The sequence below is a fragment of the Nicotiana sylvestris genome, chromosome 8 (assembly GCF_000393655.2).
Source record: "Nicotiana sylvestris chromosome 8, ASM39365v2, whole genome shotgun sequence".
Lineage (NCBI taxonomy): Eukaryota > Viridiplantae > Streptophyta > Magnoliopsida > Solanales > Solanaceae > Nicotiana > Nicotiana sylvestris.
In genome coordinates, this window is record NC_091064.1 from 11720204 (window position 1) to 11792292 (window position 72089).

The 72089-nt window shown below is 36.9% G+C and overlaps 3 protein-coding genes across 7 annotated transcripts; 1 reads left to right on the top strand and 2 right to left on the bottom strand.

Annotated features, from left to right (window-relative positions):
* Positions 1 to 17891: 17891 nt before the first annotated feature.
* On the bottom strand, positions 17892 to 18641 carry LOC138874686 (uncharacterized). The gene has a single exon (XM_070153462.1). It carries the CDS (start codon positions 18639 to 18641, stop codon positions 17892 to 17894), a length of 750 nt encoding a protein of 249 aa, XP_070009563.1.
* Positions 18642 to 32337: 13696 nt separating this feature from the next.
* On the top strand, positions 32338 to 39069 carry LOC104235057 (uncharacterized). 5 transcript variants are annotated; one of them, XM_009788731.2, is made up of 10 exons: positions 32338 to 32478; positions 34613 to 34687; positions 35357 to 35466; positions 35711 to 35779; positions 36680 to 36795; positions 37205 to 37259; positions 37372 to 37492; positions 37651 to 37698; positions 37786 to 37880; positions 38519 to 39069. In XM_009788731.2, the coding sequence occupies exons 3-10, from the start codon at positions 35365 to 35367 to the stop codon at positions 38612 to 38614; spliced, it is 702 nt and encodes a 233-aa protein (XP_009787033.1). In that variant the 5' UTR covers positions 32338 to 32478; positions 34613 to 34687; positions 35357 to 35364; the 3' UTR covers positions 38615 to 39069. The 5 variants fall into 5 exon arrangements, with proteins under 5 accessions (XP_009787033.1, XP_009787031.1, XP_009787028.1 ...); XM_009788729.2 differs by having other exon boundaries at positions 32339 to 32478; positions 34613 to 34715; XM_009788726.2 differs by lacking the exon at positions 32338 to 32478 and adding an exon at positions 32988 to 33069 and having other exon boundaries at positions 34613 to 34715.
* A 25344-nt stretch (positions 39070 to 64413) lies between these two features.
* On the bottom strand, positions 64414 to 67811 carry LOC104219069 (uncharacterized). Its single transcript, XM_009769704.2, has 6 exons — positions 67491 to 67811; positions 67184 to 67404; positions 66070 to 66289; positions 65628 to 65713; positions 65125 to 65216; positions 64414 to 64988 (listed from the first exon to the last, which is right to left on the bottom strand). Exons 1-6 carry the CDS (start codon positions 67572 to 67574, stop codon positions 64747 to 64749), a joined length of 945 nt encoding a protein of 314 aa, XP_009768006.1. The 5' UTR covers positions 67575 to 67811; the 3' UTR covers positions 64414 to 64746.
* Between the last annotated feature and the right edge of the window lie 4278 nt (positions 67812 to 72089).

Below are 72089 nucleotides of genomic sequence, written 5' to 3' on the forward strand. Positions count from 1 at the left end.
AGCTTAATATATTAGAAATTTACGACAATATTTTTTAATAGTTAAATAATGCTAGATTATTATTAGCTTAAAGTCATAAAAATCAAATTTTTACAAAGCAACTAAGTAATAACCATAATACATTTTCAAGCCCAAAGCCAATTGGGTTTATAAATTTGTATTCGGATCAATAGCGTTTACACTTCAAGATTTTTAAAATACAAATAAGCTTCAAAATCATCATTTTGGAAATAAAGACTTAGGCAAATTAGTAGGAAGATCGTCTAAAATTTAACATATTTTGATTTATTCAAAACCCTTTTTACTTTTCTATTTCAGAAGATAAACAAAAATATAGCTAAAATCCTGCATTTTGTCATTAGGAATATTAATTTCAAATTTCCTTCAAATATGTGTTGGACTAGAGTTCACTTGCACTCATTATTAAGTTTATTTATTTGTCCACAAATAGATTTTGGCTAGAGTTACTTGTACTCATTAGTAGGCCCAAATCTTCTTGAATGCATTACGTTTAAATTGATTAATTGCTTAACAATTTATTTGGGCCAGATTCATCTAAATTAAGTCGGGCCCAAGTTCTTTTAGAATTAATTTAGCTATTTGAATAATAGACAATATATGTCTTGGGTTAGAGTTCATTTGGACTCAACCTTTGTCAGGCCCCAAACTTCAAAACCTGGGCCTGTTTGGCATTTAATAAATAAAGTTGCCACATTTAATTCAAATAAGTATCTCATGTAGTATTGTACCTTCACACCTAGCTACATGATGTAGAATAGTTTAGTGATATAATCATGTCTTTAGGTGCACTTCAAAATTATGCCTTAATCAAATACTATGGGTACGATTCTCGTGGCATAGTCATGATACATAATTCCCAAATTCAGGGGTGCATTTCATGTAACCCGATCATAACAACTTCGAATATTAATAAAATACACATGTCGTGAATCACGGGTGCATTTCATGTAGCGTGGTTCGCGGCGTGTTCCAAAACAAATAACTGTACGCCAATCGTAAATTGTTCAAGAAATAATTCCATAAATCCTAAAAGCGGTTAGAATAATTAAAAAGCGGTTATAAAGCTAAAAATGCACAATAAATTTAAAACGTGTAGTAAATCAGATAATGGGTCAATGTTAATAGTTTAAGAGACCGTGTTGAACCACAGAACCCGGGAATGCCTAATACCTTCTCCCAGGTTAACAGAATTCCTTATGTAGAATTTTTGGATTGCAAACTTATAAAGTAAAGTCGAAATTTCCTCGATTTGGGATTTTAAAATAAATCGGTGACTTGGAACACCAAATAAACTATTCCAAGTGGCGACTCTGATAAATTAATTAATCTCATTTGGATTTATATTGTTTTAATTGGAAAAATTCCCTTATATACCCTCTCGGGTGTGTAAAAAGGAGGTGTGACAACTGTTTTCAGCCTTGAGTACCGGGTTCTTTTCTTTCTTCGACTCTCTCCTTTCACTGTCTTTCATTCTTTTCACCTCATATGTCTTCAGATTACCAATCAACTCATCCGTGGTTAGAGTTTGTAGATCTTTAGCTTCAGTGATGGCATTTACCTTACTTTCACAAGAGCCAGGTAGAACATTAAGGATTTTCCTTACAAGCTTATTTCTGGGAATAACATCTCCAAGTGAATGAAGCTCATTTATAATGGAGGTGAATCTGGTGTGCATATCCTGTATAGACTCATCATCCTTCATCCTGAAGAGCTGTTATTCTGTGGTGAGCATGTCAATCTTGGACTATTTAACCTGAGTAGTTCCTTCGTGTGCGGTTTGCAACGCTTCCAATATTTCTTTGGCAGTATCACAAGCTGAGACTCTGTTGTACTCATCGAGTCCTATGCCACACACCAAGATTTTCTTGGCACGATAGTTCTTTTCTATGGCTTTTCTGTCAATATTGTTGTACTCTTTTCTATCTTTTGGCACCATTGGTCCAGTTTCTTCAAGCTTCTTCATAGGAACATGTGGACTATCACAGATGATGTCCCATAGTTCTGAATCTTCGGCCATTATAAAATCATGCATGCGAGTCTTTCACCATCCGTAGTATTGGTCATTGAATCTAGAAGGTCTGTAGGTTGATTGTCCTTCCTCAAAATTGGGTGGAGCAGCCATTGAGATCCTTTCTAGGTATTAACCTTTTAGAAAGAACCCGCTCTGATATCAATTGTTAGTTTGTATGAGTCCACCAAACAATAGAGTACTTGGTCCTCTATGAGGTTAAGCTGAGTATGCTAATAAAACTGTAAGTAAAGAAGACAAGGGATTTTTACGTGAAAAAAATACCACACAAGGGGATAAAAAAACCACGACTTACACTTGTAGGCTTTTAACTTCACTAAGTTGCAATCTCACTATTATAAGCCACTTTGTAATAACCCTATTACAAAGACTTCAACTAATTTGTGATGCCCTCACCACAAGCCACTTTGTGACTCTTCTAGTTACAAAGACTTTTAACTTATGACTAATCCTGGTCACAACATAAACTCGGAAGTTCACGGATTTTTGGTTTTCTAAGACCAAGCTTCTAAGAAAGCAAGATAGGAGATACAATGAAGAACAAATAACAAGATTACAACTCAACTACGGATATACATAAATTCATTATGAAACTGATCCTTAGTGGAGTTGTCTTCTTGTTCTTGACACACCAGTGACTTCAATGCCGGATGAACACTGTTATGCTTGAGAGAATATCACTGAATGCACAAGTGAATTTCTTGTGCCTTGCACCAGGTTGTTATACTACAAAAGACATCACAATGGATGGTGATGTCAATTCTTGGTACATGCTTCTTCCTAATGAGAAGTGTCTACTGCACTGTCTGTTGTACAGTCACTTTTGTGTAGTTTCGTTCCAACTGTAAAGTTGACTTGTAATTTTGTCAGAGAACCCTAAGGGACCCGATCCCTGTTGGGTTCCTCTTTGTAATAGTTGCGGACAATCACTGACTTGTACTTCTATCGGAGAACCCTAAGGGACCGGGTGACCAGGTCCCTATTGTGTTCCTCCCTATGGTTGTTCATTCATTTGCTAGAGATAAGACTGGACATTATTCATTTGAAATGTATACCATGTGGGTCAGGTTCTCTATCTGGTTCTTCACAATAAGTTTGTTAGATCATCAAAATATAAGAAGCATAAGGAAAAGATATTGAAAACCCATCAGTTTTGAAATGAAAAGACGTGACAGAAGAGTCTGAAAAGGTGGATGACATGGCAGTTGATATTTGCACCTTTTTTAAGATATGTATTAAAGAATGCACAAGACTACTAACCTTTGGTACAAGAACCAGGTTCTTGATCTGTCTTTGAAAATTTCAATCATCTTTTACCACCCATGCAATGCATTTACAGCTTCTATAATCATCATGCATGTCTACCTGCAATGGTATTAAAGTGAGTTAGACTTGGCCAGAAAACACTTTAGCTAATATTACCTGAAGGTGACTTTCATAGCCATTGATGGGAATCAGGTTCTCAATTAGGCTTCAATAGCCCCAGCTTCACCCTATTTCTTTCAAAATACTCCCTACTCAATGCTTTGGTGAAAATATTTGCAATTTGGTCTTCTGTACTGCAGAACTTTATACATATAAGCCTTTTCTCCACATTGTCCCTCAGAAAATGATGTCTCACATTAATGTGCTTGATCTTTTGTGTTGAACTAGATTATTGGCCATGTTTAGTGCACTGGTATTATCACATAGAAGAGGCACGCAATCAGTAAACACCCTAAAATCTTCCAACTGCTATTTCATCCATAGGAGCTAAGCACAACAGAAAGCTGCAACTACATATTCTGTTTCAGCTATTGAAAGACCCATTGAGTTTTGCTTCCTTGTGCCCCATGAGATGAGACAAGATCCTAGAAAGTGGGCCATTCCAGAAGTACTTTTTTTGTTCACAAGATAACCAACATAGTTAGAATCAGCATACCCAACAAGATTAAAGTTGTCACTTGAGGAGTAGTACAGGACCATGTCCTATGTTCCCTTAAGATATCCCAAAATTCTTTTGGCCGCCTTTAGATAAGATTCCTTGGGATTTGACTGAAATCTTGCACATAGCCTGTCACGACCCCAAGTACCGGTCGTGATGACGCCTATCACATTACTAAGCAAGCCAACCAATCAACTAACCACAACCCATTTCCTTTAGTGATAAATTATTTTCAACACAGGTTTTAAATACTGATTTCATAATAAACATTTAAAACAACAGAAAATATGCAGGAGTCTAAATAACAATAAACTTCACAACCCTAACAATGTGGTGTCACGAGTCTAGAGCCTCTAATACAAGTTTGAATACCTAATACATCAATAGTCTAGGAAATGCAGAAAGATAATAAGATAAGAGGGAGAGAATAGGCCTGCGAACGCCATGTAGCTACCTCGAAATCTCCGTCAAATACTGAAACAACTGAAAGCCCTCACTCGGCCACTCGGGCACCTGAATCTGCACACAAGGTGCAGGGAGTAACGTGAGTACGCCAACTCAGTAAGTAACTAGAGTAAATAAGGACTGAAAGCAGTGACGAGCAGTTCGAAAATACATAACTGAATAATCAACAGAATATCAGGTCATCTTCACAATTTAACATCCGTTTTCGTTATGAAATCACGTTTCCAGTTTAAACATTTGAAATAAAATAATTGGTCGCTTATCAAACAGAGGCTTATTTAAAAGAAGAGTGAAATTAATGAAAGCATCATAACAAGGCCTCTCGGGCAGGGAATCACTCAGAATATGGCCCCTCGGGTAGCCTCTCAGTCACTCGTGACTTAACTCTCATCACACAGTACTCACTTTCAGCACTCAATTCATTAGTATCTCATAATAGTAGAAATCATAGTAACCGCTATGGCGTGCAGCCCGTTCCATATATAATAGTCGACTATGCTCACTGGGGGTGTGCAGACTCCGGAGGGGCTCCTATAGCCCAAGCGTCATATTGCTGCAGCGCGTAGCCTGATCTAATATACATATCTTTGCAGCATGCAGCCCGATCCATATAAGTATCACTGCGGCGTGCAGCCCGATCCATAATATATACATATCATATCCTCACTATTAGGTTCTCAACCTCTCTCAGTCATTAACCTCACAGCCTCTCGGGCTTATCAATAGAGATTAGGGAACTCAGCCCAAACAGTCCTCACAATTAGGAGTAGAGTGATAAAATCAGTTTTAATCATTTAAACGGGTAAAACAAGACTGATGATATACTTCTAGCAAGTAAAGTGAGGAAAATAGCCAAAATGCCCCTAAGAGTTTCTACAGGTCGACACAAGGGGCCCCAAACATGGCATATAACCCATAGTACAATATAAATATCCAAAATACGAGATAACATAATATTTACAAATCAATTACGCGACTTAATAGTCGCTACGGGACGGACCAAGTCACAATCCCTACTGGTGCACGCCCACACGCTCGTCACCTAGCATGTGTGCCACCGCATTTATCAAAAACAAGTCCAATACCGGGGTTTTGTACCCTCAGTTCCAGATTTACAATGGTTACTTACCTCAAACCGGTGAAAATACTACTCCACAACGCCTTTGCCCCTCGAATCGGCCTCCACTCACGTCGAATCTATTCAAAATTAGAATCACGACATCAAAATATGCTAAGGGAACGAAGCCCAAGCGAAGACAATCAAAAAATACCAAAAATCTCGAAATTACCAAAACCCGACCCCCGGGCCCATGTCTCAAAATTCAGAAATTTTTACATCAATAGATTCCTCGTCTCCCCACGAGTTTATGCATATCAAGAACACTAAAATCAGAGTCCAAATGACCCCTCAAATCCTCCTTTAAAGGCCTCTTAAACTCCAACCCTAATCCTCCATTTTTAACCCTTAATCTCCACTAAAATCATGATTAAACAATGAAAAAATGATCTTAACCCAAGTAATTAAGCTTAGGGAACTTACCCAACTGATATCCTTTGATTCCTCTTGAGATCCTATGCCTTAGCCTCTTTTCCGTCTTAAAAAATGGAGTTCTTTGCAAAAATTTGCGAAGAAAACAATATATACCTTCTGTCCAGGGATGTTTGCACCTGAGACCATCCCACCGCTTCTGCGGTCCTTCACTTAAACGTCCAAACCGCTTCTGTGCTCAGTCTTCCGCACTTGCGACTCTGCAGGTGCGGTCCCTGGCCAATTCTCAAAATCCGCTTCGGCGGTTCCTCTCTCGCACGTGTGGCACCGCACCTACGGTCCCCAAACCGCAGGTGCGAAAACACGAGAAACAGCAAAGTTCAACAGTTGCAATACATCTCAACTTCCCCGTTAACCACCCAAAATCACCCGAGGCTCCCGAAACCTCAACCAAAAGCACAAACATATTCCAATACCTTATTCAAACTTATTCCAATCATCAAAACACCTCCAATAACATTAAATCACCCAAAACACATCGGATTCAAGCCAAACTTTCTAAAATCTTCCAAATTACGTTTTCGATAAAAAATCCAACCAAACCACGTCTGAATGACCTGAAATTTTGCACACACATCCCGAATGACACAACGGGACTACTGCAACTCTCAGAATTCCATTCCGACCCCTATATCAAAATCTCTCCTACCAACCGGAAATCGTCAAAATATCAACTTCGCCAATTCAAGACTAAATCTACTACGGACCTCCAAAATTCATTCTAATCGCACTCCTAAGACACAAATCACCTCTTGAAGCTAACCGAACCATCGAAACTCACATCCGGGCCCTCTAACACATGAGTCAATATCCGGTTGACTTTTCCAACTCAAACTTCCTTAAAAGAGACTAAGTGTCTCATACCTTACCAAAATCCTTCCGGATTCGATCCAACCAACCCGGTATCACATAACATGGATAAACAAAGCATAAAAAAGTAGAAATGAGGAAAATTGAGCGGTAACTCTTGAGACGACTGGTCGGGTCATCACATAGCCCCACACTAAAGACAATATCAGGTCTTATGGCAGTGAGGTAGAGGAGAGACCCAATAATTCCTCTATATATAGTTTGATTTGCAGGAGATCCAGACTCATCCATGTCCAGTTGATTAGCCGTTGCAATGTGAGTGTCTATCACTTTTGATGCTTCTATATCAAACCTCTTTAAGAGCTCCTTGATGTATTTCTGCCGGAAAATGAATGTACCTTTTGTGGACTGCTTCACTTGAAGACCCAAGAAGAAATTCAACTCGCCCATCATACTGATTTCAAACTCACTTCCCATGAGTTTTGCAAATTCTTCTCACAGTGAATCAGTTGTTGCCCCAAAAATGATATCATTAACATATACCTGAACAATGAGCATGTTCCTCCCCCGTTTCTTCAGGAACAAGGTGTTGTCAATTTTCCCTCGTAAAATCGTTTTCTAAGAGGAACTTTGACAGTCTTTCATACCAAGCTCGAGGAGCCTACTTCAACCCATACAATGCCTTGTCCAGTTTAAACACATATTCAGGATGTTCATGACATTCAAACCCTGGAGGTTGCTTTACATAGACTTCTTCCTTAAGAAGTCCATTCAGAAATGCACTTTTCACATCCATTTGGAATAGAGTGAATTCCATATGAGATGCAAAAGTGATTAGGATTCTAATAACTTCCATGCGAGTAACCGGAGCAAATGTCTCATCATAATCAATTCCTTCCTCCTAACTGTAACCTTGAACCACTAGCCTAACCTTGTTCCTTGTAGTGTTTCCGTGTTCATCAAGCTTATTCCTAAATACCCACCTGGTTCCTATGATGGTTCGATCTGAGGGTATAGGTACTAGGTGATGTACATTATTCCTTTCGAACTGATGCAACTCATCTTACATGGCTGTAATCCAGTCTACATCCTTCAAGGCTTCCTTGATGTTTTTGGGTTCTATTTGGGAAAGAAAAGGTGAGAATCCAAGTGAATTTCTGGATTTTGATCTGGTTTGCACTCCAGAATCTGGAGGGGTGATTATGTTATCAAGAAGATGAGAGCTTTTGTGTTTCTAGTTGGGTATTTGAGGCTCATTTGTAGAGGAGCTGGGTAGATCTAACTGATTCCCTTATGTTCTTCTCTCAGCTACTTGTGGAGTACCTTGCACTACATCAACCACTCTTTCTTCAGCTTCAGTGGTTGTAATTGTGGTACCTGGTTCCCTTGAGGAAGAAGTTGCATTGTCTCCACTAGGCTCCTTCACTTGACTCATCATGTCTGTCTTTCCATTTTTCATGTCGATGACTTCACCTAGAACCAGTAGGGGTTCCCCTTCTTGATCATCCTTGTTAATTTTCTCACAGGAGGGATAGGGCTCGTCAAAGATTACGTGAACACTTTCCTCAACACACTGAGTCCGCTTGTTGTATATCTTGTAAGCTTTGCTTTGAGAAGAATACCCCAAAAAGATTCCTCCATCACTCTTGGCATCAAATTTACCAAGCTGATCCTTTCCATTGTTGAGAACATAACATTTGTACCCAAATGTTCTTAGGTGAGTCAACTTTGGTTTCCTTCCATTCAGCAACTCATAGGGAGTATAGATCAGGAGAAATCTGATCATGCACCTGTTCACCAAGTAGCAGGCAGTGTTGACAGCTTCAGCCCAGAAGTTCTTTGCAATCCCACTATCGATCATCACTGTTCTTGCCATTTCCACAAGAGTTCTATTCTTCCTTTCCACAAATCCATTTTGTTGGGGAGTTCTTGGGGCTGAGAAGTTGTGGGTAATGCCATTTTTGTTACATAACTCATCGAATTTGGCATTGTCAAATTCTGTTTCATGATCTGATCTAATACATGCTACTCTAGACTACATCTTCACCAGGATTTTCTTCACAAAGGCCACGAATACCTCAAAGGTTTCATCTTTTGTTCTGAGAAATAGAGTCCAAGTGAATCTGGAGTAGTTATCCACTATCACAAAGATGTATCTTTTCCTCCCCTGCTTTGCACTCTCATAGGGCCACACAAATCCATATGAAGAAGATCAAGTGGTTTTGAGGTGCTGACATCTTTCTTAGACTTAAATGAGGACTTCACATGCTTTCCTCTAGCACAGGCATCACAGGCTTTCTGTTCTTTGAACTTTGACATAGGCAGACCACGGACCAGGTCCTTCTGAATTAGTTTATTCATAAGAGAGAAGCTTGTATGTCCCAATCTTCTATGCCAAAGTTCAGCACCATCATTAACAGATTTTAGGCAACTCAGATCACCACTTTATATAGACTCGAAGTCAGCAACATAGATGTTCTTGTATCTTTTGGCTACAAGTGTCACTTCACCAGTTACCATATTTGTAACTGTGCATATCTTGGACAAGAACTCCACCTTATTCCCTTTATCACATATCTGAGAAACACTCATGAGACTGTACTTGAGACCATTGACATAGTACACATTCTCAATTGAGTGAGTGAGTGACTTCTAGACTTTTCCAACTCCAAGAATGTACCCCTTTTCCCATTGCCAAAGTATACACTCCCTCCTTGCAGTGCTTTTAGTGAAAGAAAGTCCATGGTGTTCACAGTCATGTGCTTTGAACATCCACTATCCATGAACCATTGTTGACTGCTTTATTTCATTATTCCCTACACAAGGAAATTAAGAGTTAGTTTTAGGAAACCAAATAAATTTGGGTCCCTTGGAGTAAGCAAGAGGATGAATAAGAACTCTCTTGGTCCACGCAGGCAACATGCATTTTTTATGAGTGGCACCTGGTCCCTTTTTAGTAGTTACCTTTTCAGCAAACACTTTATTTTTCTGAATAGACTGGACCCTAACTTGGCAATTTTCCTTGAAATGCCCATTGTTCCTGTAGTGGGTACATAGCCAGTTATCCGGTACAGTAACATACTTGCTATGGGGGTTGTGAGGAGTTCTCTCCCTTTGAAACCCTATTCCCTGCCTGTTTCCACCATTATTAACATACAGTAATAGCTTCTGAGGACCAAGTCCACTTAAGGGACTTTTCAAGATCATTTTTTACTCTTTCTAGTTCAGTTTGGAGATGCTTGTTTTTCTCAATTTCAACACACATGCTAGTTTTCATAGCTTTCAACTCGTTTTCAAGCCTAATGTATACCTCACTAGCTACCTCTTTTCCTTTCTCAGAATTTCCAGGTCTAAACTCAGTTCCTAGTCCCTCTATAGTTTCCCTTAGGTTTGCAATCACTATTAAGAGATCATCTCTCTCATCATCAATTTCAGTCACTCTTTTCACTAAGGCCTCTTTTTCTTTACTGAAATTTTCAATGGTTTCCTTATAGTCAACAGCTACAACCACCAAGTCATATCTTTCTTGTTCTACACTAGCTTATGGTTTCCTTCATGTCAACTACACACATTACCAAATCATCTCTTGTTTGTTCAGCTTCTCCTAGTTCTAAGGTCAAGGCATATTTATCCTCCACAAGACTATAATAGGCATCAATCAATACACAAGCTAATGGCATGAGTTTCGTAGGGGAGTAGGATTTCAAATTTCTCTGAACATCCCTGAAGTTTACCTCACTGTTGTCATCATCTTCATCATCATCTGATTGAGCCATCAAAGCAAATACTGAATCATATTCATTTTCTTCACTTTCAACTACCATCATGGAACTGTCACCTGTATCAATTTCTTCTTCAGATTCACTAGAGGAATCTCCCTATGCTGCAAGAGGCTGTTTTACCACATTGTCAGCAGATTTCTTCCTTTTGAAATGCTTGTCAGGAACGGGGTTCCTCTTTGCTGCTTTATCAGGGTTGTATTTGGAGTGTTCTTGCTTCATGAGAGGACAATCTTTGATGAAGTTCCCTGGATTTCCACATTTGTGGCAGAGGTCATAGTTCTTTGGTCTGCTGGAGTTGCCCCTTTCTAGTATTCCTCGATTTCTTTTGACCATATTCTAAACCTTTCGGTTAAGTAAGCCATGTCACTATCCTCCTCACTTGAGTCATTGCTTTCAGCTTTGATTACCAGGTTCTTTTCCTTCTTTGGTTCTCTTCTTTCACTGTCTATCTTCCTCTTCATCTTGTAGGTTTTCAGATTTCCAACCAGCTCATCTATGGCCAGCTCCTGCAGGTCTTTTGCTTCAGTAATAGCATTCACTTTACTCTCCCATTAACTAGGCAGAATACTAAGGATCTTCCTTATGAGCTTGTTCCTGGGAATGATTTCACCAAGTGAGTGTAGCTCATTTATGATGGAAGTGAATCTTTTGTGCATATCTTGAATAGATTCATCATCTTTCATCCTAAAAAGTTCATACTCGGTGGTGAGCATATCCATATTGGATTGTTTTACTTGAGTGGTTCCCTCATGTGTTGTTTGCAAAGCTTCCCATATCTCATTGGTAGTTTCACAAGCAGAGATCCTATTGTATTCATCAGGTCTTATTCCACACACCAAAATTTTCTTGGTACGAAATGTTTTCTCCATATCTTTTCTATCTGCGTTAGTATATTCTTTTCTAGTATTTGGCATCATCAATGGAAGATTTCTGACGTTCTTCGTTGGGATATATAGACCATCACATATGACATCCCATAACTCAGAATCATCAGCCATGATAAAATCATGCATTCTTGTCTTCCACCACCCATAGTATTGCCCATTAAACCTGGGTGGTCTATACGTAGATTGACCTTCTTCAAAATTTGGTGGAGCAGCCATAAGGATCCTTCCTAGGTGTTAGCCTGATAGGAGGAACCCACTCTGATACCAATTGATAGTTTATATGAGCCCACCAAACTATAAAATACCAGGTCCTCTATAAGTTTTCACTGAGAATGTTAATGAAACAGTAAGTAAGTAAATAAGATAGGGAGTTTTACGTGGAAAAATCCCTACTCAAGGGGATAAAACCACAACCTACACTGGTAGGATTTCAACTTCACTATGAGCAAATTTTAGATTACAACATATAAAATCTAGAAATTAAACTCTTAATCCCTCACTAACTCATAATACACCTATTACAAGTTATTTTGCAATACACCTATTACAAAGACTTCAACTCATGACTAACTCAAGTCACGCCACAAACACAAAGGGTTTATGGTTTTACAAAGGGGTTCCTAAGCAAAGCTTCTAGCTAAGAAAATTAGGAATTACAATGAAGAACAATTATAAAGTTACAACTCAACTAAGGACAACAAAATACTATATTTAGGAACTAGTCCGTAGTAGCATTAAACTTTGTTCTTGATGCACTTGAGAATTGAATGCACGAATCTCAGAATGCTTGAAGTAAATTCTCAAGTGTTCAAGTGATGTTTTGTTGTAATGCCTTTGTTAATACACCTTTGATGACATCACTTGAATGATGTAAGCACTTAGTTGGTCGAAGGACATGTGACTGCAGAACTGTGCTACACTGTGTGCACTGTTTCTGTGGCAGTCACATTCCAGATGTGCATAGTTAACTTTCATATTGCTGTCAGGGAAACACAAGGGATCAGGTCACTATGTTGGCTCTCTGACATCTATAGTTGCAGCAGTTCACATTAGCTGGAGTCCATTGATTAGCAATGTATACCAAGTGTGTTAGGTTCCCTATCTGGTTCTTGACAGTAAGTTTGTTAGATCATTAAAACATAAGGCTAAGATATTAAAAACCCATCAATCAGCCTCGCATCTGCTCTGTTCTGCTTGTGATTTAGAAAACGCCTTCCGATGGAGTGCCAAGGCCTATGCAGAAAGAAGAAAGGAAATTAGACAAGAAGAAATAAATACAAGTGTGATATCGATGATGGGAGTTGAGACTTACCCGACTCAGGATTCGTTGAGCCTCGTAAAAGAGACTCGATGCCTCACTCATGTCGGTAGCATCATCAACTCATGTAAAGAAACCACGAAAAAGGTCCTCCCCTCTGTGGGATCCTTCCACATCGGGAGTCCCTATGGCTTGGGCTTCCTGAATTGCCTCCTCAGAAAATGTAGGGAGGGTCGGCGAATCTCCAATTACTATTGCCCCTAGCGAGTCACTTGGGGAGTTCTCTTCATTTTGAAGGGTCTCGGAGTGAGCCCCTTCAGGCATACACACCGATTGCTCATTTTGGCGGGAGGCATCTTCAGTCTTTGATGACTCAGTGACTTTGCCCGGGCCCTCTTCCAAGACCTCCTCGGTTCGAGGCTGAATCTCTTTAACCCTCACCAACTAACCGGTCATTGGGGCCTCAGTGTTTTTCTTCACTCGGACAACCAGTTCGGAATTGTCGTCTTCATCTTCTTCTTCTTTCTCTCTTAGTCACTGAGCTGCCTCAGCAGGTAGAGGGATGGTGTCTTTCTTTGGCTTATGAGCCTTACTTTTCTTGGGCTTTGGATCCTCAGAGGTCGAGATCCTTTTTCTCTTTTTATCCTTTGCCGGTTTTGGGGCTGGGGGAGAAACCTCCTTTTCCACGGACGGGGCCACGGGGCCCTCACGACAATATCTTGTCTGAGGCCTGTATGAAAGGAAATCAAGTGAGTATCAAAAGAAACATTGTAGAGAAAATTATCAAATACGTGAAAAGGGGCTTAACATGATTGTTGGCCTCCCATCAGACCCTTGCCAAATCACACCATGAGCGCTCAGCGTACGAAGAGGTCGAAGCCATATCCCGAACCCAACTCTCGAGGTTAGGAATTGCACTAGTATCTAAGAGACCGCTACATAAGGCTGTACTGTGGGTCGGTCTGGGCCCAGGACCGGCCTAGGACCGCGGTCCAAACGGGCCTAACGGGCCTAATAGGCCGATTCAAGTGGGCCTGGGCTTAAGTGTGCAAAAGCCCGTGACGGGCCGGTTCAACACAAATAGCCCGTGAGCCCGGGACCGGCAGGCGGGCCTGGGCCGGTTCAACCGGGCCAAACGGTCCCCAACGGCTATTTTTTTTTAAAAAAAAAAATTTAAAATGCCCAACGGCTAGATTTTAAAATCTGGTCGTTGGGCTTCAAATTTGGTCTATTATGCACTTTAAAAATATAGCCATTTGGCCCCCAAATTTTGCTTTAACCCCACATTTTTTATTATTATACTTTTTCCCAATTCTCAACTATAAATAACCCCCCCCCCCCATTCTTTCATTTTTACTCACAAATTCATCAATCTATCTCTAATTTTCTTCTATAATTGCTTACTTTATTATTGCAATTTCGTGAAAAATTGTGAAGTTGGTGAATTGAAGTATTCAAGTCTTCAACGATATTCAATTTTCAAGAAGTTGTTCGTCAATTTGGTAAACTCGTTCCAACTCTTAAGTTTTAATATTATAATTTTGTTAGTTTTATTTAATATAATTATAATTAATGTGGCATTTTCTTTGAAAAAACTTTTTGGTGGTAAGAGTAAGGGAAAATCTAAAATTGGTGAATCTAGTAGCCAAACTACTACTCTTCCCCCGGCTCCCCGACCCAGACCTGTTACCCGTCCTCCTCCACCTATTATTTTTGATAGTGATAACTCTTGTTTTCAATTTTTCGATAGTCAATTTTGCCATGATATTGCACCGGGTCAACAATTAAATGAAGAAGTTATGAATGCTTTTTATCCTAATGAAACTATCTTTTAAAATGATGAGGAAAATTATGATTTAGATGAAATGCAACCGGATTTAGATGATACACCTACTAGTCCTGTTAATAACCCAACTGATGCCCCGCCTGACCCTCCTGTAGTAACCCCTACTTTTAATAGACAACCTTCTAAATGGCCCGAAACATCTCTTGTTTGGCATTTTTTTTACTCAACTAAGAAAACAAAATAAGGCTAAGTGTAAAACTTGTGGGTCTCAACTAGTTCATAAATTTACTGGAGACCGTAGCGGTACAGGTAGTTTGACTAGACACATATTGAAACACACTAGAGATAAAGCTAGATTTTTACAAATGAAAGTTGCGCAAGAGGGGACAAGTGTAGATAGTACGGTTAACCCTAGTACAGGTTCAAATCTAGTTCAACCGGGAATTAACACTGTTACCGGTGGCATTTCGTGAAGAATTGACAAAAATGGTTACTGTTATGTACTTACCCTATAGTTTTCTTTCTAACCCTCATTTTGTGCATTATATTAGAAGAGTTTTTAATCCTACTTATAAAGGATGGCCTTGCGCAACCGTAAAGAGCGATATTTATAAATATAAACATGAATATGAACAATATTTGCGCTATTTATTTACTCGTATAGATTGTAGCATTGCTATTACTACTGATATTGGTAGAAGTGATAATGACTGTGATTATCTAACTGTTACAAGTCATTGGATAGATGAGAAGTGGATAATGCAAAAGTGCATTATTACTTACAGAATAATTAATTCACGCCACACAAGTAAGTTTATTGCTAACACAATTGTAGATATTTGTAGATATTTTTGCATTAGAGATAAAATTATGTCGGTTTCAATGAATAATGCTTCTAGTAACACTAATGCTATAGGCTTGCTCACAACTACACTAAATCCTGCATTTAGTAATATTATTCATGCCATTTAATTGTCGGTACTGGTATGAAAGTTTTAAAAGTAGAAATTGAAAAGGTTAAAATGGCTTTTAATTGGCTTTTTTATTCAAACCGTAGAAGTAGACTTAGAGACTATTTTAAAAAATGTGATGAATTTGGCCTTAGAGAAAGAAAGGTTCCTAAACCTTGTCCGACTAGATGGAATTACATGTATGAAAGTTTAGTTGTTGCATATGAATATAGGAACCCAATAAGCGCAACGTATAATGCTCGTGTAGGTGATGGTGATGATGATGATGATGAGCACCTTACAAATCAAGATTGGAGTAATGTTAATGCTTGTATACTTTTTAGAACAATTTCATATTGCTACAAATGAATTATATGGCCAATATTATCCTACTATTTCTAACTATTTAGTTTATATTGCAACACTTGTAGTTTTATTTACTCAATTTTCAGAGGGTGGAGTAATTTATCAAGAAGCTATTAATTCTATGAAAGCTAAGTTTAAAAAATATTTTTTCCCTATCTCCCCTATTTTTGGTGTTGCTGCATTGTTAAATCCTACAATAAAATTAGGAGGTCCTCACTTTTGGTATTCAAAAATTTATAACGCTTTATCACTTTCAGCTGAGGAATTTGCTACACTTGGAGATGCAAAAGCCTCAATTAAAATAAATGCTCAAACTATTTATAATGCTTATCAACTTGCCTTAGATCAAGCTAGACCAAATGTTCCAACTCCTACTTCATCTAGTTCGCAAGCATCTAAAAGAACTGCGGGCCTAAAAGCCCTTAGTTCTTGGACGGAGTTCAGGGGTTCTCAAGGTGATAATTTTGGTGATAGTTCACAACTAAATGAGCTTCAAGTTTATTTGTCGCAGGGACTTGAATCATAGAATCCCGATGGCTCCTTCGATGTTTTGGAATGGTGGAAGGACAAACAAAAACACTATCCGGTTCTTTCAAGGATGGCTCGAGATATTTTAAGTGTTCAAGTTTCAACAGTGGCATCGGAGAGTGCATTCAGTCAAGCGAGACTTCAAATCGGTGATCATAGAGCGTCTATGAGGGAGAGCTTGGAAAAATCAATACTCTTCAAAGATTGGATCCGTTCGGAAAAAAGAAATTTTGGACTTGCAGAATCACAACCGGAGATAGATGAAGCTTATGAAGAAATGCTAGCGAAACTTGCGCAGGATGCTGCTTCGCCCGGAAGCGGTGATGAACAAGCTTCTTTTCCACCACTACCAACGGAAATTCCTCCGGACCATGAAAGATTTATGAGATTTGTTAGAGATAATACATAGACTAACATGTAACTTGTATTTTGGCACATCTTCCTTAGTGGGTACATAGCCAGTTATCCGGTACAGTAACATACTTGCTATGGGGTTTGTGAGGAGTTCTCTCCCTTTGAAACCCTATTCCCTGCCTGTTTCCACCATTATTAACATACAGTAATAGCTTCTGAGGACCAAGTCCACTTAAGGGACTTTTCAAGATCATTTTTTACTCTTTCTAGTTCAGTTTGGAGATGCTTGTTTTTCTCAATTTCAACACACATGCTAGTTTTCATAGCTTTCAACTCGTTTTCAAGCCTAATGTATACCTCACTAGCTACCTCTTTTCCTTTCTCAGAATTTCCAGGTCTAAACTCAGTTCCTAGTCCCTCTATAGTTTCCCTTAGGTTTGCAATCACTATTAAGAGATCATCTCTCTCATCATCAATTTCAGTCACTCTTTTCACTAAGGCCTCTTTTTCTTTACTGAAATTTTCAATGGTTTCCTTATAGTCAACAACTACAACCACCAAGTCATATCTTTCCTGTTCTACACTAGCTTATGGTTTCCTTCATGTCAACTACACACATTACCAAATCATCTCTTGTTTGTTCAGCTTCTCCTAGTTCTAAGGTCAAGGCATATTTATCCTCCACAAGACTATAATAGGCATCAATCAATACACAAGCTAATGGCATGAGTTTCGTAGAGGAGTAGGATTTCAAATTTCTCTGAACATCCCTGAAGTTTACCTCACTGTTGTCATCATCTTCATCATCATCTGATTGAGCCATCAAAGCAAATACTGAATCATATTCATTTTCTTCACTTTCAACTGCCATCATGGAACTGTCACCTGTATCAGTTTCTTCTTCAGACTCACTAGAGGAATCTCCCTATGCTGCAAGAGGCTGTTTTACCACATTGTCAGCAGATTTCTTCCTTTTGAAATGCTTGTCAGGAACGGGGTTCCTCTTTGCTGCTTTATCAGGGTTGTATTTGGAGTGTTCTTGCTTCATGAGAGGACAATCTTTGATGAAGTTCCCTGGCTTTCCACATTTGTGGCAGAGGTCATAGTTCTTTGGTCTGCTGGAGTTGCCCCTTTCTAGTATTCCTCGATTTCTTTTGACCATATTCTAAACCTTTCGGTTAATTAAGCCATGTCACTATACTCCTCACTTGAGTCATTGCTTTCAGCTTTGATTACCAGGTTCTTTTCCTTCTTTGGTTCTCTTCTTTCACTGTCTATCTTCCTCTTCATCTTGTAGGTTTTCAGATTTCCAACCAGCTCATCTATGGCCAGCTCCTGCAGGTCCTTTGCTTTAGTAATAGCATTCACTTTACTCTCCCATGAACTAAGCAGAATACTAAGGATCTTCCTTATGAGCTTGTTCCTGGGAATGATTTCACCAAGTGAGTGTAGCTCATTTATGATGGAAGTGAATCTTTTGTGCATATCTTGAATAGATTCATCATCTTTCATCCTAAAAAGTTCATACTCGGTGGTGAGCATATCCATATTGGATTGTTTTACTTGAGTGGTTCCCTCATGTGTTGTTTGCAAAGCTTCCCATATCTCATTGGTAGTTTCACAAGCAGGGATCCTATTGTATTCATCAGGTCTTATTCCACACACCAAAATTTTCTTGGTACGAAATGTTTTCTCCATATCTTTTCTATCTGCGTTAGTATATTCTTTTCTAGTATTTGGCATCATCAATGGAAGATTTCTGACGTTCTTCATTGGGATATATAGACCATCACATATGACATCCCATAACTCAGAATCATCAGCCATGATAAAATCATGCATTCTTGTCTTCCACCTCCCATAGTATTGCCCATTAAACCTGGGTGGTCTATACGTAGATTGACCTTCTTCAAAATTTGGTGGAGCAGCCATAAGGATCCTTCCTAGGTGTTAGCCTGATAGGAGGAACCCACTATGATACCAATTGATAGTTTATATGAGCCCACCAAACTATAAAATACCAGGTCCTCTATAAGTTTTCACTGAGAATGTTAATGAAACAGTAAGTAAATAAGATAGGGAGTTTTACGTGGAAAAATCCCTACTCAAGGGGATAAAACCACAACCTACACTGGTAGGATTTCAACTTCACTATGAGCAAATTTTAGATTACAACATATAAAATCTAGAAATTAAACTCTTAATCCCTCACTAACTCATAATACACCTATTACAAGTTATTTTGCAATACACCTATTACAAAGACTTCAACTCATGACTAACTCAAGTCACGCCACAAACACAAAGGGTTTATGGTTTTACAAAGGGGTTCCTAAGCAAAGCTTCTAGCTAAGAAAATTAGGAATTACAATGAAGAACAATTATAAAGTTACAACTCAACTAAGGACAACAAAATACTATATTTAGGAACTAGTCCGTAGTAGCATTAAACTTTGTTCTTGATGCACTTGAGAATTGAATGCACGAATCTCAGAATGCTTGAAGTAAATTCTCAAGTGTTCAAGTGATGTTTTGTTATAATGTCTTTGTTAATACACCTTTGATGACATCACTTGAATGATGTAAGCACTTAGTTGGTCGAAGGACAAGTGACTGCAGAACTGTGCTACACTGTGTGCACTGTTTCTGTGGCAGTCACATTCCAGATGTGCATAGTTAACTTTCATATTGCTGTCAGGGAAACACAAGGGATCAAGTCCCTATGTTGGCTCTCTGACATCTATAGTTGCAGCAGTTCACATTAGCTGGAGTCCATTGATTAGCAATGTATACCAAGTGTGTTAGGTTCCCTATCTGGTTCTTGACAGTAAGTTTGTTAGATCATTAAAACATAAGGCTAAGATATTAAAAACCCATCAATCAGCCTCGCATCTGCTCTGTTCTGCTTGTGATTTAGAAAACGCCTTCCGATGGAGTGCCAAGGCCTATGCAGAAAGAAGAAAGGAAATTAGACAAGAAGAAATAAATACAAGTGTGATATCGATGATGGGAGTTGAGACTTACCCGACTCAGGATTCGTTGAGCCTCGTCAAAGAGACTCGATGCATCACTCATGTCGGTAGCATCATCAACTCATGTAAAGAAACCACGAAAAAGGTCATCCCCTCTGTGGGATCCTTCCACATCGGGAGTCCCTATGGCTTGGGCTTCCTGAATTGCCTCCTCAGAAAATGTAGGGAGGGTCGGCGAATCTCCAATTACTATTGCCCCTAGCGAGTCACTTGGGGCGTTCTCTTCATTTTGAAGGGTCTCGGAGTGAGCCCCTTCAGGCATACGCACTGATTGCTCATTTTGGCGGGAGGCATCTTCAGTCTTTGATGACTCAGTGACTTTGCCCGGGCCCTCTTCCAAGACCTCCTCGGTTCGAGGCTGAATCTCTTCAACCCTCACCAACTAACCGGTCATTGGGGCCTCAGTGTTTTTCTTCACTCGGACAACCAGTTCGGAATTGTCGTCTTCATCTTCTTCTTCTTTCTCTCTTAGTCACTGAGCTGCCTCAGCAGGTAGAGGGATGGTGTCTTTCTTTGGCTTATGAGCCTTACTTTTCTTGGGCTTTGGATCCTCAGAGGTCGAGACCCTTTTTCTCTTTTTATCCTTTGCCGGTTTTGGGGCTGGGGGAGAAACCTCCTTTTCCACGGACGGGGCCACGGGGCCCTCACGACAATATCTTGTCCGAGGCCTGTATGAAAGGAAATCAAGTGAGTATCAAAAGAAACATTGTAGAGAAAATTATCAATTACGTGAAAAGGGGCTTAACATGATTGTTGGCCTCCCATCAGACCCTTGGCAAATCACACCATGAGCGCTCAGCGTACGAAGAGGTCGAAGCCATATCCCGAACCCAACTCTCGAGGTTAGGAATTGCACTGGTATCCAAGAGACCGCTACATAAGGCTGTACTGTGGGCCGGTCTGGGCCCAGGACCGGCCTAGGACCGCGGTCCAAACGGGCCTAACAGGCCTAATAGGCCGATTCAAGTGGGCCTGGGCTTAAGTGTGCAAAAGCCCGTGACGAGCCGGTTCAACACAAATAGCCCGTGAGCCCGGGACCGGCAGGCGGGCCTGGGCCGGTTCAACCGGGCCAAACGGTCCCCAACGGCTATTTTTTAAAAAAAAAAAAAAATTAAAATGCCCAACGGCTAGATTTAAAATCTGGTCGTTGGGCTTCAAATTTGGTCTATTATGCACTTTAAAAATATAGCCATTTGGCCCCCAAACTTTGCTTTAACCCCACATTTTTTATAATTATACTTTTTCCCAATTCGCAACTATAAATAACCCCCCCCCCCATTCTTTCATTTTTACTCACAAATTCATCAATCTATCTCTAATTTTCTTCTATAATTGCTTACTTTATTATTGCAATTTCGTGAAAAATTGTGAAGTTGGTGAATTGAAGTATTCAAGTCTTCAACGATATTCAATTTTCAAGAAGTTGTTCGTCAATTTGGTAAACTCGTTCCAACTCTTAAGTTTTAATATTATAATTTTGTTAGTTTTATTTAATATAATTATAATTAATGTGGCATTTTCTCTGAAAAAACTTTTTGGTGGTAAGAGTAAGGGAAAATCTAAAATTGGTGAATCTAGTAGCCAAACTACTACTCTTCCCCCGGCTCCCCGACCCAGACCTGTTACCCGTCCTCCTCCACCTATTATTTTTGATAGTGATAACTCTTGTTTTCAATTTTTTGATAGTCAATTTTGCCATGATATTGCACCGGGTCAACAATTAAATGAAGAAGTTATGAATGCTCTTTATCCTAATGAAACTATCTTTGAAAATGATGAGGAAAATTATGATTTAGATGAAATGCAACCGGATTTAGATGATACACCTACTAGTCCTATTAATAACCCAACTGATGCCCCGCCTGACCCTCCTATAGTAACCCCTACTTTTAATAAACAACCTTCTAAATGGCCCGAAACATCTCTTGTTTGGCATTTTTTTTACTCAACTAAGAAAACAAAATAAGGCTAAGTGTAAAACTTGTGGGTCTCAACTAGTTCATAAATTTACTGGAGACCGTAGCGGTACAGGTAGTTTGACTACACACATATTGAAACACACTAGAGATAAAGCTAGATTTTTACAAATGAAAGCTGCGCAAGAGGGGACAAGTGTAGATAGTACGGTTAACCCTAGTACAGGTTCAAATCTAGTTCAACCGGGAATTAACACTGTTACCGGTGGCATTTCGTGAAGAATTGGCAAAAATGGTTACTGTTATGTACTTACCCTATAGTTTTCCTTCTAACCCTCATTTTGTGCATTATATTAGAAGAGTTTTTAATCCTACTTATAAAGGATGGCCTTGCGCAACCGTAAAGAGCGATATTTATAAATATAAACATGAATATGAACAATATTTGCGCTATTTATTTACTCGTATAGATTGTAGCATTGCTATTACTACTGATATTGGTAGAAGTGGTAATGACTGTGATTATCTAACTGTTACAAGTCATTGGATAGATGAGAAGTGGATAATGCAAAAGTGCATTATTACTTACAGAATAATTAATTCACGCCACACAAGTAAGTTTATTGCTAACACAATTGTAGATATTTGTAGATATTTTTGCATTAGAGATAAAATTATGTCGGTTTCAATGAATAATGCTTCTAGTAACACTAATGCTATAGGCTTGCTCACAACTACACTAAATCCTGCATTTAGTAATATTATTCATGCCATTTAATTGTCGGTACTGGTATGAAAGTTTTAAAAGTAGAAATTGAAAAGGTTAAAATGGCTTTTAATTGGCTTTTTTATTCAAACCGTAGAAGTAGACTTAGAGACTATTTTAAAAAATGTGATGAATTTGGCCTTAGAGAAAGAAAGGTTCCTAAACCTTGTCCGACTAGATGGAATTACATGTATGAAAGTTTAGTTGTTGCATATGAATATAGGAACCCAATAAGCGCAACGTATAATGCTCGTGTAGGTGATGGTGATGATGATGATGATGAGCACCTTACAAATCAAGATTGGAGTAATGTTAAGCTTGTATACTTTTTAGAACAATTTCATATTGCTACAAATGAATTATATGGCCAATATTATCCTACTATTTCTAACTATTTAGTTTATATTGCAACACTTGTAGTTTTATTTACTCAATTTTCAGAGGGTGGAGTAATTTATCAAGAAGCTATTAATTCTATGAAAGCTAAGTTTAAAAAATATTTTTTCCCTATCTCCCCTATTTTTGGTGTTGCTGCATTGTTAAATCCTACAATAAAATTAGGAGGTCCTCACTTTTGGTATTCAAAAATTTATAACGCTTTATCACTTTCAGCTGAGGAATTTGCTACACTTGGAGATGCAAAAGCCTCAATTAAAATAAATGCTCAAACTATTTATAATGCTTATCAACTTGCCTTAGATCAAGCTAGACCAAATGTTCCAACTCCTACTTCATCTAGTTCGCAAGCATCTAAAAGAACTGCGGGCCTAAAAGCCCTTAGTTCTTGGACGGAGTTCAGGGGTTCTCAAGGTGATAATTTTGGTGATAGTTCACAACTAAATGAGCTTCAAGTTTATTTGTCGCAGGGACTTGAATCATAGAATCCCGATGGCTCCTTCGATGTTTTGGAATGGTGGAAGGACAAACAAAAACACTATCCGGTTCTTTCAAGGATGGCTCGAGATATTTTAAGTGTTCAAGTTTCAACAGTGGCATCGGAGAGTGCATTCAGTCAAGCGAGACTTCAAATCGGTGATCATAGAGCGTCTATGAGGGAGAGCTTGGAAAAATCAATACTCTTCAAAGATTGGATCCGTTCGGAAAAAAGAAATTTTGGACTTGCAGAATCACAACCGGAGATAGATGAAGCTTATGAAGAAATGCTAGCGAAACTTGCGCAGGATGCTGCTTCGCCCGGAAGCGGTGATGAACAAGCTTCTTTTCCACCACCACCAACGGAAATTCCTCCGGACCATGAAAGATTTATGAGATTTGTTAGAGATAATACATAGACTAACATGTAACTTGTATTTTGGCATATCTTCCTTAGTTTTTTTCCTTTTAATGGTGGTATTAGTACCTTGTTGTGCTCATTCCATTGGGGGAGGAAGACTAAGAAAGATATTGTCATTCTTTGTTAATGTCGTAATAATAAAATATATAAGACATTCCCTTGAATATTTCTTTGCAATTTATTTTGTGTTTAAATTTGATATAGTATATATTATATATCTAATACATATAATATATATATATATATATATATATATATATATATATATATATATATATATATATATATATATATAAAAGGCACTATATATATCTCTAATACATACAAACTATATATATATATATCTAATACATAATATATATATACATACATATATATAAGGCAATACATACTATATATACTATATATATTTATATAGCTATATATAAGCAATTTATACTAGTATATACATATATAGTTTACAAGAAAGTGTCTTAGATAAAAAAATAACCTAAATAGCCTATATATATATATGTGTATGTATATATATATATATATATACATACACATATATATAAGGCGCTATATATATCTCTAATACATATAAACTATATATATATATATATATATATATATATATATATATAATACATATAAACTCTATATATATATATATATATATATATATATACATACATACATACATATATATAAGGCAATATATATTACATAAGGCAATATATAATTATATATACACATAATACACCCTTATATATACATACTATACATACTATATATACTATATATATTTATATAGCTATATATAAGCAATTTATACTAGTATATACATACATAGTTTACAAGAAAGTGCTTTAGATAAAAAAAAATAGCCCGAAACGAAAAAAAGCCCGTTAGGCTCGTTTAGGCCCGGCCTATTTAGCCCGGGACCATGTGGGCTTAGGACCACCGTGGGCCGGTTCCACACATTGGGACCGTTTGGCCCGGGACCGCCTAAGCCCGGCCCGCCTCAAGCCCAGGCTAGTTTGACCCGGGTCCGAACCACAATACAGCCTTACCGCTACATCGTAGAAAGGGATGTCGATGAGAAGAAGCAAAGGAAACAAAACAATAAATAGAAGCTATAGGTGGGATTGTGCTTATGGTTCTTATTCCATTCCTCGGAAAATGGCATCTTCTCGGCCGGGATTAGGTCGGAAGTCTTCACTCGAACGAACCGGCACATCCATCCTCGATCCTTGTCCTCATCTATGCTCGAGAATAGCACCTTGATAGCCCGATGTTGAAGTCTTATTAACCCACCTCGATAGAGACAGGGGCTGTACAACCTGATGAGGTGGTCGAGGGTGAAAGGCATCCCTTCGACTTTGCTCGCAAAGAATCGGATCAGAATAACAATCCGCCAAAAAAAGGGATGGATTTGACCTAGGGTTATTTGATATTGACAGCAAAAATCGACGATGACGGGATCGATGGGGCCCAGCATGAAAGGGTAAGTGTAAATACTTAGAAACCCTTCCACATGTTTAGTGATGTCTTCTTCGGGGCCCGGAATCACCAGCACTTTATCTTCCCAATGGCAATTTTTCTTTACCTGCTCAAGGTCGCCCTCAGTTATCGAGCATATATCTCGACATTGGCTCGCATCGACCAGGGACCGACGAATTTTTCTCTGCCTTGAAGTCAGAAGTAAGGACACACCCCTAGGAACACACTCCTCAGGGCGCGACTCCACTGGTGTTTTATTACCGACCGACCGCGATGAAAAAGAGTTTCCCTTTTGAGGAATAGTGTTTGACATTTTTGCCATTTTTGTGTGAGTTTAAAGAGAGAGGGAGATGATAGGATTTGGTGTTTGAAAAGGGATTAACAACAAACCCTGGAAACTAATGAATAAAGGAAGAACTTAAGGGATGTAAAAGCTTAAGAGATTAGAAGAAAGTGAAAGTAAAAATTGGATCAATAAGAGAGGAGGCCTATTTAAGTGATTCACGGCGACGGTTCAAAGGCACTTGTGGCCGACCACCAACTAACGCTCATTAATGACTTGGGAAACTGTACCGACGGGACATTTCAGTCGCTTCCAACGCTTATGTCACGAGGATGACGTCATGACAGGTCGAGGTACAAAATCAAAGGCTCAATTTATTTCTTCTCATTACACTCTAAGAAACGAGGGGACTATCTATATACGGTTAAAACCTGGCCTACCTAATTCTACTATTTGATCGAGACTAGGGAGTTGCATCAAAGGTCGGCCCTGCAGTGGATCAGACCAAAGCACGAGAATAAGGTACCGAGTTTGAGGATCGAGGTACCTATCGAGATCAAGGCCAGTAGCGATCGAAATCAAATGAAGCAGACATTAAGCAAAGTATAATAATAGAAAGGCAAGGTATCTGTGACTGGTCAAAGATCGTGGTGAAAATCTCGGAACAGATCAATTCAAGGGCGGTTGTTTAGCTAATCATGGGATTTACTTCTGTAATTAGAATTGTACAATGAATAAGATTCTTCTACTATATAAAGAGGGTTCTAACCATCTTGTATGAACCTTATACTCTGAGATATCAAAGCAATATAACGCATTTTCTTTAGTTCATATTCTTGTTCATCAGCATGTTATATTTTAACCGTTCTTGCACCAATCAGTTCGAGGGTATTCAAGCTCGAGGACTGAATTCCGTTCAAATACTGGTTTGCTTTATCTTATTGTTAATTTCTATTACTAATCTTTATATTTATCAATTGGTATTAGGTAAAATCGCGTATCCTTAAAATCACATTATAAATTTAATTGTTATCCAATTTTAAGGATAAACAAAGCTATTTAAAATGGACATAACTGGTATTTTCCCTTAATAAAGCTCGATTGGGCTCGGCTCGATATTATAACAAGCTCGGTATAATAATAAGTTCGTGTGGATTGGCTTGGCGTCTAGGCCTAACTGTAACATAGTAAAACGATAGCGAATAAATCTGATAGTAATCTTACTTGTCCGTAATGCTACAGTACAAACTAAACTAACCATTTATAACATGTTAAATTACATTGACATATAGCTCTTAAAGCTGTATCCTACTATTTGAATTTAGTTATGTTATATTCTGTATCAAGTATAGTTTTTGTACACAGTTCTTAAAAAGATGTTCTATTTTACTATATTACTAAAATATGGAGTAAAATTAAGTATAGTGATTATTTGTTGCGACCAAACGGACATGTAAGTATACGCAATCGTCAAGTAATAAAGTAATGAGATAGAATATCAAATCCACGAGGATTTATGATTTAACCAATAACTAGATTAAACTATCCTAATTATCTAAACAAGAATTAAACCTAAAAGTATTTGAATCTAATTAACCACAATAAAAAATAAGAGGAAGAGGAGATTCTTATATTATCAATGTAATGAAAACGATCTATGGTTATGGGCTATCTAACAATCCTACCGTATTCTTTAATTGATTTAACTTCTTAATCTATCTAATTTACTAGTTGACCGAATGGTTTATATGTATAGCGTATTCTCACAATACTATTTCCATCATATATCAACCATATATTCCTATGGTTTAAATCTATCATGAATGAATAAGGAACATGGCATTCAACTAAGAAAGATTGTTAGGTATATTCCTATCCTAACCGCGAAACTATTCCATTAACCACAGCTTCAGAAGCAAACTCTACTCAATCTTATTTGCAATCTAGAATTCTCACTCATGAGTTCAGCCCTAGATTTGTAGATAGTATTTGATTTGTCAAGACCCAATTTTTCCTCCGTTGGGTATCTTGATGGCACCTAGTCTTAGGGACTAGGTAAACCTCACATTTAATGAAACAACAACATTATTTAAATGACATCTAACAAATTGAAAGAAATCTCTTTTAAAATTTAAAATTCTCAAAATCGGTGGTACAAGTCATAAGCTCTATAGAGTTTGCTACAACTTCTAAATACAACTGTTTGAAAATATGTAAAAACAGTGTAAGTACAAAATAGGAAGGTGATTCTGAAGCCTACAAACACAGCAGCAGGTTTACCTTGAGTCTCCTCAACAAGAATTCGCACAGCTACTAACGATCTAATACCTGGATATGCACACAAAAAATGCAGAAACGTAGTATGAGCACACCACAGCGGTGCCCATTAAGTATCAAGACTAACCTCAATGGAGTAGTGACGAGGAATAGTCAAGACACCTACTGGTCCAATAACCTGATTAAGTATAAGTATAAGAGCAACAAAGTATGATATCTACATAAAGATTATGTGATATCGCTAACAATACAGTAATTCCAATGAGAAAGGAAACGGCAAGTAACAGCAGAATACCATAATAATGACACAGAAGCTTGAGTGGAAACACAGCCTAAATCCGAAATTACAGATAGAGCAAGGACAAGTAATAACTTAGCAACTACGACCGCTTTCACATTAGGTTTTAGTCAATAACTCCACGAGGTACCGAACTTTGGACAAATCACAACTCACGAGTCTCAATACCTGAACCCTAACATTTGGCATCTTGTGCCCTCTTTACATTTCATAACCGCACTAACGACTCACATGCCAAATAGAGCCATTCTCACATAGAAGGCAAGTAAACAAGGGTGTGCATCTATACTCAATAATTTCAAGAAGACGTCTTATCCGATAAGAGTGTTTAACTACGTGTATGCTTGTGCAAGTGTCCTAACATAATTCATACCAGCTAGTAAGCATAAGGAAAAGAACGGACAACACGTAAAATGTTTTCTCACAACTTCACAAGTTAAAGCTCACACAGGTAGGTGTACCACTATACAAATATCAACAACAGGAATTCCCCCAGGCCATCACAAATTATCACAAACCAATCACTGACATAAGCCCTCCTGTCTCGCTATGTGTGCAATAATAATATAGTAAGTGCCCGCCTTGTCTCGTCACATGTGCATTATAATGTTCTCACCTTGTCTTGCCACATGTGCAACCCCCCCATATATATATATATATATATATATATATATATATATGTGTGTGTGTGTGTGTGTATGTATATATATATATATGTGTATGTATATATATATATATATATATATATATATATATATGTATGTATATATATATATATATATATATATATGTATATATCCCGCCTTGTCACGCCACATGTGCAAATATCAACAGTAACAATAGCACGACAGAAACCTCGTGCAACACAATAACAAATACAACGGTAACAATGACAATAAATACGAGAGTACGATAAGCAAATCAATTCAAGAACTTTCGATCACAAAAAAATGGTAGAACTAGTTCATAAGGAATGACCACAATAGAGAATACTAAGCGTAATAAGAACATCTCAAAAAGGGAGGAGATAATATGTAACAACGATCCCACGATATACAGTTCAACAACAAAGGAGCTAACAGAAGTCGAATAATTCCAAATAAGGACATGTCAACTAAAATATAGGATATCTAAACTTCTTTTAAGGTTGGACAATTACCGAGAATATACAACAAATTCAATTAAGGATAAGCGGCGGGAAGATAATCATAACCTAATTAAGACTAAACAATTATAGGATGAGATAATAATAATTTCAAATAAAGATAAGCAGTTATGAAAAGATAGCATGACAATAGCAAAGGTAAAAATCCCCAGTTAAGTCAAATAAGAGTCAAATAGGCAATAAGAGTGAATCATAAAGCAATTAATTCCAAGCATGTAGAGGTAAAACTAATAAATAGGAAACTCAATCATATCAAGAACAACTTCATACTCAGTGAATATGAGGACCTAAAAACTCTAAAAGGCCAACTTTCCTTAAATAAGTTCGAGCACGCACTCGTCACCTCGCGTACACGGACTACAATTAGCATAGAAAACTCAAATCCTAAGGGAAAATCCTCCACACAAGGTTAGGCAAGATACTTACCTCAAAGAAGACAAACCGATACTCTAAAATGAACTTCTCGGGTGAAATAACCTCCGGACAACTCAAATCTAGCCAAAATAACTTCAAAACATAAATAAAACTCATAAGAAACTATTCCGGATCATAAAGTCTCAATCTTTATTATAATCTAAAAATCGACTCAAAAGTCAACCCCTGAGTCCGCACCTTGGAACCTGACAAATTTTATAAAACTCGAACACCCATTCTGATACGAGTTCATCCATACAAAAATTATCAAATTCCGATACTATTTCGTCCTTCAACTCATGATTTTTCATTTTGGAAATTTTCTTCAAAAACCTTCATTTTCCCCAACGCAAAACACAAATTAAATGATAAAAATAAAGATAAAATCATGGAATATAATAAATTCTAGGTGAAGAACACTTACCCAATCGATTTGCTTGAAAAATTCACAAAGAAGCTCCAAAAACCGAGGTCTAAAACTCAAAATATGAAGAAAATGACCAAACCTTCGACTTATATGATTCTGCCCAGGAGTTTCGCATTTGCGGACAATGATGCACACCTGCGCATACGCATTTGAGAACTCTGATAGCCAGCGGCAACGCAGAAGCGCAAAGGGGGACGCAGAAGCGAGCTTCTTCGCAGGTGCGATCGCTGGACCGCAAAAGCGGTCTCTACACCTGCATGCAGGCCTCCGCAGAAGCGAGCGATCTCCCATGCCTCAAGGATCGCAGAAGCGACCAGGCTCACGCAGATGCGGAGCCGCACCTGCGCTCCATGGTCGCAGGTGCGAAAACACTAGAACCAGACTTGTTCAAAACTATAAAAAAAATATCTGAAACTCGTCTGAAACACGCCCGGGGCCACCAGGACCCCGTCTAAGCATACCATCAAGTCCCATAACCTAACACGGACTTTCTCGAGGTCTCAAATCACATCAAACAACGCCGAAAAAAAACAAATCGCGCCATGAATTGAATTTATGAACTTTCAAATCTTCTAACTTCTAGAACTCATGCCAAAACCTATCAAATCAACCCGAAACGACGCCAAATTTTGCAGACAAGTCCCAAGTGATATAACGGAGCTGTTCCAACTCTCGAAATCGCATTCTGAGCCCAATATCATAAAAGTCAACTTTTGGTCAAACTTTTCCATTTTCCAAACTTCAACTTTTTCAACTTTTGCCGAAATGCTCCAAATTATCCTATGGACCTCCAAATCCGGGCGCACGCCTAAGCCAAAAATCACCATACGAAGCTGTTGAGTTCATCCAAAACTCATTCCGGAGTGGTTTACACAAAAGTCAAAAATTCCGGTCAACTCACACCTGCTTAAGCTTCCAAAACTGAAATCTTTTTTCCAATTGGACTCTGAATCATCCGGTAACTGAATTTGACCATGCACGCAAGTCAATACACATAATACGAAGCTACTCAAGACCTCATGTTGCTGAATGAAACTTAAATTCTCAAAACGACCGGTCAGGTTGTTACACGATTGATGATTAAACAATTAAATAATTAAGCGCATGATTGATTAAAAAAATTAATATGGTAGACTAGAAATCAAAATCAGTATTCAAACAATAATAATCATGAAAGAGCCAAAACTCTAGATCATGAAGTTTAGCTCTACACGACCAAGAGGTGTAGGAAATGTTTTCTTTCAATTCCAAGTCAGCTTAAAAAAGCTGAAAAAAGAGCTGAAATCCGTGTCAGGGGATTGTATGAGGCATGCCCCTGGACGGGCTCCCAATTCCATTTTTTCTTCTTTTTCTCTCGCTCGTCCATGCTGCCCTCAAGTTTACTGTTTTGTTTCGCTGCCAATTCCCTTAGCTCGTGCACCTCTCCCGCGAAGCACGAGCTTTGAACGAGCCATCTTCATTTTTCTTTTCTTCGTCTTTTCATGTGTCATTTCGTGCTAAATCACTTTTTTTTTTCATCAACTTTCATCCAAATATATTTTTTCACATGAAAAACACGTAATGAGCATAAATTCATCCAACAGTCCCGCAATCTTCATGAAATCATAAAAAAAAACACGGGACATAAGAACACCCAAAAACATGGACTTTCACCAATTATCACTATTTATGTTAAGCGTGAATTGGTAGTTGAGAAAAACAAAACAAGCAATATGCACCACCTGGCTAATTTATGCAAATATTCCTCTTTTAGGTCACTTTTACATCTTGTCCCTATTTTAAGAAGTTGTATAAATATATCTCTTGAAAAATGACATTTTCCGGATAACATTAGATTCGAGATAATGTTTACGTAGTTAATTTTTTGGTTTACTCACAGATTATGTTAGTGATCTAACGTTTGCAATAACTTATTAAATTTTAAACCATAATCTATCAATTTCTCATAAGATTTTCAATTTGTTAAAAAAAAGTTTTTAACCATTATCTAAAAAGGTCCATTAACTGCAAAAGAAATAAAAGAAATCATTTATTAAAAAGTTGATATAAAAAAGGAGACAGTCGGCAAAAATTTCACCTAATAGTGTCATATTATATATCTTTAATCTTAAATCTGTTTTTGAACAAACAAATTTCCCAAAAAAGAAAAAAATACAAAAAAAAAAAAAACAAAAAGATCAGCTAAGACGGGTCCAAATGATTATAATATGCAAAAATAGCTAAATATGGCTACAAATTAGGCGGTGTTTTAGCAACATGGCTGGTTAATGGCTATGGAACCCAAGAATCTGTCACATTTCTCCATTTTTCCTCTTTTCTTCTTCTTCTTCTTCTTCCACCATTGTGGTTTCTGCCATCTCAGTAGTTGAGTCAAGAACATGTGATTTATCTTCTTCTATGCCATAAAATAAGGTACTTTTTTTTTAATTGTACGCATGCAAATGTTCACCATTCTATTGAATCAAGAACATGAATTTCTCTTATTATATGCCAATTAAAGGTGATACCTTTTTTTGTATTTTTGTATCTGCATGCAGTTTGCAAATTAATGGTGTATACTTTATGTTTATTTGAGGTGTTCTTTTATTCTTTTTGTCTTATGTAATGATATGGCATGGTTGGATGTAAAAAAGAATTAATCTTTCTATTACCTTTTAGAAAGAAAAAAGAAACTTTTCCCATTCCTGTGCACCTGTAATTAAGTCCATTAAACAAAAGTTCCCTTTAATTGCGGTGTTAATCTCCAACTTTCCTTATTGGGATTACAGGATTTTGGAGGGTAGAAGTAAGAGTGAAAATTAAAATGATGATAGTTTGAATTTTAAGAAAGCATGGTGTTGCTGTAATCATGATTTGAACAACTGTTGATTATTATTCTGTTTACCCTTTTGGTTTCTGTTTGAAACATTGTGAAAATTTGATCCTCCCAACATTTTCTTCTTCTTTCTAATGAGATTAAGGCGTAGTCAATGCATCCTTTCTTGTGCCTCCTCCCATCACAAAGTAAGCTTCTTTCTTCCACATTCTTCTAGTTTCATCTCTTGGTAATTGTGTATCCTTTTACTTTGCTGAAATTTTGGTTAATTAGCTTAGTCGAATGCAAGTATAGTTGAAGGCAGAGGGTCAAATTGAGTAAAAATGGATGTTGATGATTAATATTAGTGGATCCCGACATGTTTGGGATTGAGGTGTCGTAGTTTCTATTAGTGAATGCAAGTATGGTTAATGGACTGAACAATAGGTTTTATCAGTTCAAAACTGCCATTTTTGAACAATGTGGGTTATTTTGGTTATTCATAGGCAAGATACTTGAAGGGAAGCCTTGGAGCAACGGTAAAGTTGTTTCTGTGTGACCTATAGGTCATGGGTTCGAGTCGTGGAAGCAACCAAGATAAGTTGTCTACATCATATCCTTTGAGGTACGGCCCTTGGATCCTGCATGAATAGGGGATGCTTTGTGCACTGGGCTGTCCTTTTATAGACAAGATACTGGCCTAATATTTATCGAGTTTCGTACCGTGCCCCACTGGTCCTCGTGGATTTCTCGGTTATAAAACATAATTATTCGAACTTGAGCTACCTTGACTGTAGGCAAACGTAGGTCATTCTATTAGATTTAATAAGATGTAGATCCTAAGCTAGATGATGGATGATTAATTTATCATCATGAATAGTAGGGGGTGATGAGAAAAGCATTAACTTGCAATTTTCTTGAAGTTGTTGTTTGAATTTCTCTGCTGCACTCTGCTACGAGCTGTATGCACCTTCATGCATCTGTTGTTTTTTTGAGTGCATTCTATGCTGGGAAAGAGTAACTTTCGTCTTTCTGGAATTTACCTGTCTAATGTGGGGACTCAATTAATCTATTTGGCTAATTGCCTGTGATATTAAGTCAAATCCTTTGCGCTGAACTCTACCAAAGGAGTTGATTTAGAGCAAAGAAACGGTATATCAAATGCTGAGTCGTAATCTCATTTCAATTTGACTAACTTTTAGAAATAAATTCAGCTTGCAGTGGCTTTAGCTTGTCTCAATGTCCTCATGCCATATTGCGATCCGTTTACGTAATTATCTTTAACCAAACCCTTTTCACGCGCAGCAACTGGAATTAACCTTCAGTCTTTATAGACTCAGACTCGTGAAGTGATGCCAATGACCCTCTTTAAATTACTTTTATCTTTCTTCGTGTTGCTATCTTTTTTCTCTTTTTGATCTTTTTATTTCGCATTGAATGCCTCAGCTAGACCAGTTAAACAATGTTGCGATACTAGCTACATTGCTGATATATCCACTTGTGACAAGGGATGGTTCGTGAGTCCTTCGTTAAGGGCTCGTGCTCTTTAGGTTTGGGGGGGGGGGGGAAGGTACTAGGACAGTCAGGCAAGTCATTGATAGCAATATCCTCCTGCCCTTCTTGTTTAAACTTCATAAACTTGAATGCTGTAACATTTTCATTTCATTGTGTAATTGGGTTCCTTAGCAATTTATAATAAAGCAGGGTACACTTCTGCTCGTAATTTTATCTCACAGAACTTATGATATTCAGGCTGATGAAGATGAAAGTAATTGGCACGGAAAGAGGCTAGATGAGGAGCCAGCATGGTCACATAATTCTCCTCACGTAATTTCACAGTTAGCTCAGTGCTTTAGTGAGTTCAAGTTATTCTTCTAATTAATAATTTCATTAAAGGTCGCTGCATCCGTATTATTTTTGCCTACATTTCAGAAATTTTCTCCTAGGTAGTGTATTTTAGCCTTTCAAATCTTTCTTCTTCTTCTTCTTCTTCTTCAATACAGGAAATATGTTGTTTTACGATGTTTGTACTTCTTTTACATTGCAAAATTTTGGGATTGTCTAAATGGAAAGTTGGAAACTGTTATTCCTAACCAGCCGTGTTTTGAAAATTTTTGTATGACAAAATACTCTAGATGTCAAATCTCTTTTTTTGCAATATATATGTGAGCCTGAACATCTTTCATCAACAGTATTACTATCCAGAAAGAAGTCTTCATATTTTATGTTTAGAGGCTGTGTAAGCCAAACCGGACAATTGTACGGCCTAATTAGGATAAGCATGGTGCATCATAGACTAGTGCATGGTGCAAATTGTCGGAAGAACAATGCAAAGAATAGCGAAAAAGAAAGACTTCAATGCAAAACTTCAAGAAGCACTTCTTTGATTCTTTTTTGTTGGGGCTGTTGTTTCCTTTACTTCATATGTTAAGCGACTAGTATAAACGTTTCTAGTGTTATTTGTTCATTTCACTTATCGGATTTTGATGGCTGTAGCTAATGCTATGGTTGGACCACGAGCATGGATAGGAGGAATCTTCAACCGCTCGGGCAATAAACGGTTTGGAAGCGATAAATATCTTGACTACCCTTTAACTCCTCATCAGGTAAACCTGAGTACCATATTGTTGGACTTCGAATTTATCTGACCTTTACCTCTATTTCATGTCTATCCAAGTTGTATAGGCTTCTTTTTTAGCCTATCTCGTTGAATCGGTTCCTTTGTGCAGTGGTTCTTTCTGTTGGTAGAAATTGTTGAGACTATTATGGAAGTTATTTTTCTTACTTCTCTTTGTAATTTATACCTTCGTATCATTGTGGATCTTTTCATATATATTTAACTTCTGCCAGGAAGAAAGATTACGCAGGCTTCAAGAACGGCTAGGAGTACCTTTTGATGAAACACGCCTAGATCATCAAGTATTTCCAAAATGCTTGTTCTATTTTCATTTCCATGCTAATTTCAGTTCGTAGTTATAAATGCTAATATCTTGGGGATGATGAAATTGCAAGTTGCTACGGTTATGTAGAGGCATTTTTATAAGGGACTTGGAATACTATATTTATTGATCTAAATATGACTATCGGAAACGACGTCTCTATCTTCATAAGGTAGTAAGGTCTGCGTACACATTACTCTCACCAAACCCTGCTTGTGGGATTACTCTGGGTTTGTTATTGTTGTTGTTGATTGATCTAAATTATCTACCTTTTGTTTTACAGTTTATCAACAACATAAAAAAAAAAATATGTATGTACTTCGTATGAATATCAGAAACTAGACGGACATATTTTTCAGAATAATAATTAAAGAAATATATTATACAGTAATAATGTTCCCTTAACAGTTTATGGAATTATGAAGATCTAATCCGGTCTACTTGGCGTTCTACTATTGGTTACAAGTTTTCATGCCCGACAAATGTTCACATAACTAGTGATATTGCAAACAAAACAAGCTATGCAATAGTTCTTGAAATAAATCTGAAGTTTTCATATGCGGGCACTCTCATTAATTCAATATACTGAAATCTTGTAAGAAGTCACTAAAACATTCTGCCACTCTAATTTCATTGCAAAGCACTGAGATCACTATTTTATCACATTTAATCTTAATGATATTATCAGTATCTGCTAACCTATCAGAGTAGTAACTTAGTTTATCTGCGACGTATCAGAAAGTGGAAACCTTAGTTACCCCTGCATTTTCTTTCTGGATTTTGTTTCAATCTGTACCTGCGTGTCTTTTAAATTATGATATTGTTTACGTTTTTCTGGTTGTAACATGTATTTTAGCAAATAGTTAACTCCAATTTTCAGGAAGCTCTTCAAGCTTTATGGAACGCGGCATTTCCAAATGTTAAGCTGAAAAGTTTGATCTCCGAGCAATGGAAAGATATGGGCTGGCAAGGAGCAAATCCATCAACTGACTTCAGGTAAAGTTCAGCCTTTGAGATCCTAAATCTTTCGTCAAGATACATTAATAATTTTTCTCACTTTTATCGTCGGAAGAAATGTATAAGACTTTTGGCAAGAGGTGATTCATTTCCGCAGGTCAACTGCGATAATTAGAATGTAGCAGTTTGCTTGTTCATCTATAGAGAAAAAAGTATCCAACTATTCATTTGCGACACTCGTCTAGTGGCACTTCTATGACACCAGTAGAAAGCTAAGGATCAGGAAAATATAGTTCTTGGCGTTGTTCACTTTGATTCTTATTCACTTTTAAAAAAAGCCGAGATCTGTGTTCCAATGTATATCTCCAATATCTCCCCAACCTCTGACACTTAGTTTACTTTAGTTATCTAAAGTACTTATCTCATTTGAGAAATCATCTTGTTGTAGGGGTTGTGGATTTATTTCACTCGAGAATTTGCTGTTTTTTGCAACAAGATATCCGGTATGATCGTTTGGCTGTTCTGCAAAGAGCTTAAATTGCTCAGTAGGATAAGTTTTCATAGTATGATTGTGGCATAATAAGTCATAACTAATTACATATATTCAAAATCAAGGCTTGTTTTCATAGGTTGCTTTTCAAACGAAGTGGATCGAGGGCAACGTGGGAGTATCCATTTGCAGTTGCTGGGATTAATGTTTCATTCATGTTGATTCAGATGCTGGACTTATACTCAGGTGATCTAACGTTTTAAGCGATTATACTAATTAAGAACAATCTCATCTGCTTTCAAATATTATTCTTTATGATTCTTTATTGTCTCAAATTATACATTTTGCTAATATTTTCCTCTCCATTCTGAACCGGAATTGATTTTCTTCTTTTTCTCTTACAGAGAAGCCGAAGTGTCTACCGGGAATTAATTTCGTTAAGTTATTAGGAGGTAAGCCAGTCATATAGATAGAAAATTAACCTAAGTACTGAATCAGGGTGCTTTCTAGATGAACTTTTTCGCTAAAAAATAATGCAGAGGATGACGAGGCATTTGATGTTCTATACTGTATAGCGTTCGCGATGATGGATGCGCAGTGGCTGGCTATGTGTGCTTCATATATGGAGTTTAAGGTATACTTCTCTCTCTCTCTCTGTATTTGAACTTTATGAGTTCAAGTTATCTGTATCAATTTAGTGGATTTTTAACACATATACATGATATGAGCTAAAGTTACTAGGTTCGGCTGAAATTGTATCTATTACCCTATATGCGCCCCTGCTCTCGCCCTTCCATTTCTCACACACGTGTGGACCATATGGAGGAACATGTCATGAGCTTATGAATTAAGATTAATCCCATCGCACTTCTTTTTAGAAAATTATAATGCTGATTATTTTTTGATTTAACACTATCATTTAGGAGAGAGCATTAAACATACAGGTCCTTTAGTTCAAACACAACTTCATTTCTGTGTGACTTCACTAAATAAGGACGGTATAGGTATAGAACTTTGCTGTGCATTCGCATCAGAACGCCCTTTGCTAAACTGATATAGGAAATGAAGGGTTCCAAAGTTTAGTGATTTTACTCAATATTATTCTTTTTTACTGTGTTTGTCCGGAAAACAGTCATGTTTAGCATAAAGAGTTAGTCCTATGATCTGTAAATGAAGGTAAATGTAGATCTAAAACAGAAAAGAATGTCGCACAATATGTTAGCTTACTTTTCCTCTACACTCTACGAAAGTGTTTTTGTTTTATTCCTTCAGGATGTTTTGCAAGCGACAAGGACGCAATTAGAGAGGGAATTATCATTAGAAGATATACAAAGAATAGAAGATCTGCCAGCATACAACCTGATATAGCACATACACTTCTTATTCCCCTCGGTAATACCTGATAGCTCACTCATTCTGCAGTTTGGTTAATTAAAGACAGACAAAAAAAGGGCAGCCCGGTGCACTAAACTCCCGCTATGTGCGGGGTCCAGGGAAGGGCCGGATCACAAGGGTCTATTGTACACAGCCTTACCCTGCATTTCTGCAAGAGATTGTTTCCACGAGAGAGAGAGAATGCGATGAAATGATTGAGATACATCCAATAGCTAAACCTGAAATTTTCTATACAAAAGGATGGTAGTTTACACAACTCAAACATTACTGAATAGGTTTCGGATGTTTTCTATGATCTTTTTAGTCCGGTTAGTAGAAAATATAGAGAACTTCTAGAGTGTTTTACTGAATTTTTTTTTTGTTAATTTTGTATGATATCGTGATTGAGAAGAGCTTAATGGACATGAAAGATTCATATTTCCGATCCAGTGTGCTTGGGAATTTGTTGATGTGTAGTTGTTGAATGCATAGATGAAAGAAGTGTTGCCACAGGTTGGCTAACAATTTTGCCAGTTTTGAGTTATGCAAAGTCCTATCCTGTTGTTTCCTTTGGCGTCAGTTATCTTATTGTTTTGCTGTCGTTACAGTTTCTTTTCTCCAGTATTTCCAACATCCGCACTACTGTTTTTTTTCTCAAACTTGCTTTGTTTTTTTTTCTTAGAGCCGAGGGTCTATCGGAAACAGCTTTTCTACGTACACACTACTCTTTCCAGACCCCATTTGTGGGATTACACTGGGTATATTATTGTTGTTGTTGTTGTTCTGAGTTAAGTAATGTTATGTGCTTCTATGTTGACAGATTGGTTTTCCCCCACTGACTAGTACATTGTTAGTTTCTCAAATCTAAATGCCAATATTGAAGGCATAATTAAGTGAATAAAAGCGTTCCCTATCTAACAGTTTAATTTTTTAGATAAGATGGTGACATACTCCAACCATCAAGAGAGCATATAACTAGTATCTGTGTAATGAAACTCTTAAGGTTAGTGATATCTATCCAACTGAGTTGATTGTTTGAATAGTCATTCAACTTGTGGTAATTGGTTATCACCGGATTTTGTATTTTTTGGTGCGGAAAAGGGCTAAATATACCTATGTACTATCATAAAAGGTTTAAATGTATCTCTCGTTATACTTTGAGTCCATATATACCTCTGGTGTTATACTATTGGGTCAAATATACCCCTTTTTACTTAAGTTTGTCCAAACTAGACATCCAATTCTACATGGCACTGACATTTGATGAGGTGGATGCCACATGGCTTGCCAGCTCGGCGCCTCTAACCCATTTTACCCCTCCCTTCTATTTTTTTTCTACCACTAAAATTTCCTCCCCCTCCACTATTGCCACCATTATTGCTTCCATGAAAAATATTGTAATTTCAAATTTTAGTCTTTTATATATGGATTAAGGGCGTTGAGGTGGCATGCCATGTGGCATCCACCTCATCAAATATCAGTGTCACATAGGATTGGATGTCCATCTTGAATAAACTTAACAAAAGAAGGGTATATTTGCAATATTATTATGACAGGGTAATATTTGGACCCAAAGTATAACGAATTGTATATTTAAAACTTTTCTCATGGTATATTTGGTCCTTTACCGTTTCTGGTGAGATTTAATAACCTGACAACTTTAATTTTAAGGAAAAAATAGTTAAGACACTAATTAAGAACCTGGACCGATTTAGAATCCAACCCTCTTAAACCGATCCAGTACTTGAACCGACCATCCCTTTTTATTCCTAAAAATGCTTTAATTCCTCATATTTCATTCACTGTCATCTTCTCATATTTAGGAATAAAAAGGGATGGATCGGGTCAAGTACTGGGTTGGTTTGGGTGGATTGAGTTCTAAATTGGTCCATGTTCTTGACAAGTGTTTTATTTTTTAAAAATAAAATTTGTCGCGTCATTAAATCTTAATGAAAAATATAAAATTCGGTAAAGATGACAATTAAAGTTAAATAGATAAAGTAAAGTGACTTTTCGAAAGACAAAAAAATAAAAATAGATGACTTTGAGGCTAATTACCACAAAACATGTGACCCTGAATAAGTTAATCATATTTGTGGTTGTTGATGATAGCCACATCTATAGTGTGTTTTAGGTTTGTTTGAAAAAGTTACCTATAAAGCAGCGTTATAGAAACCCAAGCATGTTCAATATTTAAAAATAAAAAATAAAAAAATAGTTCTATACAAAACATTCCGCGTTCACATCAGACCCAAGAAAGTGTCGCATCTCAGGGGTATAATATAGACAGTCTATCGTAATGCAAGCATCAGTAATTGATAACTAATTCCACAGCTTGAACACGTAACTTATAAAAATGACATAACTTGAGGGGGTAGCATATGCAAAAAAAAATCACAAGCGACATCATTTACCTTATAAAAATGACATAACTTGAGGGGGTAGCATATGCAAAAAAAAATCACAAGCGACATCATTTACCTATAATCATTATTTGGGTTGTAAGTGAATTTTCTTGAGCCGAGAGTCTATCAGAAATAGTCTCTCTATCTTTATTGTATTGGTCAAAATCTGACCGCTGTGGTCGACCCAATCGAGACCCCGTCCATATGGCAGGGTAAAGAAAGACGCCATGACTTGCTCCGAACCACGTATTCACAGTGCCCGCTAAGTCGAAGAATAATACTCAGGGAACGACAAAAACGAACGTGGTATGAAGGGGCTTTGCCCAAAAACATAGCGAGGACTCCATGACTATATATAGGGAGAGGATCTTCCTAGAATGGAGGGTTTTTTCTCTCTGAGGGGAGGCTTTTTATCTCTTTCCTCTCCTATGTAATCTTCTCGGTGAAAAGAAGGCAAAACAATTTTCTCCATTGATAATGTACAACAGTCATCTCCATCGATCGATGAGAGAAGAAATGAAAAATCTCAATAAGATTGATCGCATCTACTTCATTCTATGCGTCATGTTCTGATTCATTCATAGATCTAGAGTTTATTATGTTTGACTAAGATTTATCTCTTCATCTTCTTTAATTGATTTAATAAAAAAGGTTTCAATATTGTAAGCACGTGATTTTTGCCCTATATGAGAATTACTCCCAAAAAATCCAAAAATAAAATGATTTTTCTTTGGTGTGCAATTTTGTGATATTTTGTGATATTTTGAATAATTATTTGTATTTGTCTGTGCGTGTTTATTTGATAAATTAATAAAAAATACAAAAATATGTCGCATTTTGCATGTAGGATTTAATTCTATAGTTGTTAGTAATTAAATTTGTTTTACAAAAATTAAAAAATTACAAAAATAAGCATCGTTTGCATTTTTAGCATTTAATGTCCAAATATACAATTTTATGCTTAATTAATACTTAATTGTGCGTTAATTGTTATTGGGAGTTAATTTGCGCTTTTATAACTTAATTTAATTCTTAATAATAGTTTAAGTATTTTTATAATTTAGTTTTAGAGAAATAAAAGAAGAAAAGAAAGCAAAAATATAAAGAAAGTCGGAATTAGGCCTCTTCTTCAATTTCAAGCCACAGGCCCAAAAATTGGCCCAATCTTCCCTACGACCCAGTCCATTTCGAACTGGGTCGACCCAGTCCATAACCCAACATCCTATTATCTTACAAACAACACAAAACAAAAAAAAAGAGAAAAAACCCTAAAAAGACCTAACCAATCCGCCCCCCCCCCTTTCTTCTCTTTCTCTCTTTTCATCATCTTCCCCAAGCTAAAAAAAACACAACCATGGCTGCCCCCCTTACACCCCAACCATGGCTTCCCCTCCATCTTCACGTCTTCATCTTTTCCGTCGACGTTGTCCATGGTTTCTCCGTTGCTTCATCTTCTTCGTCAAACCTCCGTTGTGCGCACTGCTGCCCGTTTCTGCTCCCCGTTGCTTCTGCCGGTGCGTCGTCTTCCCGTCATCCTCCTCGATGGACTGCCGCTGCCATGATCGACCAGCTGCTGTTGCTTCTGTCTCAATCAAACAACCAAACGAACACAGCCATGGACGAGCTTCGACGTCGACCATGTCGTCGTCCATGGCTGTCCGCGATGTACTGCTGCCTGTCGCCGCCGGACTGCTGCTGCCTGTCGCCGTGACCGCTGTCTTGACGTCGTGCTGCTGCTGCTCGTCGCAGCAGGTGTTGGACGGACTGCTGCTGCTGCTCGTCGCGGCAGTAGCTACGGGCTGCTTCATCTTCTCTTCGTCTTCGTCGTCATTTGTTCGAGCTTTGGTCGAGGCTCGGACAGATTTGTTTACAATCAAAGTTCTTCGTTGATTCATCTCCGGTTAGTTGTTTTTGAGTTTTATTTTGTCCATATTTCGTTTTTATATTTCTAAAAGTTAAAATCGTTAAATATTTGATTCTTGTTTTGTTCGTTGTTTATCGTTGAAATCATTTTTTCTAGTTTGTTCATGTTCATGTGCTTTGTTAAAATTAATTTTCAGATTTCAAAATAGAAGTTTAATTAGTTGTTTTCATATTCATTTCATGTTTGTATTATTGTTTAAGTGAATATTTGTTAGTTTGTTGTTTGTTAGATTCAAATTGAAATTTAATTAACTATTTCTTCAATTTGTTTCATGTGTTTATGTATTGTTAGAAATTGTTAGTATTGTTAAGTTCAAGTTTAAGTTCATAATTGTTTCTTCGTCGATCTTGTTATTTGTTTAAAGAATTTAGTTGTGTTAAAGGAATATATTGATTTAATCGTTTAATCCGTCATGTTTGTTGTGTTAAATAGATTCATTCATGTTCATACTTTGTTTGGATGATCTTGAATCCGAATTTTGTATAGTTTGATTTCTTGTTTATCATTTGTGATTATTTCTTGAATTGGTCTCATAATCTTGTTTAAAGTTTAATATAAGAATTGTTTGTTGTAATGTTGTTAGAGTTGATTTTAAGTTCAATATTATTGAATTTAAGAATCTAAATATACTTGTTTGATTGTTGTTGTTGTTTAAATCCGAAAAATAGGTTTGTTGTTGCTAAAAATATTGTTCAATCAAATTTTAGTTGTTCTTGGTTGTTCAATTTGTGTTCATGTGATTTGTTGTTGAAATGTTGTTAAAATCATGTTCATGTGATATTGTTGTTATGATGTTCATCCGTGTTCATATTGTTGTTTGAACATTGTTAGAAATTGATCATATTGTCTATATTTTGGTTAAGTTTGATTAATTGATGTGTTATAGCTGATGGGTAGTTTGGTAAATTTGTAATACGTTCAGGGGTAGTTTGGTAATTTCAGTAAGGTCGGAAGGGGTAGTTTAGGAATTGTACATTTTGAAATTGTTTATTTGAAGCATGGGGGACAAAATGAAATGGGGTGGGTTGTGATATGATTATTTAATATAAAGGGGGGACAAGATTTAAATTAAAGGGGAATCTTGCATTATTTTAAATAAAGCATGGGGGACAAAATATAATGGGGTGGTGTGATATGTTTATTTAATGTAATGGGGATGAGTGGAAAGATAATGGGTTGGGTAGAGAAAAAGTATTGATTTAATTGATTAAAAGATTTATGGGATGGGATTATATATATGGGAAGTCTTGAAGACAAGGGGGAGGAGAAATACACAGACAGGAAAAAAACGAGAGAGAGAAACAAATCTGAAAATAAGAGAGAGAAAAGGGCTGAACATTTAAGAGATAGAAAATTCCGAAAAATATTTAAGCTTTCAAATATAAAAAAAAAACTAAAAAAAAATATTCTGTTTTCTTTTGTTGTTTGAAATCAGAATTAATTGTTGTTTCATAAAAGCTGGATTACTACTCCACCGGTCTGTTACTGGGTTGTTACTGTTGCTGGGCTATTGTTGCTGTGTTGTACTGATTTTACTGCTGTTGCTGATTCTCATATTCATTTTCTTTTGCTTCCAATATCAGGTACACAACTGAAAAGCTGTTTATTGTAATCCGAAATATGAAGCGTGAATACATATGAAGAATGAAAATTTGAAGTTTTAATTTCGTTTTTATTTCTTTGTTCCTTTTGTTGATTGTATTTAAGCTATTTCATGAATTACTAAATAATAACTGGAATAAGAAAATAATATCATAAGTTAGTCTGTAATAAATCAGTTCGGCAAAATAGGTTAATTCACTAGTTATGAAGGCTTCAAGATTATAGGTTGATCATGAACAAGTAGCTAAATTTAGCTAAGACACGAATTTAAATTAAACATCGTAAATTAGGCATTAAGGCATGACTTGAGCTTAAGCAAGATTAAGAGAACGTTTAAGTCTAATAAACTTTCTAATAAGCTTTAGTAATTATGGTTAAATCTAGTTTCAAATGATTGTGAATAATTAATCTCAATAATTTTTTTTTAAAAAAATAACAATGCTGAGTTTTAATCTAGCTATATTTGTTTATTTTGAATATTAGTTGTTGAATTTTTATTTTATTTATAATTTCGAAATTAAGAGTGAAATTCCTTTTTCATCAATATTTGTATTAATCAAGCAATTAGCATGTCATGTCTTCTTAAAATAATAAAAGCTAGTAATAAATTAGGATTTTCTTTCTTTATTTTAGAGACTCATTTTTATAGAAAAATGTAGTCGTTTTAAGATTTGTCCAAATAAATGAGATGAGCCTCGCTTAATGAAATGTATAGATTGCGGGGCCCTCAATAAATGTACATTTAATCGCTTAGAATTAGGGAGGAGCCGTTTTAGCAAATTTCACGGCCCTACCCAAAATAATGATACGCTAGACTCTTTAGGCGCGATTTAATTAATTTTACCTTCTTAAACTCGGATGCGCATTTCATGCGACCCAAATCTAAATCCTAAAACATTGAATAAAAATGTGTTCCGGATTGCGGGTGCATTTCATGTGACGTAATCCAAAGACATGTTTTAAACGATGTTCACAATTTTTTTAAAAAAAATAATAATAATAATAAAGTGGTAAAGAGTTAAAATTGGCACATCGGTTCATAATTGTATTAAAATCAGATAAATAAGCCAAATATGACAATTGAGCGACCGTGCTAGAACCACGGAACTCGGGAATGCCTAACACCTTCTCCCGGGTTAACAGAATTCCTTATCCGGATTTCTGGTTCGCGGACTGTAATATGGAGTCATTCTTTTCCTCGATTCGGGATTAAACTGGTGACTTGGGACACCCTAAATCTCCCAAGTGGCGACTCTGAAATAAATAAACAAATCCCGTTTCGACTGTCCTTTAATTGGAAAAAACTCCCTACGCACCTCGCGGTGCCGGAAAAAGGAGGTGTGACAGCTCTGGCGACTCTGCTGGGGACTTAACCCAGAACCAGTGGTTCAGGGTTAGAAATTCGAGCTCATATAAATTGTTATATTTGGTTTTATCTGATTTTTACATGTTTGAGCCTAATGTGCTAAATGCTGCTTTTACCGCTTTGATATTACGTGAACTGTGTATAAACTGTGCCGAAACCCATCTCCTCTCTGAGTCTTCTAAATCATGAAGAAGGGTGTACTTCGTACGACTTCTTTTCTGTATAGTGTAAAATCCCAATTTAGAACGAGGTTCGGACAAGTTGCTAAGCCGGTGAAGCTTCTGTATTCCCGGTACGCTACCCCCCCTCGGCTCGAGCTGTCCGCTCGGGTAAGCCAGGTCTAGAACAAACACCCAGGTTCTGAACCTAGTATAACAAAGCCACATGCCGGATCCCTAGTAGGAACGTTTGTTTGCATCACGTGCATCTGACTTTGGAGGCTCAACACAGGGGTTGGGTCTGTCTAGGACAGGTGCACCAAAAATGAAAATGACCATCCTGATGCATCTTACTTGTTACTACTTGCGCATTAATTTGATTCGGACTTGTGTGTTGACTGACTTGTGAATATCAAGAATAATATTTTGAAAAAAAGAAAGAAATAGCGGTTAGGGAATTGATTGTTTATTTTGAAAAGAAAACAAATGCCCAAATACTGTCAAAACTCTGCCGAAATTTTGAGAAAATGAAAAAAATGTCTTATTAGTTTGTTTTATTAAAAGCTAAGAAAAGAAAAAAAAGAGTCGTTGTTCTGTTTTGTTTTTCAAAAAAATAAAAAAAATATATAGTTTGTCTTGCCATGAAAATGAAAATGAAAAAGAGTCTTATTTTTAAAATGGTTTTTTTTATTATTTATTTGCTTATGAAAATGCAAAAAAAATAAAAATAAAAAAAAATCTTTCATTATTTGTCGCAAATATATATATATAAATCTGAAAAGTTTTTTTTTATTTCCAAAAAATATATATATCTTTATTTGTTGCAAAGAATATTTGTCTTGCCAAGAAAATTCAAAGTAAAATTCCAAAAAAATATGTCTTGCAAAAAATAATATAAATATCTTTATTTTCCATTGTTGATAAAACAAAAAATAATAAAAATGTTTTTTTTAAAAAAAAAATCCGAAAATATTTTGATACTTCTTTCAAAATTGAAAAGAAAATTCAAAATTCAAAAAATATTTTTTAGAAGCATTTCTTTTATCAAAAGTAAAATTCCAAAAATATTTTCTTTTTTTTCTTTAGAATAAGAAAAAAAACAAATGGAAATTCAAAAAAAAAAAAAAACTTCCTTTTACTTTTGAAATTCTCAAAGTTCAAATCAAAAGAAAAGGAATTTTTACAAGTCTTTCTTTCAAAAAGAAATCAATCAAAATAAAATAAAATATATATATATATATATATACTTCCTTTCTTCTTTTGAAGCAGTTCTTTCACAGTTCCAATTAAAAAAAATATATATTAGTTCATCTACTTATTCGCGAGGCTCGAACTACGCGGGTTTGATTCTCACCGGATGTGAGATACGTAGGTAACCCTCATCGGGTCCAACTTCACCTTTTGCTAAAATAGCCAAAAATCAAAAATTTTAATCTTGTCATGAATAAGTCGGGTGGTGTCCAACCTTCCCTTTTGCTAAAATAGCCAAAAAAAAAACATGTCAAAATTTTAATTTTGTCATAGAGAAGTCGGGTGACGCTGTTTTATGAAGACATAGCCGAATGTTCCTGAAAGGGACGCCGGGAGGCTGACTTTGCATAAACAACCACCTTTGGGTCATTTTTAAGATTTTGACCAGTTGACCCACACAGCCTTAAAAATCTTCGTCCCCGAGGCGTTGAAAGGCCGTGTTTGCAATATTGACTTTTCTAATTCGAAAAATGATAAAAAGAGTCATAAATAAGTCGGGTGATGTTGTTTTGTCAAAAATAGCCGAATGTGCCCGAGAGGGACGCCGGAAGGCTGACTTTGCATAAACAGCCACTTATTTTGGGTCCTGTTTAGGATTTTGGTCTAGTTGACCCACACAGCCCTATAAATCTTCGTCCCCAAGGCGCTGAAGGGCCGTGTTTGCAACATCAGGTTTTTAGTATAATTTGAAAAGAAAAAAAAAGAGTCAGCGGTCAGATGAATACCGTTTGGAGTTTTTTTTTAGTCAAAATAACCCGAGCCAACTTCGGCCGCGTCTTGAACCGTTCTTGCCGAAATAACTTTAGAGTATCTGTCAGTTGTTGAAAGGTTATTTTCGTAAAAGAATGGACAAGTGTGTAAAGTGTCATAAAATAATCCTCCCCGACCTCAAATTCATGTGAAAGTTGGAAGGGGCCACATTTGCAAAAATAACCCTTTGGTTGCATTTGTCAAACGGGGAAAGAAATTGGTCGTTTGTAAATCTTTTAATTAGAATATGTGGGTTGTTTGATTTTCCAGTAGGTCATCTTCAAACCTTTGAAACTCAGTTTGTTTTAACATGAAAATTGAAAAAAAATGTTTAGCATTGTTTATCTTTTATTGGGTCCGAACTACGCTCGGTCTGATTCATGCGGGGTCATGATACGTAGGCAATCTCCATAAGATTCGACCACCACTAAAATAAAAAAAATATAAAAAAATATAATAATAAATAAATAAAAGAGAGTGTGGAAGATTTTCAGGGGGCACAATTGTCTAACTGCTTAGGTACATTGTATCTCTGATACATGATTGTCTGTCCAATGCCCTAACACTAACGTGATGGCTTCCCTTTGATGTGTCCATATATAGAAAGTGGTTGGTTGTGGTAACTCCTCCCTGCAAAGCAAAATCAAAGGACAATGGCTCAGAACCGCAGAACCGAGTGGATCGGTACTGATGACCGACAACAATTGGTCGAACAGAACAACAGGTTGGTAGAAGAAGTGAAAATGCTGAGACAGCATGTGGCAGACATGTATCAGGCATGGATAACGGGAAAAGCACCACCCCCTCCACCGCCAAGCCTCTTGAACTCGGTCATTTCCCAAGCACCCAACACCATAATGGAAGATTCTCCATACTCTCCATCCCAACCCATTTATGGCAGCTTTCCCAGCTATCCGAGTAGCTCCATCACTCTTCAATGTTTCTCCGCTCCCCAACACCACTTCTTTCCCCGTGACCTCAAAAGCCATACCTCACTTCCCAGGTACCCGACTCCACGAAATGCTTACCCACCCATACAAGCCTACCAAAAGCCATCTGGATCAGGTTTCCGGCCCTGTCAACATGCAAGAATGAAGAGGTTGCTGAAACGAGAAAAGGCTCTCACCCCTATCGGGGTATCTTATGCCAGTCTGTTTGAAAGGCTAAGGCATGCTGGCTCGATTGAACCACTCCCCGCATGTACTCCAAATCCACTTGCAAGGAGCTTTGATCCGGCAGCGCGATGCGCCTACCACTCCAATGTCATAGGGCACAACATTGAGAGCTGTCATAGTTGGAGAAGGGAAGTAGAGAAAATGATCCGAGAAGGGCGGGTTGTGATTAATAACAGTGACATGGAGCACTCGAACCCCCTCGAGAACTTGCCGACGGAGGTTGATGAGATTGAAGCTGGTAATGGTCTCGGCAGTATTGATGCAAAGCTCAGTGGCTAAAATGCCAATTTTGATAAAGTGGGAGGACGTTTCGTTCCTTGGTCAGCAAGAGAGAAGCTTGTGGTGGCTCATTTTGTTGTCATTTCTGTTGTTCGGATTATTAGGGTTATAAGTCGGATGTTGTCTTGTCCAGTTTGTTTTAGGATTTTGTTCTGGATTGTTTTGTTTGTTTTGTTATTTAAACCATTTCACCGGTAGTCTAATACAAAATCCGGTCTTTTATTATTTCCAGTCATCTTTTTGTTTAGTCCTTTTATCATTTTTGTTCAATGCCGATTCTAGGGACATGACATGCGCACCCAGTTTGGGCCTAGTCTTAAAAGTTAATCATAAAACCCTGAGAAGGTGATCAAAGCATTTAAAGGAAATAAGAACGGTTTGAGATTATTTGGAGCCCGAGTCATGTGGAACTGGGGCAAACACAAAGAAAACCGTTAAATAAAGATTCGCCTAAATTGGCATGAGGGTCGTTCATAATAAAAGAGAATGAGAGTGTCGCCCAACGGTGCTTTAGAAGTGACAAATGAACAAACATATGTTTAACATAATTGTCAAGCCCAGCACCGTCGGAAGAGACTATAAATCTATTGTTTGTTGTGTTGTTTGCATTTGGCATGTTTTGAAGACTGGAATGACGAAGGCATTTTGTTCTGCTACCTAAACACTTTATCCTTCGTTACCCCTTTTTTGAGCCTTACTTATTTTTCTTTCATACCCCTCGTTCGGAATCAGTAAAAACGACTAGAAAACGCGAGCATGGCATGAAAACATGAAAAAAAAAAACGAAAAAGAAAAGAAAAGAAAAATGGTAACAAAAAAAAACAAAAGAAAGTCAAATGAAAAAAAAGGAATTGGGAACTACATTTGACCTGATTCCTCAAAGAGGATACGTAGGCGCTTCACAGCTCGGTCATAGGGTGCATAGTGTGCATAATGTGCATGGTATGCATGGTGTAATAAATAAAAAAAAATTAATAAATAATCCCCAAGCAAGAAACTGGGGCAAGGGTTGCGCTTGTGGTAAGCAAAATTGGTTCCGAATGTTGTAATTTTAAACCTCCAATTTATTTTGTTTTGAGCCTTTAATACCCTTTCTTTCTAAGCCTATCCAAAAAACCCACATTACGGTCCAAAGAAAGACCTTCTGATCAGTCTGCAAAAGATGCCAAGTCAGACAAATGAGAGTCTTACCGGCGAACATAACACTCTGTTCCACAACAGAAAGGACTCTAATCTCCAGCAGAGAGAGTCATACCGGCAACACTCCAAATCCCCAGCGGGAAAGTGATACAAATGAGAGAGTCTTATCGGTGAAAATCTTCACGGACACCATAAGGCGATGAAAGCTGAGAGAAAAACCAAAATGAGAGAGGCTTGATAGTGAAAACCCTTCGGGCACTACAAGTCGAATAAGATTAGGAATCAGATGGAGAATTGCCAATTGAAGGTCTTGAAAGACGATTGACGGCAGAGGATAGGCCACATGTGCATGTCATGACCATTAGAGTCGGTGTTTTCGTTTGATAGGTTTTTATTTATAGTTTCTTTTGTAAAAGAGTCATCGTTTCCTTTGTCTTTTATTTTGTTTCTTTTATCTTTCTCCTTTCATAGAAAAACTCCCCAATAGAGTCTGTCTGGTCATAACAAGTGTGAATTGACTTCAAAATATGTCATCAGCTTCCCAATTATACAAAATGAGATCTGACTAGTGCATCCAAATGGTATAGTCAGCGAGGAACAAATGCGAGGCCAGTGTCAAGAAAATATCCCCAGCAAAAGGGAATTGACAAAAGGATTGACGAGTGTCAAAAGGGATATCCTTGCCAAAACCAAAGTTATAAACCTCAAGGCCAAAACCCGTGGGCAAATCAAGGAGAGCAATGAGCATGATTTGGGAAATTCACACTGGGACTAAAAGGTGGGGGAAATGCCAGCTTCCGATCTATGTCACAAAAGAAGACGGATATCCCCAGCAGGAAGGGATTATCCCCAGCACATAATATCATCCCCAACAAGCTGTGGAACGCAGAGCAAGGAAGGAGAAAGGGAAAAGTCATCCCAGTAGGGGTATCACAACCAACCACCATGTTTTAAACTAACAAATTTTGTTTGATTTGAAACAGGTAAAGGAAATGGCATTGATGCCAGAAAATGCATGCCGCAAGGGATATTATCAAACTGGGGCAGAAAATTTTCCTTCCGCTTAGAAAATTTTCTGGAAGTCAGGTACCCATGCGGGGAAGAATAAAGATAACACCAGTCTCAAGGGAAGTGGTCTTAGAACCAGTGTTGCCCCCAACATAATAAGTTTCTATGGAGGAAGTTGTTCCCCAGCAAAGGGATGAAACTTGAGCTCAGTGAAGCACTAGTTCTGAAAGAATCAGAATTCCCCCAACGGTGTTATCCTCGACAGCGTTATCCCCAGCTGATAACATTTTACCCCCCAACAGGTAAGTAAATAATTCCCCAACAGTGTTATCCCCAGCAAGTATTCGAGGTAAGACATTTTCAAGTCTTAAGGATATTTTGGGTTCATCCGCCCTCGAATAGGATATTTTGGGTTCATCCGCCCTCGAATAGGATACATTTTCAAGTCTTAAGGATATTTTGGGTTCATCCACCCTCAAATAGGATATTTTGGGTTCATCCGCCCTCGAATAGGATATTTTGGGTTCATCCGCCCTCGAATAGGATATTTTGGGTTCATCCGCCCTCGAATAGGATATTTTGGGTTCATCCGCCCTCGAATAGGATATTGTGGGTTCATCCGCCCTCGAATAGGATATTTTGGGTTCATCCGCCCTCGAATAGGATATTTTGGGTTCATCCGCCCTCGAATAGGATATTTTGGGTTCATCCGCCCTCGAATAGGATATTTTGGGTTCATCCGCCCTCGAATAGGATATTTTGCGTTCATCCGCCCTCGAATAGGATATTTTGGGTTCATCCGCCCTCGAATAGGATATTTTGGGTTCATCCGCCCTCGAATAGGATATTTTGGGTTCATCCGCCCTCGAATAGGATATTTTGGGTTCATCCGCCCTCGAATAGGATATTTTGGGTTCATCCGCCCTCGAATAGGATTTTATTTTCAAAGTTGTTGTTGAAGCCAGGCGCCCACCTGAATAACGAAAGGAATACTTTTCTTGTCTGTCCATTGCATATTTTAGGCGCCCACCTGTATAACAAGGGAATACATTCCACGCCTTTGCCAATAGGAGACGCACTTCCTAAGTCTAGTTCTGCCAATAGGAGACGCACTTCCTAAGTTAGTTTCACCCATAGGAGACGCATTTCCTCCTAAGTTTAGTTTTACCCATAGGAGACGCATTTCCTCCTAAGTTTAGTTTACCCATAGGAGACGCATTTCCTCCTAAATTTACTTTTACCCACAGGAGACGCATTTCCTCCTAAGTTTAGTTTTACCCACATGAGACGCATTTCCTCCTAAGTTTAGTTTTACCCATAGGAGACGCATTTCCTCCTAAGTTTAGTTTTACCCATAGGAGACGCATTTCCTCCTAAGTTTAGTTTACCCATAGGAGACGCATTTCCTCCTAAGTTTAGTTTACCCATAGGAGACGTATTTCCTCCTAAATTTACTTTTACCCATAGGAGACGCATTTCCTCCTAAGTTTAGTTTACCCATAGGAGACGTATTTCCTCCTAAATTTACTTTTACCCATAGGAGACGCATTTCCTCCTAAGTTTAGTTTACCCATAGGAGACGCATTTCCTCCTAAGTTAGCATTGAAGTTGGGAGCCCGCCCATATAATAGAGGCATACATTTCTGTCCTTTTACTTTCAGTTCTAGGTCGCCCACCAGTAAAATGCGGGAATACATTTCAGTTCTAGGTCGCCCACCAGTAGAATGCGGGAATACATTTCAGTTCTAGGTCGCCCACCAGTAAAATGCGGGAATACATTTCAGTTCTAGGTCGCCCACCAGTAGAATGCGGGAATACATTTCAGTTCTAGGTCGCCCACCAGTAAAATGCGGGAATACATTTCAGTTCTAGGTCGCCCACCAGTAGAATGCGGGAATACTTTTAAGTTCTAGGTCGCCCACCAGTAAAATGCGGGAATACATTTCAGTTCTAGGTCGCCCACCAGTAAAATGCGGGAATACTTTCTGTTCTAGGTCGCCCACCAGTAAAATGCGGGAATACTTTCTGTTCTAGGTCGCCCACCAGTAAAATGCGGGAATACATTTCAGTTCTAGGTCGCCCACCAGTAAAATGCGGGAATACATTTCAGTTCTAGGTCGCCCACCAGTAAAATGCGGGAATACTTTCTGTTCTAGGTCGCCCACCAGTAAAATGCGGGAATACTTTTAAGTTCTAGGTCGCCCACCAGTATAATGCGGGAATACATTTCAGTTCTAGGTCGCCCACCAGTAAAATGCGGGAATACTTTCTGTTCTAGGTCGCCCACCAGTAAAATGCGGGAATACATTTCAGTTCTAGGTCGCCCACCAGTAAAATGTGGGAATACATTTCAGTTCTAGGTCGCCCACCAGTAAAATGCGGGAATACATTTCAGTTCTAGGTCGCCCACCAGTAAAATGCGGGAATACATTTCAGTTCTAGGTCGCCCACCAGTAGAATGCGGGAATACTTTTCTGTTCTAGGTCGCCCACCAGTAAAATGCGGGAATACATTTCAGTTCTAGGTCGCCCACCAGTAGAATGCGGGAATACTTTTAAGTTCTAGGTCGCCCACCAGTATAATGCGGGAATACATTTCAGTTCTAGGTCGCCCACCAGTAAAATGCGGGAATACTTTCTGTTCTAGGTCGCCCACCAGTAAAATGCGGGAATACATTTCAGTTCTAGGTCGCCCACCAGTAAAATGTGGGAATACATTTCAGTTCTAGGTCGCCCACCAGTAAAATGCGGGAATACTTTCAGCTCTAGGTCGCCCACCAGTATAATGCGGGCATACATTTCATAATTTTGCATTGAAGCAACTTTTTAGTCTTGTATTACAGAGTTTGGAATCAGTAACCCCACCAGAAGGCGGAAGGTTACAACAGGAATCCCCAGCAGTAAACAATAAAATCCCCAGCACCGGGAAGCAGAAGGTTGCAACAAGAGGTCCCAGCATAAACTCAAGTCCATGTGTCAAAAGGAAGAAAAGCATCGGAAGAAAAGCACCGGAGGAAACACAAGCCGACAAGAAAGCAAGGCAACAAGAACAAATTTTAGTCTAGCCTAGCTTCTTGTTTTCTTTTAAGCACGGTGTAACAAGGAGATCGGTAAGCAGTGATAACAGCATGCAACAACAGTAACATCGCAGTCCCACGGTAGTCCCAGCTACCAAAAACTTCCCGAACTACATTGACCTGATTCCTGTTTAGCCCAGGATATGTAGGAAACCTTTGAAGCAAAGGTTCGGTCAAATCTTTTTCAAAAAATGCTTCACACGGAGTACTCGGATGGGCAAAAATCGCTCGCTTTATCTTTGCACGAAAACCCTTCGTGTATCCGGGCAAAGAGGGGCAGCTGTAAGCACGTGATTTTTGCCCTATATGAGAATTACTCCCAAAAAATCCAAAAATAAAATGATTTTTCTTTGGTGTGCAATTTTGTGATATTTTGTGATATTTTGAATAATTATTTGTATTTGTCTGTGCGTGTTTATTTGATAAATTAATAAAAAATACAAAAATATGTCGCATTTTGCATGTAGGATTTAATTCTATAGTTGTTAGTAATTAAATTTGTTTTACAAAAATTAAAAAATTACAAAAATAAGCATCGTTTGCATTTTTAGCATTTAATGTCCAAATATACAATTTTATGCTTAATTAATACTTAATTGTGCGTTAATTGTTATTGGGAGTTAATTTGCGCTTTTATAACTTAATTTAATTCTTAATAATAGTTTAAGTATTTTTATAATTTAGTTTTAGAGAAATAAAAGAAGAAAAGAAAGCAAAAATATAAAGAAAGTCGGAATTAGGCCTCTTCTTCAATTTCAAGCCACAGGCCCAAAAATTGGCCCAATCTTCCCTACGACCCAGTCCATTTCGAACTGGGTCGACCCAGTCCATAACCCAACATCCTATTATCTTACAAACAACACAAAACAAAAAAAAAAGAGAAAAAACCCTAAAAAGACCTAACCAATCCGCCCCCCCCCCCCTTTCTTCTCTTTCTCTCTTTTCATCATCTTCCCCAAGCTAAAAAAAACACAACCATGGCTGCCCCCCTTACACCCCAACCATGGCTTCCCCTCCATCTTCACGTCTTCATCTTTTCCGTCGACGTTGTCCATGGTTTCTCCGTTGCTTCATCTTCTTCGTCAAACCTCCGTTGTGCGCACTGCTGCCCGTTTCTGCTCCCCGTTGCTTCTGCCGGTGCGTCGTCTTCCCGTCATCCTCCTCGATGGACTGCCGCTGCCATGATCGACCAGCTGCTGTTGCTTCTGTCTCAATCAAACAACCAAACGAACACAGCCATGGACGAGCTTCGACGTCGACCATGTCGTCGTCCATGGCTGTCCGCGATGTACTGCTGCCTGTCGCCGCCGGACTGCTGCTGCCTGTCGCCGTGACCGCTGTCTTGACGTCGTGCTGCTGCTGCTCGTCGCAGCAGGTGTTGGACGGACTGCTGCTGCTGCTCGTCGCGGCAGTAGCTACGGGCTGCTTCATCTTCTCTTCGTCTTCGTCGTCATTTGTTCGAGCTTTGGTCGAGGCTCGGACAGATTTGTTTACAATCAAAGTTCTTCGTTGATTCATCTCCGGTTAGTTGTTTTTGAGTTTTATTTTGTCCATATTTCGTTTTTATATTTCTAAAAGTTAAAATCGTTAAATATTTGATTCTTGTTTTGTTCGTTGTTTATCGTTGAAATCATTTTTTCTAGTTTGTTCATGTTCATGTGCTTTGTTAAAATTAATTTTCAGATTTCAAAATAGAAGTTTAATTAGTTGTTTTCATATTCATTTCATGTTTGTATTATTGTTTAAGTGAATATTTGTTAGTTTGTTGTTTGTTAGATTCAAATTGAAATTTAATTAACTATTTCTTCAATTTGTTTCATGTGTTTATGTATTGTTAGAAATTGTTAGTATTGTTAAGTTCAAGTTTAAGTTCATAATTGTTTCTTCGTCGATCTTGTTATTTGTTTAAAGAATTTAGTTGTGTTAAAGGAATATATTGATTTAATCGTTTAATCCGTCATGTTTGTTGTGTTAAATAGATTCATTCATGTTCATACTTTGTTTGGATGATCTTGAATCCGAATTTTGTATAGTTTGATTTCTTGTTTATCATTTGTGATTATTTCTTGAATTGGTCTCATAATCTTGTTTAAAGTTTAATATAAGAATTGTTTGTTGTAATGTTGTTAGAGTTGATTTTAAGTTCAATATTATTGAATTTAAGAATCTAAATATACTTGTTTGATTGTTGTTGTTGTTTAAATCCGAAAAATAGGTTTGTTGTTGCTAAAAATATTGTTCAATCAAATTTTAGTTGTTCTTGGTTGTTCAATTTGTGTTCATGTGATTTGTTGTTGAAATGTTGTTAAAATCATGTTCATGTGATATTGTTGTTATGATGTTCATCCGTGTTCATATTGTTGTTTGAACATTGTTAGAAATTGATCATATTGTCTATATTTTGGTTAAGTTTGATTAATTGATGTGTTATAGCTGATGGGTAGTTTGGTAAATTTGTAATACGTTCAGGGGTAGTTTGGTAATTTCAGTAAGGTCGGAAGGGGTAGTTTAGGAATTGTACATTTTGAAATTGTTTATTTGAAGCATGGGGGACAAAATGAAATGGGGTGGGTTGTGATATGATTATTTAATATAAAGGGGGGACAAGATTTAAATTAAAGGGAATCTTGCATTATTTTAAATAAAGCATGGGGGACAAAATATAATGGGGTGGTGTGATATGTTTATTTAATGTAATGGGGATGGGTGGAAAGATAATGGGTTGGGTAGAGAAAAAGTATTGATTTAATTGATTAAAGGATTTATGGGATGGGTTATATATATGTGAAGTCTTGAACACAAGGGGGAGGAGAAATACACAGACAGGAAAAAAACGAGAGAGAGAAACAAATCTGAAAATAAGAGAGAGAAAAAGGCTGAACATTTAAGAGATAGAAAATTCCGAAAAATATTTAAGCTTTCAAATATAAAAAAAAAACTAAAAAAATATTCTGTTTTCTTTTGTTGTTTGAAATCAGAATTAATTGTTGTTTTTTTTTTTTTTGGATTACTACTCCACCGGTCTGTTACTGGGTTGTTACTGTTGCTGGGCTATTGTTGCTGTGTTGTACTGATTTTACTGCTGTTGTTGATTCTCATATTCATTTTCTTTTGCTTCCAATATCAGGTACACAACTGAAAAGCTGTTTATTGTAATCCGAAATATGAAGCGTGAATACATATGAAGAATGAAAATTTGAAGTTTTAATTTCGTTTTTATTTCTTTGTTCCTTTTGTTGATTGTATTTAAGCTATTTCATGAATTACTAAATAATAACTGGAATAAGAAAATAATATCATAAGTTAGTCTGTAATAAATCAGTTCGGCAAAATAGGTTAATTCACTAGTTATGAAGGCTTCAAGATTATAGGTTGATCATGAACAAGTAGCTAAATTTAGCTAAGACACGAATTTAAATTAAACATCGTAAATTAGGCATTAAGGCATGACTTGAGCTTAAGCAAGATTAAGAGAACGTTTAAGTCTAATAAACTTTCTAATAAGCTTTAGTAATTATGGTTAAATCTAGTTTCAAATGATTGTGAATAATTAATCTCAATAATTTTTTTTTTAAAAAAAATAACAATGCTGAGTTTTAATCTAGCTATATTTGTTTATTTTGAATATTAGTTGTTGAATTTTTATTTTATTTATAATTTCGAAATTAAGAGTGAAATTCCTTTTTCATCAATATTTGTATTAATCAAGCAATTAGCATGTCATGTCTTCTTAAAATAATAAAAGCTAGTAATAAATTAGGATTTTCTTTCTTTATTTTAGAGACTCATTTTTATAGAAAAATGTAGTCGTTTTAAGATTTGTCCAAATAAATGAGATGAGCCTCGCTTAATGAAATGTATAGATTGCGGGGCCCTCAATAAATGTACATTTAATCGCTTAGAATTAGGGAGGAGCCGTTTTAGCAAATTTCACGGCCCTACCCAAAATAATGATACGCTAGACTCTTTAGGCGCGATTTAATTAATTTTACCTTCTTAAACTCGGATGCGCATTTCATGCGACCCAAATCTAAATCCTAAAACATTGAATAAAAATGTGTTCCGGATTGCGGGTGCATTTCATGTGACGTAATCCAAAGACATGTTTTAAACGATGTTCACAATTTTTTTTTAAAAAATAATAATAATAATAAAGTGGTAAAGAGTTAAAATTGGCACATCGGTTCATAATTGTATTAAAATCAGATAAATAAGCCAAATATGACAATTGAGCGACCGTGCTAGAACCACGGAACTCGGGAATGCCTAACACCTTCTCCCGGGTTAACAGAATTCCTTATCCGGATTTCTGGTTCGCGGACTGTAATATAGAGTCATTCTTTTCCTCGATTCGGGATTAAACTGGTGACTTGGGACACCCTAAATCTCCCAAGTGGCGACTCTGAAATAAATAAACAAATCCCGTTTCGACTGTCCTTTAATTGGAAAAAACTCCCTACGCCCCTCGCGGGGTCGAAAAAAGGAGGTGCGACAAATATCTTTTGGTCAAATAATTTGGCGTCGTCTGTGGAGATTTCTTAGTAAAAGCTTCCTAGTCTCCTCCAGATCAAAATCCGAAAACATGATCGCCCACCAAAAAGAACGGTAAGTAAACCTCACACACCAACCTAGATCATGATATTATATACAAGCAGAAACTACAACCAACATCCTCCCCCGCACGCGGAGCAGCTCATGAACCAACCAAAACGAGCCTAACCCGCACAGGACAAAGGCGCATAAAAGGAGAGGAAAGAGAGAAAAGAGAGCTGAATACGATTACCGAATTCAGAAAGCATCACCCCCATCAACCATTAAAACGCCAAGCAAAGCAAGCAATGCCACAGATCCACCTTCATTCACCAACTCATCGAATCGGGATAAGGAGAATATCATCATGGCCCACCTTCTGCTGATTGCTCAAACAAGAACGCAGGCGCCGCGCGGGCGAGCGAGCGAGGAAACAATCCAACTGGAGAAGAGGAAATTACTGCTAACCCAACTCCTAGAAAATGATACCCCTTAAGTGATACCCCATCTCCCTCGCTAAGAAGGCGTCCCAAGAGAGTCTTCCCGGGGACTTAAAGACCGGGTCGACGAGGGAGAAATCCCCGAGGTCGAAGCGTAATTCATCATCCCACCCATCAATGACATCTCCAGACCGGAAAGCAAAAAAGTTAGATAGGGAAACTCAAATATGTGCGTAAAACGAGTGTGAGCAAAGCATCATTTTTTTCTGCTCACCGACATCGCACTCCCCGATGCAAATAATATCAGGCGAACTGGGACTCCCCCAGAAGATACCCAACTCTCCGAAATATCGGGACCCACAACAGGTTAATATTTCGACGAAAGTTCGAAATAATACTCTTAAGGCCAAGGGCCTTCGCGAAAAAAAATATTTAAGGTAATAAAGTTTTCAATAGTGTATAAAAATGAAAAAATCCCATTAAAATTTAACCAATGCGATAAAGCCTAGCACGTCCAAAAGATCACTCTTTGCGGAAATTGTTTTGCAATTAGTGATGGATCATGCCAAACTTGTTGCCAATTCCACAAACTTATTGTCGTGTTGTCATTGGTGATTGGACCACAAGCCTAAGTGACATTTATAATAATTGTTTTCTAAAGACAAGTTTATCTCCAATATTGACCTTGTCCAATCATCAAGTACTAAATCATACAATCCCCTACCCTACACCTATATATTGCCTATTGGATCCCCATAGTTCCATTTTTAAAATGATTTAACTTATATAGTAGTAATATAGATAGCGTTAGTATAAGATATTTTTACACTTTTTATGTAGTTTAGTATGTTGTATTAGATGACTTATCGCATTTTTTAAGTTACTAATCATAATTATTATGAACGGATATTTATTCTTATCTTTTAGATGAGCAAATAGCTTATACCAACTAAATTTTATTATATACCAAAAAGAGGATAAAGTATTCATCATGCCTTCATTTTTTAAGAATTGCATTACAGCAAGTGCCTAACAATAACTATCAACAAGAGTTATGGTTGAGTCGCAAGTATTTTTCATTTTTAGCTAGATGTCTCGGATTCGAGTTTTGAGAATGGAATCACTTTTGTTATTGACAATTTTACTCCTAATGTGAAATTTCCTGACGTGAATCCAAATTTAATCAAACACCAATATGAGTACAGAACATTGAGTGAGAAATCAAGAAAAGTTGCCAAACAACCAATGTGGACAATTGGGCATGCATTCTTGACTACTTGACTAGGAAAAGAAAGAACATGCCCCATGTGTAGCTATGAGTTGTTTGTTGGGGGTTGCGGGTTGCCTCAAATTTCTCCTATTGTCATATGGTTAGAGGTTGCACTTTTAAAATAACGTGATGTGCTTTGTCTCAATAAATCAATCAATTAACTGCCTGTCAATCCAAAATTAATTAAAATCAATTATATAACCTTTTCTTGGGGGTATTCATTCTGTTGTATTGAGGCGCATTTCAATTTAATATTAAATTATTTCTCTTTAATATAAATTTAAATCTCACTCTCATCAACACACGAACATGCAAATTTCTAAGTTTTGCAGGTTTGTGAAACTTAGAAATTTAGGTTTGAATTCAAGTAAATCCACTAATTTTTGTTCAAACGTAGTGTACATATCAAGAAATATACTAAATATTTATAGCTATTTGTTTGTGAATATTACTCCTTCGTGAGTAGATTCAAAGTTACTTTTAAATAGCAAAATAATAAATGTACAGTAATTTTGAGAGACATAGAACTATGATATGAGGATTTAGCAAGTAAAAATATAAATTTTAATTTTCTATATATTTTCAGAAGAAATATTCAAATGATATTCACGCCCACTAATGTTTTCAATTAGTAAATATGTCATATACTATGATTTGTTATTTCAGTTATTCACAATTTTCATTCTTATAGATGAAAAGAACTTTAATCATTAATTTGTCAAAGAATTTTAAAGTCAACATTGCTAATTAGTAAATTCAACACATGATTTGCATAGGTGAGCCCCAAGTGCTGGCGTTAGGCGTGTTTAGAGCGCACAATCGGGCGTTTGGAGGCATAAGTCTCACAAAACTAAGCCTCACATATGAGCCTCAAATCATTTTGATATTTTGATATAGTGCCCCGCCTCGAAGCTAGTCCAGTGGTAAAAATAAACATTTGGACTAGATTATGAGCTTTGGTGGTGTATTGTGATTCATTAATCAGTGGCAGAATTTTCCAAGTGGACCTTTCTTATGCTCAAGAAGTCAAGGTTATCTAAAGCATCAATAAGTTGCACCACGACTTACTAATTGATTAAGTACTTTGTACATTATCCTAGGAACCAAAAATTAGGTAGAAAGTCCAACATAATTAAGTTACCTGTTCTTCCAACGGAGTAAAAGACAGAAAATAACATTGTATAGTCGCTCTTAAAATAATAATCAAAAAATATATTTTTTTAAAATATTTTTTGTATATATATATATATATATATATTATGTTATATATGTATATTATGTTATATATATAAATTATACAAAATTTATATATTTTTTCGACTACTGAATATAAATAGTTTCTAGCGCGGGATAATAACCCGTAAAGGACGCCAAAAGTCGAAACCTAACTGTGAAGTGTTGAGTGACTTAATGATGGCATGTATTAATTACTAAGAAGGAAATTCCAGAGTCACTTTGGCAATTATGGTCGTCCATTCTGTTTTTTCTTGTTGCCAATCACGTCAGGGACATTCATATTTATTATTACAGATTTAAATATTATTAGGTGAATTAAATTGAAAAAAAAATTACTGTTGGGTTTTTTAAAAGCTTAAAAACTTTATATATGGATTTTGTGATTTGTTGAATTTTTAATAAATTAATGTTTATGGTTCGGTGGAAATATTAATTTAAAGTTGTAGCTAAAATTTAAAGCTATTAAAATCAATAAAAATGGACAAAAGCACACTAGCAGTGAAGGACTGTGTATTCTTTTTGATTTTGTCAAATTCCTCTTTTGTAGATATTTTCTCTCTTTACTTTTCTATGGCACGAAAAAGAACGACGGCAATATTTGTCCACAGTTCATCCAATATTCAGTTTTTTCTTTTGCTTTTAAAATTAAAAAGCTACATAAATCAAACTTATCAATTAATAATATTTATTATTCCATTTTTTTAAAGTACCTCAATTGTAAGTGAGAAAAATAGTATTTTAGTAAAAAATATATATATTAAAGTTTAAATGCGAAAAATATTTGGAAGATAAATAGTACTCATCACCATCTATAAGTGGGAAAATTTGGTGATCTTATAAAAAGCTTATATTAAAATGGATAAATGAGTAAAATAATTGGGTAAATGGGTTGAAAATATGGGTAACTGCATGAGTTGGGATTTTAAACTATTTGTGTATATATGTTCCATTGAAAATTAAATATAGTCACCAGAATTCATATTTCCTATGAGTTGTACTTTTGTTACATATAGGAAGGTATAATTGAGGTATAGTCTACACATAAATTTAATTTAGGTGTTTTTATGTGAAAAATCAACAGTTCGAATACTATCCATGAATAAATTTATCGTTTTCAAATTTATAAGCTATTTCCACATTTTGATTTCAATTCACACAGATAACACTGTAATTTATTAAAATTTTCTCATTGAGGGTAAGCAACTTCGCCATTTATATTTATAGATGTGTTCGGTTGGAGTAAAGATAATTTCTGCAACTCTACAAAGTCCGTAAGTTGCATTTTGTTACTTCACTCAATAAAAGAAAAGCCATACCTTTACGCAGAAAAACTTGAATTTTGTTTGCAGTTTGCAAAAATAGGCCAACACAATTTAGAGGTTGTTCCCAAATGACTTATGCAACTAACTTATTCAACCTCACGTCAGGTTTTAGACTTTCAGGTGCACAAAGCATTCTGCGTTCACGGAGGATTCAGAGAAAGGCAACCTACTCTGATGCAAGCAGCAGTGACTTATTCATTTAACCTCGTCCACTGCCCAACATGACATTGAATGTGAACACCAATATCTTCTCTTGGCCCTTTCTTTATTATTATATTTATAATGGTGGTGTTCGGACCAATAGCATTTTTTTGGTAGAAATAGCACTCTCTAGCCGTTTTTCAGCCCTGTCTTAGAACAATAGCCGTTGTGCTAAAGTTTCAAATTCCACAAGTGAAATTCCCAGACATTATAGAATTTGAAACTCCGGGGAATGGCTATTTTTCAATTACAAGGGCTGAAAGTGACTATTTGTGACTATTTCCCGATTTTTGTCTCCATTGGAATTTAGACGAGGAACTTTGGAGCAATAGTAAAGTTGTCTCCGTGTGACCTATAGGTTAGGGGTTCGAGCCGTGAAAACAACCACTAATGCTTGCACTAGAATAGGATATGGATACTTTGTGCACCAGACTGTCCATTTGTCTCCGTTGGAATTCGGAATTTGAATCCTAGTTTCCATGGTAATATTTTTTATTGCCATTTATCTGTTTAGCAATTAATAGATTAGTTCTTTCTCCACTTACAATGGGATAATCTATACAAAGATCAGAGACACATATAGCATTAAAATTTACAAATCAAGCACAGGATTCACTAAGCAAATAAAGGCTCTTCAGAATCAAAGGAGGGTGCAAGAACTTCACTCAAAGAGTAAGGACTTCATTGACATCTAAAATCATGTGCTCATTAGTCCACAGTTACAAGAGCCCTACATCTTATCTCTAGCTTCACCTCGAGTTTTATCCCTTAAAAGCTAGGCTCATTCCTATACAAAAAGTAGTCACAGAAGTCGCGAGCTTTAAAGACTGCATCACTGCAATCCTATAGCTCGCGAAAAGCAAGGGACTACATAAAAGCCAAACGCCTTTACAAAGATGCATCGACAATTCAAAGAGGCCAAAGTAGAACGGAACTGCAGATAGTCACTTCCATTTGTTAGTGTGCAAAGACAATTTCATCATTCAAGTTTTTTCAACCACGACGAATACGCATGAAGTAGTTAAAGTCGTGGTGTTGGACCCCCAATTGCTTTAGCCACGAATCAGCCACGCTAAAAAGTGACACCAGCCTCTCTTGGTCCCGTCCACTCCTATCAGATACCCACACGTCGCCCTGCATCTTGTAAGTGGCCAAACCGAAAGGTGGGAGAGGGATCTTTTCTCCTTCCTTTCTTTTCCTATTAACATTCTCCATGTCATCTTCAAGGTCCATATCTGGACAAAGATGAACGATATGGAGTAAGAATATTCTGTATAATCACGGGCAAAAAGTAAAGAATAAAGCTTGGAAACGAAAAGGGGATATTAATAACGGTGATTTCAGTCATTCAAAGGATAAAGGGAATAATACCTTGAAAAGAAGATGAAAGGGTGTGGAAAGTGAGGAAGCACGTTGACAAGTCTTTAATAGTTCTTCCCATAGGAATGTGATATATCGGGTACCTGCATTTTGCGGCTCAATAAAGTTAGTGACCCAATCATTCCTTTATTCCCTTTTCCATTATTTGATGGTTGCGACTAAAGAAGCTAGTTAAGCAATAATAAGAGGATAAAAGCATTGATGACATGGTATCATATAGAATTTGTTACAGGAAAAGATCTTCTTGACCACTAATGAGGATAAGAATAAGATTTTATTTTATATCGACTTGAATTTGATGACCTATAGGGCAAGGGTTCGAGCCGTGGAAGCAGCCACTAATCCTTGCATTAGGGTAGGTAGGCTCATGAAAGCGGGATGCCTTGTGCACTAGGCTGCCCTTTATCACCTTGAATTTGATATAATCGTAGACGTAAACAACATCTTCCATTTCATAGAAACAGGACTGAGACAAAGACTAAAGGGTGCTATACCAAGCAACAGCCATCCAACTAGCAGGCGAAAGATCTACACTTCTCAATGACATTAATCCAGGGTATCTTTCAGCAAATCCATTAATCTGAAAGCAACATGAGCTGGTTTTAGAAAGAGCATAGGTTTCTAATCAAATCATAATCGCATAAACAAAGATGGACAGAAATCTTAACAAATATTCTGTTTCACTTCTATCTTTTATTACCCCTACTGTAATGGCAAAGAGAAGAAACTGGAATAGAGACATGACGAACTACAACTAAACTTATCTAATTCTACCACAGTTGCCCGAAGCGTTTGTCAATATTATAAATCATTGATTACTAGCAGATCGTAAGAAGCAGAAGAAAAGCAACTAAAACTAACATGGTAACACTAAATACTTCTATTTACAGCTTTCCTTATTGCATAATATGACATGATTTGGAAAGAGGGAAATACCTTATCCATTAGAGGAACTCTTCCATATGGAGTACATCTCTCAAAATACTGAAAGTAAAGATAGCCCAATCTATCGTTCGTTCTACTTAAGCTATCTTGTTCAACTGCACCTTCCTCAGAAGAACATCCATCCCACCTTGACAGCTTTTCGCTCTCACTCTCGTCACTTAACGAATCGCTGAAAGAATCCCTTGTCTCGCAAACAGACTCGGCCTCCTCCCTAAAAAACAAAAAATAGTATCATCATTTTTCTACATTACCATTGTTGAACCTAGTTGTTACTGAGCAAACAGCAAACTTATGGAAGGACTATACTTGAGGAAACACATGATCAGCAAAATAAACAACAATTTTAGAACCAGTTTAACTTCAACAAAAGGCAAGAAACCACCTTTTACAAAATTTGACCAGTTCAACCTGGCGCATAAGCATCATATGAAGGACTAAACTTCAAGAAAACACATGATCACCAAATATAAACAACAATTCTAAAACCAGTTTAACTTCATTAAAAGGCAAGAAACCACCTTTTACAATTTTTGACCAGTTCAACTGCATCATATGAAAGACTAAACTTCAAGAGAAGACATGATCACCAAAATAAACAACAATTCCAAAACCATTTTAACTTCAAAATAAGGCAAGAAACCACCTTTTACAAAGTTTGACCAGTTCAACCTGGTGTATAAGCATCATATGAAGGACTAAACTTCAAGAAAAAACATGATCACCAAAATAAACAACAATTCTAAAAACAAGTTTAACTTAAACAAAAGGCAAGAAACCACCTTTACAAATTTTGACCAGCTCAACCTTGTGCATAAGCATTAAACTTTCCCATTTTAAATACAATAAACACATTTGAAAAGCAAGAAGGGGAGCTTGGTGTAACTGGTAAAGTTGCTGCCATGTGACCAGGAGGTCATAGGTTCGAGCCGTGGAAATAGCCTCTTACGATAGACGCCCGACCCTTCCCCGGACCCGCGCACAGCGGGAACTTAATCACCAGGCTGCCCCTTTTATTTGATAAGCAAGAACCCCCCCCCCCTTCCCCCCCCCCCAAAAAAAAAAAACTATAGTGCTATGATCAAATTGAGAAACCAAGAATGTATACCTCAAAAAGTTAGCAGGTGAAGTGCTGGTAAAGATTTGAATAGCTGAAAGATAAGGGACATAATATTGAACCAAAGTTTCTCCTGTATCCAATCTAATAGGAATTCCAGCACCATAAGCACTCCATTCATCATAACAATTCCAAAGATCAGCCAACTTGAAATATTCCACCTTTTCCCTTTCCCATGGATGCCATAACCTATTAAGGTTTCTTATCTCACTCTGCACACACACAAAGAAGAATCATATAAACAAAAAATTTACACATATAAATTTGGTAGCCAAAAGAAATGAAAAAAAATACAAACCTTAGCAAGAAACTGGGATGGAACAAATGGGGTTGTGGAAATAAGGAAACAATCAAGATTTGATTGCAATGAGCTTTTATCCATGGTAATATAAGAATTATGTTAAGGAAAAAAGAAACAAATTACACAGAGGGAGAGAAAGAGAGAAAAGAAAATAAGGAAAATAGTTTTAATATTTCTCTCTCCAAACTCTGTGAATGGAATTAGAGGACAACCAAAGAACAAAGAGAGAAAAAACAAATGATGTATAAAAACAGGGGAAAGAGGAAGAGATAAAAACGGGATTCTAAATTCTATTCCCTCTCCTTTATATGTGTGATTATCGGGCAAGAATATTAACCGGTCGGTCTATATACAGGAACTCCATTTTTGAAGTTTGTGGACAACTAATTATTTATTAAATAAATAAATAACTTATTGTTAATGCTTCTTTTTTTTTTTAAATTGAGTCACCGAAATAATCTCTCTACCTTCTCAAGTTAAGAGTAAGATTGTATATATACTACCTTTTCCAGAAATCATTTGTTGGATTATACTATGTTTGTTAAGTATTATTTATTTATTTATTAATCTATAGTCTCAATTTATGTGATAGCATTTAATTGAGCATATAAATCTGCATGACGCTAAATTATTCTTATTAAGATAAATAAAAGTTTAAATTAAATTATTTTTAAATTTTAAATATAAAAATATACTACTTCTTTAGTCTCAATTTATGTGGTATTTTGCGATCATCGAGAGTGAATTAACTTTGGCTATAGATTCGAACGTAGAATTTTTAAGTTTTTGAAATAAAATTTACATTAAAAACTATATAAAAAATCTATAAATCACAATAATTGATAATTCAAAATACTTAAAAAACATTTTAAAAATCACGATAAAAAAATAATTGACTTTCAAAATTCGAACACAACCGCATAAATAAAGGATGAAGAGAGTATAATTTTTAAGGTCAAACTTTAAAAAGTATCCAAGACAGAGGGATTATTATATATGGAAAAATAAACAAAAAATAGAAAGTTTTGATATTTATTCATCAGTTTTATTCCGGCCATCGGAAACCGATGAATCCGGCGAAATTGATTGCCTCAGTCAAAACACACAAACTAAAAAGAATACCACAAATGACAAAGTCCCAAGAGAATTTCAATCCCAAAGTATAGTTTTTATTCAACTAATCTTCAAGATTACTCAACTCAAGAAAAACCATAGACTTTTTTTGATTTTCAATGTAAAATAAAACAGACCCAAATAGTGAGAAAAGGTTTGGACTTTTGGGAAGACAATTGTGTGACGCGAAAAAAACACGGAAATAAAGGGTGTTTCGATAATTCTTTTTTACATTTTTTCGACTGAATTCCATGGTTTCTGATTTAAGCTATACACATTTTAAATGTTGTTTTCTATCGTTACTAAATTTTAAATTTTAATATACACTTAGGGGTACCTTTTAAGCACAAAGAAACTATCAATTATCCAACGTGAGCCTTTGATTGATAGGATGCTGAACAAAATATAATGTTGGACATCAAAATTCCTGTCATATGCAGGGAGAGCTATGCTTATAAAGAGTGTCTTGACTGCAATTCAAAACTTCTGGGCTCAGATCTTTACATTGCCAAAGAAGATTATTCAGTTCATTGATACAATATGTAAAAGGTTCCTATGGTCAAGGAATACAGAGCCTACTAGGAAGGCACTGATTGTTTGGGAAAAACTGTGATGTCCAAGAGTTGCAGGTGGCTTGAACTTTACTAATGTGGAACTATGGAACAAGGCTGTCATTTGCAAGTTACTATGGAACATATGCAAGTAGAAGGAAAAGTTATGGATACAATGGGTTAATGCTTACTACATAAAAGGGAATACAGTATAGAGTACAACACCTAAAAATGCATCTTGGGTCATTCAACAGATCTTCAAGGCAAAAAACTATTTTGAAAATGTTGGCTACACGGAACAAGAGGTGCAGAGGATAGACAGCTTCTCAATCAAACAAATGTATAAAACCATGCAGGGGGGAATTCCAGAAGGTAACTTGGAGGAAAATAATATGCAACAACTATGGACTTCCAAAAATGGATATTCATATTGAGAATTGCAATTCTGGAAAGATTGGCAACAAAGGAAAAATTAGCAAGATGGGGAGCAAATATAGAGACCACATGTGCACTATGCCAACAAGGGACTGAAATAGTTCAACATTTGTTCTTTGAATGCGAAATGAGAGGAACAATATGGCAGCAAGTGCTGCATTGGCAAGGAATATAGAGGAAGAAGATGAAATGGCAAGAAGAACTGGCACTGATACAAAGAGTAGCAAAAGGAAGGAGTGGAGGAGCAGCTTTATGCAGAATGACTTTAGCTGCTGCAGTTTACTATATATGGCAGGAAAGAAACAATGTCATCTTCAAACAGAAAAGAAGAACAACAACAAGCATAGTCAAAATGATTATTCAGGAAATCCATATTAGAGCCACCATGTTTCCTAGGTTAGAAAGGACTATGACCAAAATAAATTGGTACCCAGATACAATGAAACAGTGATAGAGGATAGAAAAGTAGGAAAGTAGAATTGTAGAAGGACCAAACTAGGGTTGCATGTCCAGTGGGGTAGTTTGCTCGTTTGTCTCTCATGTATATATTTTTACTTGGTAAATAAAGTCAATTAATTACCAAAAAAATAGGTTAGTTGGAGTATTTTGTCAAATTATTAATTAATATTAATCAAGAGGCTTACATGTAATTATCTAATAAACGATATATTTGGGTAAATACTTTTTACACCGTTAATATGTAAGAACTTAAACTATAAACAACAAAAACAACAATAACATACTCGGTTAGATCCCACTAGTGCGGTTTGGAGAGGGTGAGGTGTACGTAGACCTTACCCTATCTTGTGTGAGGTATAGATATGGTTTCAATAGACTTTCAGCTCAAGAAAAATATTTTTAAAGTAGGTTTGAAAAATACAAGAATAAAAAAAGTTAAGATGAAAATACTGGAAAAAAAAAAGAAGAAAAGTATTAACAACAAAAATAACAACGGTAACCAAAGTAAAAGAAACAACACCAGTAATAAAATTAAAGATTAAGATAATACGATAATATTAATAAAATAATAATACTAATATTCTGATAAGATGACGAGGGACCATATAAGATGCTCTAAACTAGAATCATGTTCTCCCATAAAAAAAAGAAAAATAACTCTCGGCTATTTACTAATATTCTACCCCAATCTTTAACCTTCATGCTCTCCTATCTAGAGTCATGTCCTAGATGAGCTGAAAATGTCTCGCGTCATGTCTAATCGCTTCTTCCCAATTCTTTCTCGGTCTACCTCTACCTCTCCTTAGACTTATCACCGGCAACCACTCGCACCTCCTCACTGAAGCATATGCATTCCTCCTCTTCATATGTCCGAACAATCTTAATATTGCTTCCCGTATCTTGTCCACTACGGAGGCTACTCCCATCTTGCCCAATAAATCTTCGTTCCTAATTTTATCTTTTCTAGTATGCCTACACATCCATACAAGCATCCTTATTTCCGCTGCATTCATTTTCTAAGCTTGTGAGTTCTTGACTGGTCAATAGTCGGCCCTAAATAATAGTGTAACGACTCGTCCGGTCGTTTGAGAGATTAGCCCTGAACTCCTATTTACTGCTTCCTCTATCTCATTATATGGGTATGTGGCTCGCTGAGAGGTTTGGTTTTTGGTTTCGGAGTCATATGGGACACATAGTCCCTAATATGGAAGCTTAAGTCGTAGGAATAAACCGTAGTTTGAATTATGTGAAGACGACTCCGGAATGGAGTTTCGATGGTTCCAATATATCCGTAGGGTGATTTTGGTCTTGGGAGTGTGTCCGGATGCTGATTTAGAGGTTCGTAGGTCATTTCAACGTCAATTAGTGAAAGTTGGAAAGTTGGATGAATTTTGAAAAGTTTGACCGGAGTGGACTTTTTGATATCGGGGTCGAATTCCTATTCCAGAAGTTGTAATAGGTCCATAATGTCAATTACGACATGTGTGCAAAATTTAAGGTCAATCATACCTTATTTGAGAGGTTTCGATATCGAATGTAGAAGTTTGAAGTTTTAAAGTTCATTAGGCTTGAATCGATGTGCAATTCATATTTTTAGCGTTGTTTGATGTGATTTAAAGGCTTTAATAAGTCTGTATGATATTTTAGGACTTTTTGGTATTTTTGGTTGAGGTCTCTGAGGCCTCGGGTGGAGTTCGGATAGTTAACGGATCGATTTGGAGTTGTTTTAGCTTGCTGAAGCTTATTAGTATCTGGTGCAATCGCACCTGCGCACATTGGACCGCAGGTGCGGCGCCGTAGAAGCGAGAGTGAGTCAGGCCAACAGGGACCATAGGTGTGGTCGGTACAGCGCAGAAGCGAAAGCACATATGCGGTTGTCCCTTCGCAGAAGCACAAGCGCAGGTGTGCTTAGGGTGTCGCAGAAGCGAGGTTCATGGGCCTAAGTGATGGCTGCACCATCGATGGAAATGCCGCAGATGCGGCTAAGCCCTCGCAGGAATGAAATCTCTGGGCAGAAAAAGGGTTAAATCGAGGGTTT

Excerpts from the sequence above, each read along its gene's own strand:
- LOC104219069 (XM_009769704.2), bottom strand. The coding sequence starts at position 67,574 with ATGGATAAAAGCTCATTGCAATCAAATCTTGATTGTTTCCTTATTTCC. Across the intron at positions 66,290-67,183 it reads TCACCTGCTAACTTTTTGAG|GGAGGAGGCCGAGTCTGTTT; the intron begins GTATACATTCTT and ends TTTGTTTTTTAG. Across the intron at positions 65,714-66,069 it reads GAGTTCCTCTAATGGATAAG|ATTAATGGATTTGCTGAAAG; the intron begins GTATTTCCCTCT and ends TGTTGCTTTCAG.
- LOC104235057 (XM_009788726.2), top strand. The coding sequence starts at position 33,016 with ATGAGATTAAGGCGTAGTCAATGCATCCTTTCTTGTGCCTCCTCCCAT. Across the intron at positions 36,796-37,204 it reads AATCCATCAACTGACTTCAG|GGGTTGTGGATTTATTTCAC; the intron begins GTAAAGTTCAGC and ends ATCTTGTTGTAG. Across the intron at positions 37,493-37,650 it reads GATGCTGGACTTATACTCAG|AGAAGCCGAAGTGTCTACCG; the intron begins GTGATCTAACGT and ends TTTCTCTTACAG.
- LOC138874686 (XM_070153462.1), bottom strand. The coding sequence starts at position 18,641 with ATGGCTGCTCCACCAAATTTTGAAGAAGGTCAATCTACGTATAGACCA.